A 72,089-nucleotide genomic window follows, 5' to 3' on the forward strand; every position below is an offset into this window, starting at 1 on the left:
AGCAATACATTAAAAAGATCACATACTTTGATCAAGTGAGATTTATTCCAGGGATGCAAGGCTGGTACAATTTTTGCAAATCAGTAAAAGTGATACATCACATAAAACAACTGAAAGACAAAAATCACATGATCATATCAATAGATGCAGATAAAGTATTTGATAAAATCCAGCACCTATTTTTAATAAAAACTTTTAGCAAAGTGGGAAGAGAGGGGTCATATTTCAACATAATAAAGGCCATATATGACACACCTACAGCCAACATCATACTCAGTGGGTAAAAATTAAAACCATTTCCCCTAAAAATAAGAACAAGACAGGCGTGTCCATTTTCACCACTCTTATTCAACATAGTATTGGAAGTCCTTGCCACAGGGATCAGACAAGAAGAAAACACAAAAGGCATCCAAATTGGAAAGGAGGAAAGAAAACTCTCATTATTTGCAGAAGACATGGTATTGTACGTAGAAAATCCTAAAGGCTCCACCAAAAAACTACTAGATTTAATAAATGAATTCAGCAAAGTAGCAGGATACAAAATTATCACCCAGCAATTGATTGCATTTTTATACACCAATAATGAACTCCCAGAAAGAGAAACAAAAAAAGTTCCCATTTACCATTGCAACTAAGAAAATAAGATACCTAGGAATAAACTTAACCAAAGCTGTAAAAGACCTATACTCAGAAAACTGCAGGACACTGAAAAAGAAATAGAGGAAGATGTAAACAAATGGAAATATATATCATGTTCATGGGTTGGAAGAATAAACGTTATTAAAATGTCCATACTACCCAAAGCAATCTATAAATTCAATGCAATCCCTATTAAAATTCCAACAGCATATTTCACAGATCTAAAACAAACACTTCAAAATTTATATGAAACCAAAAAAGATTCTGAATAGCAGCAGCAATCTTGAAAAAGAAGAACAAAGTTGGGGGGATCACAATACTAGATATCAAGTTATACTACAAAGCTACAGTGGTCAAAACAGCCTGGTTCTGGCATAAGAACAGGCATATTGATCAATGGAACAGAACAGAGAACCCAGAAATTGACCCACACCATTATGGTCAATTAATATTTGACAAAGGAGGCAAGAACATACAATGGGGTAAAGACAGTCTCTTCAATAAATGGTGCTGGGAAAACTGGACAGGTACATGCAAAAAAATGAAACTAGACCACCAACTTAAAACATACCCAAAAGTAAATTCAAAATGGATAAAAGACTTAAATATAAGATATGAAACCATAAAAATCCCAGAGGAAAACATAGGTAGCAAAATCTCAGACATCTCTCACAGCAATATGTTTCCTGATACATCTCCTAGGACGAGGGAAACTAAGGAGAAAATAAACAAATGGGAGCATCAAAATAAAAAGCTTCCGCACAGCAAAAGAAACCATCAACAAAACATAAAGGGAGCCCACTGTATGGGAGAACATATTTGCCAAGGACACATTTGATAAACAGTTAACATCCAAAATATATCAGGAACTCCTATAACTTAACAAAAGTTAGACAAACAATCCAATTAAAAAAAGGGGAAAAGACCTGAAGAGACACTTCTCCAAAGAGGACATACAGACGGACAAGAGACACATGAGAAAATGCTCAAGGTCGCTAATCATCAGAGATGCAAGTTAAAACCACAATGAGGTGTCACCTCTCACCTGTCAGAATGGCTCCATCAACAAATCAACAAACGACATGTGCTGGCGAGGGTGTGGGGAAAGGGGAACCTGGTGCACTGCTGGTGGGAATGCAGACTGGGGCAGCACTGTGGAAAACAATATAAAGTTTCCTCAAAAGATTAAAAATGGAGCTGCCATTTGACCCAGTGATCCCACTCCTAGGAATATATCCTAAGAATCCCAAAACACCAATCAGAAAGAATATATGCACCCTTATGTTCATAGCAGCACAGTTTACAATAGCTAAGACCTGGAAACAGCCCAAGTGCCCATCAGTAGATGAGTGGATAAAAAAGCTGTGGGACATTCACACCATGGAATACTACACAGCTGTAAAGAAGAAGGATCTTTTATCCTTTGGGACAGCATGGAGGAAACTAGAAAGTATTATGCTAAGTGAAATAAGCCGTCAGAGAAAGATAAACACCATGTGATCTCACTTATATGTGGAATATAATGAATAAAATAAACTGATGAACAAAATGGATCCATAGACATAGACGCATGGAACAGACTGAGGGATCTCAGAGGGAAGGTGGGGATGGGGTAGTGGGCGGGGAGAGGTTAATCAAAGAACTTACATGTTTATAAGCATAACCCGTAGACATAGACACTGGTCTGGGGAAGGCCTGGGCGTGAGATGGATGTGGGGTGGAGCGATCAATGGGGGTAAAAAGGGGACATGTGTAATATTTTCAACAATAAAGAAACTTTAGAAAAAAATTAAAAAAAAACACACACACAGTCTCTTTGGCATTGGTATCATTGCCTGCATTTCAAAGATGAGATAATTAGGCTTAAATGGGTTAAATAACTTGCACCAGGTGTCTGAGCCTGAGATTCCAGCTGTGACCGTGGCCTCTGAAGACTTAGGTCATTCACCACAGCTTGTGATCCCAGCTGAGAATATCTAGTCTAATGCTTCATCCTGCAAATCAGGGAGCTGAGACCCAGAGTGAAAACTAATCCACAAGGCTAATTGGAGTACTTCTGTACAAACCAAGCTGCAAGCAGCCAATTCCCAACTGCAGACATGGCTAGGCCAAGCCCTGCACTGGCCCCAGCACAGCCCAAGTGCTTTTACTGAACCATGAAGCTCTCCTGGCTGCTCTTCTTGGTCTTTTTAATCCTCAGGTGATTCTTGCTCGTGTCTCTCTGCACAGTTCCTGAGCACCGTGGTCATGTAGTAACTAGGTTCTTTTAGAAGACCGCACAAGTGCAGCCCAATAATCGAAGGTAAGTGAGAGCTAGCACTCCCTTATAACCTAGCTGCCAGGAAATTTTAAAATCAAGCCCCAGACCAGATTCTGCCACATATACAAACCTTAACCAGAGAGTGTGAAAATGAAACCTCACTGTTCCATTTTGAGGCTTTAAAAAGTGTGACAGTTCTTTGAAAACAAATGTTACAATATTCTAATTGTGCATTTCAGGGAATCACATCTTGGAATACTGTGACAAAGCCTCTTCTAAACAACAGCAAGATTCAAGCTCCCTTTTTAAATATTTTATTTTACTTTTTCCATCACCTTTTATCCCCTCTAAGCCTTCTTCGACCTCCACCCAGCCCCCTCCACTCCCACAATCACCACACTGTGGTCCATGTCCATGAGTTCTCTCTCTTTTCCTTTTTTGCTCAATCCATCCACCCCCCAACCCCATCCCCCCAGCTGTCTGCCTGCTCTGTAAGCTGATTTATGAATCAAACCTTCCGTGTTCTCTCGAAGGGTATACAGTGGCATAGATGCTACGTTTTAATGTCCTGTTCCTGAGCAAGCAGGATATGTTTTGAAGAGTTTTACCTAATCCATGTGTATTGAATACCAAAAATGCTCCCATGGAAGCATATTTCTAACACCCACTATTGCTCATCAACAATTTTTCTGGTACACACCAACCTTTCCAGTTCGTTTTCTTGATGGATAGAACAGCCTCTGATATTATTTGGTGAAAAAGGAAGCAGAGACTCATAGTAGCCACCCCTTAGTGTGGGCTCTCTGATCTAAATTTATCAGGTCTCTGTGGCATGACTGGGGAGACTGACTGACCTTGCCATGGGATGGAAACAAGCTAATGCCCACATTTATACCACATGGCCTAAGATGAATTATTTAAAGAAAATGAGTGCTTACATATTTACTGACTCACCACTCCCCTTGGCGTGTGATTGATCACTTGTTCACTCAACTCTCTCTTGACTGTCTTGCTTCTCTGATACTCTGTTACCATGACCTTCAACACAGGTGTGTCTCCAGGACCCTGAGCTAATGCTCCGACCTTGTCCCAGCCTAGTCACTCTGGGCCTAGGGCTACCGCTCTGGAGAATTTCTGTACCTGCTTGGCCTTGCTTTCTCCCCACCTCTGTGGCTCACTCCCAGCCATGTTCACATCATGCTTCCTAAGAGTCTGTGCTTTTCCGTATAGTGTGGACCTGAAGCACCAGACTTCTGCTAGGACTCCAACTTTGTGGCCATGAAAACACCTTCTGGAGGGCTATCTAAAGGCAAATAGGTTCATCTCCTCATACCCTGGGCTTAAGTGGGAGTTCACCTCTCTGACATTGTCATCACTCCAATACCTGACTTCACCACCACCTGCCCTCCCATCCAGTTGCTACTCTTCACTAAAAAAAATTCTCAAGATGCAGGAAGAAGAGATACAAAATGACTCTCAGACTGGGTGAAAATCTGCATCAAATATGAAATCTTATTATTTTAAAATATTTTGAGAAAGTTTTAACTTAAAGAAATGTGCAATCAAAATATCACTTTCTGCCTTCCTTGGTTTCACTGGAACATGGGGATTAGATGCTCTCAGTCCAGCCACCAGTGCTGAGGAGTCCTAGGTACAGAAAGAACTATGAGCCACTCTAACTCAGCAATCAAATGTTTCTCATAAAATGTGAAATAAAATTGTTTTATATAAATCCTTTACAAACAGCATCTTCTAAAAAGCTCCTCTATGAAAGACACAACAAAAGGCACTTTATCCAGCTTAATCCTCATGGCAACCCAGGAGGCAGGTCTTTTTGTTTCTATTTTACTGATAAAGAAACTGAAAAACTCTAAGGGGTAAGTAACTTTTCCAATATCACTCAAACAAGTTATATTAATGTTTGAACAAAAGTTTTATATGGACTTATGCCCTAACCCACAATATGACTCTAAAGTTACTCAAATGACACTTGATACTGATATATTCTGAATTGATAATGAGTATCAGGTACCAGCTGCCCTTTTTATTCTTTTTCCAGAAAGGTCATTAGTTGTTCCTGTCACACCTGCCTTGGAAGGGAGGAACATGGGAAGGAAACCGGCCTCCCTGTTGTTGAACTAGACCTGCATATCAGAAGATGGCACGGGTTATTTCCATCTTGTCTTGTTTACTGGAATTTTCTTTTTTTACACCAGAACTTAGAGTAAACGGTGTCTGGTTTATTGATTTACTTTAATTTGAGCCTATGAAAATATCAAAGTATTCCCCCAAAGATAAAAAGGACTTTCAAGTGGTGTAGCCACTTGAAAAAATCAAGAATATTTGCTTTAAAGTGTTGGTGAAGTGGTTGACGCTCGTGTTATCACGTGGCTGGAAACAACTTTGAAGATGCAGACAGAAAAGGCATTGCTGACATCTCAGCATCAAAGTATTAACGGTGAGGTTTCAGTTAACTGGGAACGTGGGAACGTTTTAGGGACGCAGCGCCTATCTTGGACATCGCAAGCCCTTCCACTGCGGGGATCAGGGCTCTCCTGCATTTAGTCTTAATGTTATTCCACCTGGCGGGTAAGGGGGACTGGAGGGAGTCTGAGAGGACATGCTGAGCAATGTTTTCAGAGAGAAGCAAGGACTTCATGTGATTTTGCAGAAAGAGAATTTGATTTTGGGTCAAAGGACTGATTCCAGTTCTCTCACTAGCTACTGCGACCTTCCACAAGGACTCAGTTCTTTGAGTTCATTAAGAGGAATGGACAAAAAATAAAAATAAAACAGCTACATTGTTTGAAATAACTACAATTTGCCTGTCACTTTGTGTGCATTACCTGGTTAATCTTAATAAATCCCATGAAGATGATATGCCACCCTCCCTGTATAATGAAGGGTTAAGTGACTGGCCCTGAATGACACTACAAATGCTAACTACAAACTCCACAGTCTTTCCACTCTTCATGGGACCCTATTTCCTCCACCATTTTTCCAAAGTTCATTTCATTTCCACTATGTTTTTCTGAGACCCATTATAATGTTAGGAAAAGATGAATAATAGCAATTTCAAAGTACATAGCTCAGAGCTACAATGCCAGGGATTATTATAAAGGGGTGGACAAAAGTAAGTTTACAGGTGTTCTTATGGAAAAAAATACATAATAAAAGAATAAATAGTAATACAAGAGCAAACTGTGTTTTGAGTACTCACAACTGTAAACCTACTTTTTGCCATCTATCTATCTATATCTATCTATATCTATCTATCTATCATCTATCTATCTATCTATCTATCTATCTATCTATCTATCTATCTATCTATCATCTATCTATCTATCATCTATCTATCATCTATCTATCTATCATATACTTTCTATCATCTATCATCTATCTATCTATCATCTATCTATCTATCTATCTATCTATCTATCATCTATCTATCTATCTATCTATCTATCTATCTATCTATCTATCATCTATCTATCATCTATCTATCTATCTATCTATCTATCTATCTATCTATCATCTATCTATCTATCTACCTATCTATCATCTATCTATCTATCTATCTATCTATCTATCTATCTATCATCATCATCTATCTATCTATCTATCTATCTATCATCTATATCATCTATCTATATCTATCTATCTATCTATCTATGTATCTACCTATCTATCTATCTATCTATCATCTATCATCTATATCTATCTATCTATCTATCTATCTATCTATCTATCTATCTATCATCTATCTATCTATCTATCTATCTATCTATCTATCTATCTATCTATCATCTATCATCTATCTATATCTATCTATCATCTATCATCTATCTATCTATCTATCATCTATCTATATCTATCTATCTATATATCTATCTATCTATATCTATCTATCATCTATCTATCTATCTATCATCTATCTATCTATCATCTATCTATCTATCTATCTATCTATCTATCTATCTATCTATCTATCATCTATCTATATCTATCTATCTATCTATCATCTATCTATATCTATCATCTATCTATCTATCTATCTATCTATCTATCTATCTATCTATCATCTATCTATATCTATCTATCTATCTATCATCTATCTATCTATATCTATCTATCTATCTATCTAATCTATCATCTATCTATCATCATCTATCTATCATATATCATCTATCTATCTATCATCTATCTATATCTATCTATCTATCTATCTATCATCATCGATCTATCTATATCATCTATCTAATCTATCATCTATCTATGTATTTTTTTCTTATATCTGAACAGGCTGTGCACCTGCCCTTCCTGGAGCTTTCAGCACAGACTAAAATCCCTGTAGTAAAATGTTCCAAAATGAAAAAAACAGCCCTCCAAATAATCAATAAACAAGGGCTGGTATTAACAACTTCATGTGATGAAAATGCAATTTATGGTACATGGTTTGAGTCTCTTCTGTAGCTCATTTACTTTGTAAAGTTCACAGCAATTCTAAAATACTCTTCCATTTAAAGCAATTAAGCAAAGATGTGCAAGTACACACACACACACACACACACACAGGGATAATGAGACTTAAACAGTGATGCTCTTTTACTTCCTGGTGTTTTGCTAGCCATTATTTATACATATTTATGTAACATCTGGGAGATAGTCTTGGAATGTCTGCTTTGTTCTTCATTTGTTATTCATTAGAAAATGAAAGCACAAAGGTGGAGGCAGGTAGAGAGAGCGTGGGGGCAGGCAGAGACCACACTCCGTGGGTCATGGAGTAGAGGAAAGATGAGTAGCTGCTTCAGCCCTCTCTCCAGGGCCACCCTGCAACACCCCTCCTACCTGTTCTTCACACTGAGCACCCGCATTTCCTGAGCCTGCCTGTGCTTTCACCAGGAGGGCTTCTCCGCCACAGCTCCCCCTGCTGCACAGGAGGAGTTCTTGCCCCTCAAACCCGCCTCGCTCCTTCTGTGGGGTGACTTCTAATCTTTCAGGCCTTTATTTATTGGACCTGGTCTCTTCCCTCCCTCTGCCAGATGAAGTGCATTTTTTCCAGGGATTTATTGGTATCAGCTGACCCTCGACCCTCTGGAGTGGTGATCACACTGCAGTGTTTGCTTGTCTGGGTTGGCTTGTCTGGGTTTACACTGTGAAGACCCGAAGGCAGTGACTGTGACTGTGTCTTATTTTTGCTTTATTTTGTTTCATTTTACCTTGAGGCCTAGTATTTCTCTCTCTAGTACACAGGGAAGCTCACAATAAAACATGCTGATTGAATCAAGGAAGGAGTTGGTAAGCAGTCATTGTCTAATGGTAAAGACAGAGACAAATGAGTGAGAGAATATAAGGAGCTCTCTAGGGGCCCTTGGAGGAGGCATTCCAACCACAGTATTAGAAGAAGTTTTCTCCTCTTGTCTTCACTCCCGTTTCCTCGGTAAGCTGCTCACCTCCAGCCCTCAAGAAAACCTTGGTTTCTGCCCCAACAAGAAATGCAATGCAATGTAAAACAAAAAGCAGGAAGTGAGAGTCATTTTACAGAGCAGAGTCGGTGGAGATCACGGGGCTATTTCTGCTGTCCACCCTGGGAGAGCACACACTGCATCCAGACGTAGGGGCAGGGTGGGCAGAAAGGCTGGGTGCACTGGGAGGGGAGCAGAGCAGGGCTGGTGTGGCAGGGAGGTATTCTGGACAGAACGTAAATTTTGTACCTGTGTCCTTTTACCTCCATGGACATTTCCCTCTGGTTATTTCAAGTTAAGAAGGTTTTCATGAGGCTACTTAATGTTTCTTCCTACACAAATCAGCTAAGTTGCCCCGTGCCTCCCTGCTCAGGTCAGCAAGGAGCCAACAAACTGAGGTTACCCTTAGGATTACAGTGAGAATCAGGGTTTCGAGTGCACAAATTCTACCACTCATTCCTTCTTCCCAGTTTTATAGGGAATAAACTATATTTGCACAGACATATGCATAGCCCAATGAAAATTAAAAAACAAACAAAAAACCCCCACAACCCTTTTTGTCAGTAGCAGGGTCACTGTGACCACACTGGGCAGATCTTTCTCAAGGCTTATGTTCAACAGCCTGTGGAAGGCTTCCCGCTTTTCTTTCCCTCAAATCTAGAACTAGATGTATGAAACCATTTCCCAGACAAATGCCGCATGGACAGGTTAGTCAGGACCTTGTTCCTGTGCATTGAGAGGACAGAGCTGAAAGTGTACCTTCAGCTGGGCTCATAGCAGACAGGCTCCGCGAGTGATTCTGTTGTCCTGGAGCCAAGGAGCACAAGGCGGGGACACAGACAGCAAGAGTGAGTGTGAGGGTCAGCTTCTGCCGTGTACTCCTCATGGGAAGTGCACCTCCTTATAGGGGGAACATTGCCTAGCATCTCAGGCTCCCCCGATCTGCATCAGGGCGAACTGGTTAAGAGAGTACATAATTAAGAGTGTCAGAGTTTCTTCATGATTCTTTCCCTAAGGACTCAGGCAGAAATATAAACAGACATCTCTTTACCAGAACTTGAGAGCATCTTCTGGGCAAGTACATAACATTTCTAAGACTTATTTTCCTGAAATGTAAAATGAGAAAAACAAAAGAAATTTTCTTACAGAGTGATTCAGAAGATAAAATGAGATAATTTACAAACAGTTGTAACCTGAACTCAATAAGTGTTAGTTTTGTGGTGCCATCAAGTGTTCCTAAAGCTGGCCTTGACCCCTCTCTCTAGGTAATGATATTTGGTGAACTCTGTTTTTTATCTGGCCTCTTGGTTTGCTGATTTCTACCAGTGTCCATTCCTGGGGGAAGTTAGTATAATAAAAAATTTAACTTTCAAGATGTGTTACCAATTTTCATTTACAGCAATAGCTTGGGTGAAAAATAAAATAGATGGAAAGAATAAAAACCTTGGAATTGTAACTATATAGTGGCACAAACTTACAGGGCTGGAGAACACACACAACATAAACAGACACCTAGAAACTGGAACAAAGGGGGAGAAAAAAAGAGGGACATTTGTAATACTATCAACAACAAAAATAATTTAACAAAAGAAACTGGAGCAAAGAACCACAGAACTGTGGAAAGTGACAATGGCCCGTACTTGCTGAGAAAATAAAGGTAAGACAATCAGGTGAGCATTACTCTCCAAAATAAAGGTGGTGATTGTTTCACTTTTCTGCAGAAGGCTGGCGAAATCGGAACGTTGTTGTTCGTCCCTGGCAGCCTTCAGGAAGCACCGTCACAACCGCCTGGGACGAGTGCCAGGAGACTGGTACAGGGGGACAAAGCGCCACTGAGCCCAGCAGAGGGGTATCTGAGGGACCTGGGCGCTTCGCTGTCCTATAATCAAGAGGCCACACTCGTTTCTCCAAGGGTCAGAGCTGGGACCAATGGCCAGATTCTTAAAGAAAAGGGGTGCGGTTCATCAATTAGAAAATAACACAGCAGTTTGGCCGTCCAGTCACGGAATGGACTTCACACCACGAAAAGGCAACACGGAGCCACACTGTGGGTTCTCCCCTCTGTATTGTAGCCCCTGGAGATGTGTTCCCCAAGACAGTATAACATCTGAATTGGCTCTAGGAGAGAAATGAGGTGGCTTGAATGAAAAGAGCAGATAAAGCCAAAGAGTGACCCATTCCGGGCCCCATATTGTAAAAAATGCAGGAAACGAAAAAGTTAATTTATTGACTCAAATGTATTAAGAATCTATTATGTACAGACACATCCTTGGTTTCAACACTGGAGATAGGTTAGATAAATTAGTCAGAGCGCAGACCTCCTGAAATTTATAGCCCCGTAGAAGAAATGTATGTTCATAAATATGGTATTATCACATAGCAAGTGACATGAATGTGGTGCACATAAAGTCCTCCCAGAATTAGACTTTAAATAAGAAGGAACAAACCAGCTTATGTTTTCCTCATCATAATAAAAGAAAAAATATGAAGGGATTGGAAATAAACTGCTTCTCATTTGCAAGAAAATAAATATAGGCCAAAGCAGGTTGAGTCAGAGAAATGAGAAAGAAAAAAATTAGAAAAAAATTTGTGTTTGTTTTATCTCTCTCATGTTATAAACCTTATTGAATCTCAGGTGTGGTCTGAACACACAAGAATACTTTTTTTTTTTTTTTAAATATATCTTTATTGATTTCAGAGAGAGGAAAGGAGAGGGAGAGAGAGACAGAAACATCAATGATGAGACAGTCATTGATCAAGCCCACAACCTGGGCATGTGCCCTGACCGGGAATCGAACCTTGATCGCCTGGATCCTAGGTCAACGCTCAACCGCTGAGCCACGCCCGGCCGGGCAAGAATACATTTTTTAAGTTACTCTAAATATCTCCCCATGAAAGGTCATTTTTATTTAATTTAACTAACAGGTTTATTGAAGTAATACTAGAAAAATTAAAATTTAAAAATAAATATGACTCTCATTAAGTTTATTCTAAATACAACTTTGTTAATATATATAAAAGGAAATTAATATACATTTATATAAATATTTACACATAACATGAATAATAAACAATGAATAATTTTAAACATTCTTTTTGCAGTGTGACTCACACATGAACAGAAATACCGTTTCTCATTAATAAAAATGCCCATGACTTCATCCTCAATGGCTCATTGCTTTGTTGGATGCACTATAACATAGTTTTAGAGGCCTCAATGATTAGGCAATTAGATTGTTTCCAATTTATTGTTACAAATAATGTAACAATGAGCACCAGTAAATATTCATATTTCAAATTATCTTATTATAAATTCTATTTTACTTGTGAGCTAATATATAGATGAGTGCCTAGTTCTGCACAAGTTTGCAAACAGTAAGTGTTTCTATTATGCTTTCTTTATGTATCTTACAGGAAAAAAGTGTTATCTCAATGCTGTATAATTTAATTTCTTTATCTTCAAATAATAGTCAATGTTTTTATATATTTGTAAATATTAAATCATATGAACTTATCTCCTTTTTAAAATTGTCTCATTATGATATATTATCCTTCCATTTCCAATGAGATGTTTTATTTATTTTATTTAGTGATAATACCATGTGTTCTTGCTGCTTTGTAGAAGTTCTCTATGCAAGATAGTATTCCTTAATTGAGTTCAGTTGTTGCAAATGCCTCCTTTCAGTCTGTCACATGTTTGATAACGTTAGCTATATTTTCCTTCTTAAAGGAATTATTTCTTTATGTAATGAAGCCTATTAACTCCCTTTTTCTTAAAGTTTTTGGTTTTTAACCTGGGATTCTGTCTCTCTCTCCCACACTTAATCCATGCCCCAGTGATGTTCTCCCACATTTTCACCCTTTAGCTTTACAGTGTTTACAGCTTGTGAGCATTCTGGGCTTCACATTTATATATTAAACGAGAGGAACCCAGCTCTACTTGTCTCCATTTAGTGTGCCTATACCCTTAACACTGTCCTGACTATTTTGGCATGCAGTTGTATCTACTATAAATATGTACTTACATTTGTGAACTTTTTATCCAAGTCTCTCAGTCAATTTTGAATCAATAGTATATTGGCCACACCTTTCCCCATGATGGATTTTTAGAAATCTTGTGTGTACTAGCATTAATATTACTCTAGCTTCATAAAATGAGCTGGGGAAATCTTCAGTATTTTCTTTGTCCTATTTCCTGGAAAACCTTTCACAAGTTAATAATAGCTGTTCCTTGAAAGTCTGTAGAATTTATTGGATAATCCTTTGCTGAGCACATCAATTGCTTTAACACCTACAGAATGACATGCTCCCTGTTTCATTGACAGTTTTTTGACATTTCTTTCTTTTAAATAGGAATTTACCATTTCATCTAAATTTTCAAATGTATTAGCAGGTAGCATTCATAATATTCTTAATACTTTTCAAAATCTCTTTGGCATACGTATCTAAAATAGAATTTTGAAGTGTCTCTTATTATGATTACTAATTATAAACATTCCAGCCAGAGGGCTTGGACTACATGATTGTGTGTCTTGAAGTTTATGAAATTTCTTTTGCGGCCTGTATATGCTAACTTTGTGAGTATTACCTTGGGAACTTAAAATTTTATTTTCTGTGGTATATATCTGTCTACACATGCATTATACTTATGCACAATGTATTAATTGGATTATGTATATTTTCTATAAATCAATTATAGTTTGATTGTTTGACCTGATGGCTTCTGAAAAATGTATGTTAAATTATCCAACTACAATTTTTAGCTTATCTATTTGTTCCCCAACTTTTATTTTAAACATGCTAGAGACTGAAAATAACAATCATAGCATTATAGCCGTTGTTCCTCTTCAGATATCTGATATAGTTTGATCCTAACTCCAGACTTTCTGGAACCCCCTTTGTCACTGGGTCACTGTAATGTCAAGTACATTTTGTTACTTCTTATTATCATTGGATGTCTATGGACCCTTTTGTTGGGAAGTCATCATCTTCCATTAATTATGAGAATTATTTTACAATAATCCATTAAAATACTTGCTTTTCCCTCCATTTCTTTTCTTTATCTCTTGGGCCTATTTTTTTCAAATCAATTCTTCCCTTCTCCTTCTGATTATTAACTTATTTTTATGTTTATTTCTGACAAGTTCTGGGAAAGGAGTCTCCAAATCGTTACTTTTTCTTTGTGTTTTTTATTCTCCTGTATATGAATTATTTCAACTTTTATAATTTTTTATTAAGTATTTTAATATGATTCTTTTCTCCGTAACTATTGTACTTTCTTATTTTCTCATTACCAATATTACCGTCTCTATTTTAAATCCTTATTCTCAGTGGGTCATCAGATAGAGGTTAGCTTATTGTTTTTCTTTTCAAGATTTCCATCCCGAAGTGTCTTGCTATCCTGTTAGGTTATGATTCCCGGGTGCTCTGGGGTACTTGCGCAGTCCATATATTCCTGGGGAGAGGAAGCACAGCCAGGCTTCAGCTTAGGCCACGCTGGGGCCTGGGGCAGGCGCGGACAGGGCGAGTGTGCAGCCCCCGGAGGGGGCAATGCCCAGCGCAGGCGGGCCCGCAGCGCGTTTGCCGCAGCCCCTCTGACCCGGGGCGGGCTGGGCCCTTCCCGGGTGTGCGCTCATGTCGCCGCCTGGCCCTTGGAGCTGACCGCGCCAGCTCTCCTTCCTAAGCGTGCTGAGCCCCACTGCCCACCGCAGTCCCCGGGGCTGCTCTGCTGGTGCCCCAGCGCCCGGCCGGCGGGTGGGCAGCGCTGCGGCCCCTGACCAACCCTGCGGCGCGGCAGAGGGCAACAGTCCGCTGAGAAACGCTGGGAAGGTGGCCGTGGCGGAAAGGGCGCCTCAGCGTGCCCTCTGACCCCGCATCAGGACCTTCCATCTCAGAGCTACCACTTTCCCCTCGACGGGATTAATCACCGTCTGTCTCCATAGTATTTTCTAACAGGTTTTCCATTAGTTTCTCTCACCTCTCTTTTACGTTTTCCCTCTGAATCATGCATCTCAATATTTAAGTTAGTCTGCCATATTATCTGGAAGAGAAACTCAAGAAAAATATTTTTATCTCAATTTTAAATACGAGGAAAATTAAGTTCAAAGCTTAATTTTTTTTTTTTACTTTATCTTTATTGTTGAAAATATTACAGATGTCCCCTTTTTCCCCCTTAACCCCTTCCACCCTGCACCCACTCCCTGCACCAGGCCTTCACCACACTATTGTCTGTGTCCATGGGTTATGCATATATGAATGTAAATTCTTCGGTTAATCTCTGTCCACCCACCCACCCCCACCTTCCCTCTGAGATTCGTCAGTCCATTCCATGCTTCTGTCACTGAATCTGTTTTGTTAATCAGTTTATTATGTTCTTTAGATTCCACATGTAAGTCAGATCATGTGAAATTTGTCTTTCTCTGACTGGTTTCCCTTAGCATAATAATCTCCAGGTCCATCCATGCTGTCCCAAAGGGTAGGAGATCCTTCTTCTTTACAGCTGCGTAGTATTCCATGGTGTAAATGTCCCACAGCTTTTTCATCCACTCATCTACTGATGGGCACTTGGGCTGTTTCACAATCTTAGCTATTGTATATTGCTCTACTCTGAACATAGGGGTGCGTATATTCTTTCTCATTAGTGTTTCAGGATTCTTAAGATATATTCCTAGAAGTGTGATCACTGGGTCAAAAGGAAGTTCCATTTTTAATTTCTTGAGGAACCTCCACACTGCTTTCCATAGTGGCTGCCCCAGGCTGCATTCCCACCTCGCCAGCATGTGACATTTGTTAATTTGTTGATGGAGCCATTCTTACAGGTATGAACTGAAAGACAGGCTCTTTAATAAATGGTGCTGGGAAAATTCAACAGATACATGCAAAAAAATGAAACTAGATCATCAACTTACTCCATACAAGAATACATTCAAAATGGATAAAAGACTTAAATATAAATCATGAAACCATAAAAATCCTGGAAGAAAACAGAGGCAGTAAAGTCACAGACATCTCATGTAGTGGAATTTTCACTGGTACATCTCCTGGGGGAAGAGAAACAAAGGGAAAAATAAACAAACGGGACTACATCAAACTAAAAAGCATCTACACAGCAAAAGAAGTCATCCTAAAATACAAAGGAACCACACGGTATGGGAGAACATATTTGCCAAGGAGGTATCTGATAAGGGGTAATTTCCAAAGTGTATGAAGAACTCATACTACTCAGCAAGAGGAAGACAGACAATACAATTAAGAAATGGGCAAAGGACCTGAATAGACACTTCTCCAAAGAGGACACACAGATGGCCAAGAGACACATGAGAAAATGCTCAATGTTGCTAATCATCAGAGAGATGCAAATTAAATAATTCTTAATACATTACTGAGCCAGTAATGGGCAGAGAGGGAGCAAACAGGGTTAGATCTGACTACAAACCTCATGGTCTTTCCTTGGAATTTATACCAGATATGATTCAATATACTGGCATCGTTTCTAAGAAAATAATTTTCTCAGTCAATAAAAAAAATCATCTTGTTTTTTACAAACCCAGGCACTGGAAAATCATTTTGAATTTTTTCACCAAAATCAAACACAGAGAAGATATTTTCAATCCCAAAGTCCACTCCCACCCGATGGAGATGGGAAAGGCTTCCGAATAAGCATAAAGAAAATTCCGTGTTGCATTTACAAAGACAACTCATGTGGACACTGTGCACACAAACCCCATCAATGGACAATGAACAGCTTACAGCTCAGAACCTCTCAGGGGCGAGCACAGAGCAGATGGAGGCAGCCATTGCTCTACCAATAAGAGAATATTGTGTCTCTTTTCAGGTAAGTGCTTTTCTGTGCAATGTCCTGAGCAACAACTCTTGAAACAATGCTGCATGCTATGGGCTGAGATGTGCTAGAGCCAAGTACAAAAGTATAAGTGAGTCAAATAAAAATACCACCTGTTTTTTCTGCAAATCACTACCACAATGGTCAAAAACTCCTTGGGGTGTTTGTTAATTCTCTGGGGCTTTTGTCTTTTTATTCCAGTGCATTTCAATTTTGGGGGGAAAGAAATATTTATTTGAAGGCAAAGGGAATTGTTTTGAGTACATCTTGTGACTCAAGTGGTGGGGAGTTCTCTCTTTATAAGACACTATAATATGCCCTTGGATGCTCAAACATCTTCACTGGTCTCTGAAATAACCCAATAGTCGCCAAAGCCTAAAACCCACAGTCCTGTCACCTCTTCATTCTGGATAATTCATTCTCTGTAACCAACACTCTGCAGCTTTAGCCAAGTCATCTCCCCAAGACCTCTGTATGTTAGAACCCCAGTCTGGTAAGAGGATAAGAGATTAAAATAAAATAAGAATTCACCATTTATTCAATATTTACATAATAGACCAGGTATAATTTATAGAGAGGTAATTTAATCGTTTAACATCTGAGGAATGAATATTATTATCCATCTTGAACAGATGGGAAACTGTAATTCAAGGAAGTTAGTCTGCACAAGGTCACACAAGACTCAGGTTTGGTCAAGTCCACAGTAAATAGTTTTAAAGACATTGCCTTGCTTTCTCACAAAATATAAAGCTCATAGGGTACTACAAAGGAAGGAAACTTGTAAATATATCCCTTGCAAGTTGTTTATATAGAAAAAAAGAACATCCTTCATGAGGTTATCTCTCTCTTATGACATGTTGGTGTGGATTCCCATTTCCTGGTGAAAGAATATGTTAAAAATACATTGGAGGTGATGTCTCATTGTCTTTGTAACTTGCATCTCTCTGAAGATTAGTGGCAGCATTTTTCCATATGTCTCTTGGCCATCTGTATGTCCACTTTGGAGAAGTGTCTCTTCAGGTCCTTTGCCCATTTTTAATTGAATTGTTTGCCTAATTTTTGTTAAGTTGTATGAGTTCCTTATATATTTTGGATATTAACCCTTTATCAGGTGTGTCTTTGGCAAATATGTTCTCCCATAAGTGGGTTCCCTTTTTGTGTTGTTGATGGTTTCTTTCCCTGTGCAGAAGATTTTATTTTGATGCGTCCCATTTGTTTATTTTCTCCTTTGTTTCCTTCTCCCTAGGAGATGTACAGCAAACATATCGCTATGAGAGATGTCTGAGATGTTGCTGCCTCTGGTTTCCTCTAGGATTTGTATGGCTTCATGACTTACATTTAAGTCTTTTATCCATTTTGAGTTTATTCTTGTGTAAGTTGTGAGCTTCATTTTTTTGCATGTACCTGTCCAGTTTTCTCAACACCATTTATTGAAGAGACTGTCTTTAGTCCATTGTATGTTCTTGCCTCCTTTGTCAAATATTAATTGAGCATAATGGCTTGGATCGATTTCTGGGTTCTCTGCTCCGTTCCATTGATCAATATGCCTGTACTTGTGCCAGTACAGGCCGTTTTGATTACAGTGGCTTTGTGGTATCACTTGATATCTAGTACTATGATCCCTCCAACTTTGTTCTTCTTTCTCAAGATTGCCATGGCAATTCGGGGTCTTTTTTTGTTCCATATACATTTTTGGAGTTTTTTCTAGATCTGTGAAATATGCTGCCAGTATTTTAATAAGGATTGCATTGAATTTATAGATTAATTTAGGGGGTATGAACATTTTAATGATGTTAATTCTTCCAGTTCATGAACATGGTGTATTATTTTACTTGTTTATATATCTTCCTCTATCTCTTTTTTCAAAACCCTGTAGTTTTCTGAATACAGGTTTTTTACCTTCTTGGTTAAGTTTATTCCTAAGTATCTTAATTTTTTTGTTGAAATGGTAAATGGGATTTTTTTTTTAGTTTCCCTGTCTGTGAGTTCACTATTGGTGTATAAAAATGCCATCAATTTCTAGCTGTTAATTTTTTGTTGCTGTTATTGTTCATCCGTTTATTTTGTTCTTTAGATTCCACATATAATGAGATCATGTGATGTTTATCTTTCTCTGCCTGACTTATTTTGCTTAGCATACTACTGTCCAGATCCATCGATACTGTCCCAAAGAGTATGAGATCCTTCTTCTTTACAGCTGCGTAGTATTCCATGGTGTAAATGTCCCACAGCTTTTTATCCCCTCATCTACTGATGGGCACTTGGGCTATTCCTGATCTTAGCTATTGTTAAGTTGCATTGCTATGAACATAGGGACGTACATATTCTCTCTGATTAGTGTTTCAGGCTTCTAAGGATATATTCCTAGAAGTGGGATCACACTGGATCAAAAGGAAGTTTCATAGTGAATTTTTTTGAGGAACCTCCTTACGGCTACATTGCTGAATTGATGAACAAAATAGATCTGGAGACACAGAAGCATGGAGTAGATGATGAATCTCGAATGGTAGGTGGGGGTGGGGGAGTGAGGGGCAGAGATTAATCAAAGTATTTATATGCATAACCCATGGATACAGACAATAGTGTGGAGAAGACCTGGTGGGGATCGAGGTGGATGCTGGGTGGAGGGGATCAATCGAGGGGGGAGAGAACATCTGTAATACTTTCAACAATAAAGATACATTTTAAAAAACGCATTGGAAAGTTCATAACCTTATTAAAAGGCAAGGTATTTATTATTATAATTATTATTATCATTATGCTTACTCGTCTCTGCATTAAGCATATTTTATTTATACAATGATCTCAAATCTGTGTTGTTAGTGGAAGAAAATAATATGAGTTTTCTGATTACTTTGCACATACTATGAGGAGAGCTATGGACTATGCACCCCAAAGCAGATTGATCTGAAGTTGTTTATGCAAAATAGTCATGGACTGTGTACATGAATTATACAGTGTTAAGGTTGCAGAAACCTCTTGTTGTTGATAAAATAGAACAGTAACCTGGCTTTGTTTCAAGAATACTACATATTCATCTACATTATATATAGAGAGTTAATGCTCATGAATGCCTATATAAAACATTAAATTTAGGTGTTATTATCATCACTAATAAAATTATGCTAGAAATTTAAGTGGTAGTATAGCTAAAAAGTACTAGCTACCATTTATTATGATATTTTATGTGTCAGGAGGTATATCAAATGCTCAGTCTCCCTCATCTCATTGTATTTCTTTCTCTCAGTAACTCTGAGAGATTGGATGCCTAGATGCAAAGAAGTTAGGAAATGTACTCAGAGTCACAGATCTACAAGTTTTGCCGTGCAGAGAATTTGAATCAGGCCTGCCCACGTCTGAAATTTCTTCCACTTGTCACACACTCTCAGAGTTCCTCACGTGCTAAGGATTGAACCAGGACCAAATAATGCTGTCTCTTTGACATATGAGGCTTTTCACTCTCTTGGCATTCTGATGTTACCACGAGGGAATCTATGCACAGCAAAGCCTCCTCTCATAGGCTACACGTGTTATTTCCTGTCATCCACATGTTATGAACCTCAGCATTAATCCAGTGAGTGAAAACCTGCTCCTAGGGATGCCCAAGATTATTGAAAAGCACAGAAAATTTTGACACTTTAAACTGAAATCACTTTCTTAGAGGTTATCTGTTCTAATGGACAACGTACCAGAACAGCCAGGTCAGTGCCACTGAAACAGAGTGAAACTGCAAGTCATATGCTGACTATAGGCTGTCAGAGCCAGAAGGCACCTTAATAAGTTGTTTTATAATCTGTTTCTAGAAGTGGGAACGCTGAGTGCTGCTGAGGTGAAGGATGGTTTTGAAAAGCTTAATACAGAGGCAGAGCTGGGACTAGGTCCTTCAGACGTTCTTGCTTACACGCTTTATCCTATTAAATATCCATGTTTTGACATAGTAAAATTTCAGGGAAGTATAAGGAGAATATAAAAACACACATGTATCCACCATCAAAATGCCCACATACCTTATCCCCAGTCATACTTCCCACTCAGACACAGTTATCATTATGAGTGTAGGTGTGTGGTTAGTACATTTTCTGCTTTTACTACCTGTATATGCCAATAAACTAGATGAAGGGGCTGGGCTTCAAGTTTACAAAGATGGCATCGGCAGTGCATTATGTTGCATAGCGAGATTTATTCATTCAAAATTGTATTTTAGCAACTTGTGTTTTAATGTATTGACATATTTTTATATATGTTACCTGCTCTCTGCTACCATATCAAACATTATTAATGGTTGATTTAACCATCTCCTGACTGCTGGATCTGTTATTATTTGCCCCCACCTTTTTTTTCTGTTTCAAACCATGCTGCTTAGGTACCTATGAATCCCAAAGCACATATCATTTTGTTTTGCTTATTTCCAGTTTACTAAAGTGTTATAACTTTTAGTATTTTTTTAAATGTTATAATTTATAAAAAGTCTTCTGTTTCTTGCTGTACCTCTAAGAGTGAGCCACGCTTATTCGCAGCTGTACTTTATTCTTTTTTACTGTCCGGTGCTTTAACATTAAAATGCACACATTATTTATCTATTCTATTGATGGGCATTCCAGCTAGTTCTCATGTCTCGCTGTTATGAACAATGGTGCTACAAACATTTATGTACATACGTCTCACTGCCTATTTTAGTAAGTTTTCCTGACTTGATGCATGAGATGTTTATGTTCAACTTTGGGATACTCTGATAAAAACATTGTGCCAGTTTCTCTACATCACAATATGCTACTAATCCCATGTTATGTAAAATAAATAGCTATACAAATATTAAAATTCCCATTTGTCAGAATTCTTAAATGCTGCATATTTAGTAGTTATAGAATGCGTCTCGTAGTCTTAGTCTACATTACCTAGCTCATCACAGAGGCTGCGCAGCTCCGTCTGTATTTATTACCATCTTTTCTTCTGTGAAATACTCATGAATATGTTTTGTTCAGGTTTCTTTTTATGGTAGTTACCATATATTTAACATACATATCTGTCTATGACTTTTTAAAATAATGTCAAAATGTATTAAATAGCTTGATTTTTCTCCTAAATGAGATAGGAAACACAGAAGATTTTAAATACTATTTTAATCTCTTTGCTTCCTTTCCACAAATCTTTCCAATTATTTTTGCCTACAATTTTAGTTTAAACCTTTTATTTCCCTAAATAACTATCCTTATGTTGATTTTTTTACCACTTTTAAGTAAATTTTACCACATTCAATGTTCATCTTTATTATTGCATTCCACTTCTTGTCTTTGAATTCACTTATATTCCCAATAGAGTACTTGCCTTTGGTAGTATTTTAAGTAATTTTTAAAGTTTACTGGTAAATTCTCTTTATTTATAAATGCTTTATATAGCCCAGCTGGTGTAGCTCAGTGGTTGAGTGTTGACCTGTGAACCAGGAGGTCAGGGTTTGATTCCTTGTTGGAACACATGCCTGGGTTGAGGACTCGATCCCCCGTAGGGGGTGTCGCAAGAGGCAGTCAATCAGTGACTCTCTCATCATTGATGTTTCTATCTCTCTCCCTCTCCCTCTCTCTGAAATCAATAAAAACATATATATAGTTATATATGTGTGTATATATATATTTTATGGGCAATGATTGGTCATCTATCAGTAGTGATAACACTTAGTTTGCACTCACTTTGGGGTGACATTTTTTCATACTTAATTTTTTATTTTTAAATTCTGTGTTCTCTATATACAAGAAACAGAGACATTGATACATGCATCAGACTGATGTATTTCAGAGGCAAGGGGAGGAGGACAGGAAGAGATTAATCAAAGAAATTATATGCATATATGCATCGCCCATGTGATAGTGGGGGAGGGCATGTAATAAGAATAGAGACACAGTTGTTTAATAGTTATTCACCTTACTAACTATAGATACAAAGTTTTCTTACAGACCCTGGGAAACTGAAGAATGAAACAAGGCTATAAAATATAAGATGCTTCGATGGGTTCATTACTCAGAAAAGAAATACATTTTGAGAACAGACCAAGTACAGGACGTGCTTTGATTTGGTTGCTGTGCGCGGACCCTTACCCCAACCCTTCCAGGAGCTTGCCTTAGGAACGCTGGCCATTCTCTGGTCCCAGGATCGGGCTGAGCTGTTTGTAACAGTATAGAAGATTAGCCACCTGGTAACTGGACTTTGACCTCCTGAAGGTCGGACTGCAGGCCCTCCCCTCCCCTCTCCCTGTTACGCTTGTGGCTCACAGCTGCACGTAGCCATGTTCTCCTCACTCGTGTATGAACAGCCAGCGGGCAAGGGGGGTCAGAGCAGCACGTCCAGGGTGACCGACTGCTCTCCCCACATCGCCTGCATTATTGGAATAAATGCTCACATATGATTCAACCCCATCTCTGCTTAATTTGGCTTAAGTAACGACAGGCAGCCTCAGACACCTTGTGTCTGGTTTCACATGGACAAATGATGGATGGTGCAGTGAAGGCCTGGAGGGGGCTCTAGTGCAGTGGAGGGAGCCGGTGGGCGAGGAAGGGACATCTATAATACTTTCAACAGTAAAGGTTAAAGCCGTTAAAATATAATAATAAAATAAAATTAGGCAATGGGGATGTAAAACAAAACAAAACAGAAAACAAACAAGCGAACAAACAAACAAAAAACATTTGCTGAAACACTTTCTGCAAAGGCAGCTGTAAATTTTCAGAACATTTTTCATATTTTTCCCCACAGCAAGAAGATAAATCATGGCATAAAGGAGGCTGTTCTGCTGCCATCTTTGGTTGGGGTTAGACCCAGAAGCTGTTGACTAGCAAAGCATTACAGTCAGATGTTGCCAGGGCCCCTCAGGCCTTCATACGGGCCCAGGAAGAAATGCTGGCTGTTAATCCCTTCAGGGCACCTGCAGGGCCGTGAAGCGCTAAGTTCCATAAACATTCAGACAAATGGGGCGACGTTTCCCCGTTTCCACCAGTGCATTTCAGGCAATGTCAGATCGGAGTGCTTGGCGCTCACACAGTGGAGCCCCCTGCTGCTGAGCCGGGTCCTGTGTCCCAGGGAAGCTCCGTGCCCTGAGCTAGGTGGCAAGTCGGCGGGCGGAGGGAGGGCCGTCTGAGGCCCAGGCTGCACCAGTTCACCAGCGCGTGGGAAGTGCCTCGTAGCTGACCACCGGCCCGCCACCCCAGCCTGCACCGGAGGAATGCTGCCCACACAGCCACTGCTTATCTAGGTTTGTTTGGTTTTTTAAAAGCACGATATTACTTCAACTATTTTTGAAAACTGTATCTTTATTGTTGAAAGTATTACACATGCCCCCCTTTTTCCCCGTTGACCCTCTCCTCTCCGTCCCCCCAACCCAAGCCTTCACCACACTATTGTCTGTGTCCGTGGGTTATTTTTTCCATTGGTGAGAAATATGTTCTATCCTTTATGTCCATTTTACCCTTAACGTTCATCAGTTCTTCTATAATGTGTCTAAGTGAGGGAGTTTGTAAATCTTGTTCCTTGCTCAGAATGTACTTTCCATCATCAGCTACTTGCCTCTCAATTCTAGAAACTTCTCAGTCACTCTCCTTTTAAATGCCCCTCTGCGAGTTATCCTTTCCTTCCGCAGCGTAGGTGCAGTTTGTCTGTCTAAATAGACACCCCATGCCCCTGAACTTCTCTTTCATGGTTGCCGTGACTTTATCATCTCTAACGTATTCTAGGTGAATGTTCACGGCCACCATTCACCACCCTAATTTGCTCTTTCTGCCCAACCAAGAGTGTATCCCGTCTTTATTTCAATAACATTTTTTATTGTCAAAACATCCATTTATATCTCTTTTCTCTCTATTTTGATTCCTTACCTACATTTGTAGATATCATTTCTTTTTTACTATTTGGAGATTTAATTAATATCTATTTTAGAGTTATTTTGAAATTGCTCTATCACTTTCAATGATCTTCTTGATTATTTAGATAGTGTCTCACTTTTTTCATGTTTAAATTCTAATTAACACAGAAAAGCATGTGTCAAAAAATTTAATGTAAATAGCAAATATCCATACATTAAATTTCATCAGAGAACTGCATACAAATAGCCATAATTTGATTTAAGTATGAAGTGCACAGGTTCTGTTGCTCGCAATCCACCTGCCACTCCAGTCAGCAATACACTGACCCCCACCTTCTAGGTGCAGAGTGAGAGCCTCAGGGAGCTATCACCAGGCCCCACCTGTACCACAGTAGTGGCCTCCTAACTCTTGTACCCCTCTGTTCTCTACACAGACATAAGGGCTTTAAGACTAGGAGGCTCAATTCTTGATTTCTCCAATAAGGATGAAAGGAGCAGAGTAGAATTTTTTTACAATGATAGAGCCTCTCTGTGGGCTGCCTGAAGGACTGGTGTCTGTCTCACCTGACTTAGAGGCCAGACAGAGAACATTGTCAGGGTTTGAACCTCAATCTGGCAGAAACCATGAAAGGCAGTGATGGGCATCATGATATGTGAAAACTGTGGGGAGACTGAAGACCTACGGACAAATTGAAGCAAGGTACTATGGCCAAAAAAATATAACGCCTAAAAATCTGAGGTAAAATTCTTTGAGAAATTTAGACATTTAAAAACAACCAAAAATTAAAAAAAAAAAAAAGTAAGCACACACAAGCCCAGACAGGATACATGCACAGAAAACATAGAACACAGAAAATATGTAAGAATACCTTACGCTTTCATCAAGGGGGTTCCAAGACTCAGGATCTTATTTATTAGTAAAAGTCTTCCATGCCAGTCTGCAAAATTCACAGAGAAAGCTGAGTTTCTTAAATGTCCAAATTTCAACATATTTAACAAAGCATAGAAAGAAAATAAAATTATTGTCCTTTCAAAAGAAGAAAATAAATCTCCGGAAACAATCTCTGAAGAAACACATGCGTCAGATCAGTCACAAAGCTTTTAAAACAAACGTCTGCAAAATGCTCAAAGTCAAGATAATCACAGAGAAAGAGCTAAAAGAAATCAGGAAAAAGGACATATGAACAGAATATCATCAACAAAGAGATAGAAATTATAATAAGGAACCACACAAAAATTTGGAGGAAAAAATTACAAAAGCTGAATTGAAAAATTTACTAGAGAAGCTCAATAACACAATTAAATAGGCAGCAGAAAGAATAAACAAATTTGAAGACATAGCATTTAAAACCACCAAGACTGAGAAACAAAAAGATAAAAAATAATAGAAAGTGAACAAAACTTAAGAGACTTATGGGACACATCAAGCAGACCACTAAATGCATTATGTGAGTTTAAGAAGAAGAAAAAACAGAAGAGAGAGCTTATTTAAAGAAGTGATGGCTGAAAAATTCCCAAATTTGAGGAAACACATGGACATGCAAATCCAACAACTTAACTTAGGTAAATCTAAAGATATCCACATCCATTCACATTGTAACCAAACTGTTGATAGTCAAAGACAGAATTTCAAAGCAGCAAGAGAATGTGACTCATCACACAAAAGGGATCCTCAACAAGATTATCTGTGTATTTTTCAGCTGAAACTGAGAAAGACAAGTCAGGGGGCAGTGGGATGATATAATTAAAGTATGAAAAAGAATACATTAAACTCTCACTCAACAACATCACTAGGTTATTTGAAACTGTTAAATGACACACTGCAAAACCAATCTGACGATAGGCTAATCGATATAAATAAGAGTTAAGTTTTTATGGCATATTTCTGGCCACTAAAACAGTGCCAAACTTCTAAATAATGACGTAAACACTTTTAATATTAAACTCTGAAATAAAAGTGAGCTATACATACATTTAAGAAAGGTTAATAAAAAGAAGTAAGATGACTATTTTCCAACCAGCTTACTTCAGTTCAGGGCCACTGGTGGCTGGAGCCTGTCCCAGCAGTTCGGGTCACGAAGCGGGAACCAATCCTGCAGCAGATGTCGTCCTATCGCAGGGCACACTCGCCCACTCCCACACTCACTCACACTCAGGCTGGGACTCATAATTTAGATATGCCAGTCAACCTAATGTGCTCAACTTCGGGATGTGGGAAGAAGCTGGAGTACCCAGGCATGAGGAGATCTTACAAACTCCACACAGACAGTGGCTCCAGCTGGGACTCAGTTTTTTTCCTTCTTCTCAGGGTTGTAACACCAAAACAACATTAAACAAAACAACATTATTAGAGGCCTCCTTTATTGTCAAGAGAGAATACTTTATCTGGTAAACTGTCCTTCAAAAATAGGACATTCCCAAATTCAAAAAAGCTGAGGACATTCACACCACCAGATTTTCCTACAATAAATACTAAAAGGAGTCCTTGAAGTGGAAACAAAAGGACAAAATTATAACTCAAAGCCATACACAATTTTAAACTTCTGTGCTGCAGGTAAATGCATGGACTAATATAAAAATAAGCATTATTTTATTTTGATTTGTAAGTGCACTTTTAATTCTATTACAGATTTTTAAAAACAAAAGCAAAAAATAACTGTAAATCTAAGTTAATAAGCATTCAATATCTAAAAGTGCAATTTGTCTAGTGGGAAGAGGACAGGGATACCACCAACCCCGTCCTCTGCCCACTAGATGTCAGTATCATGCTCTCCTACAGTCTTAACACTCAGAAAGATCTCCAGATATTGCCAAATGTCCTTCAGGAACAAGATACCTCACCCCCACATCAAGCCTCACTGCTACAGACACTCTGTCCCTGATTCTCCCTAAAGGCCAGTAGCAACACCCTCTCCCATCCTGCTGCTCCCACATGGCTGTTTCTGAAACAAATGAATGGCACTTTTTCTTTTCAGCAATTTTTCACTACAGGCAAAAACTGACAAATCTTAACAAATATAATCCTGATAAAATTCCAGTTTCAAGAATGCTAACACCATGGCCATGTCTTCAGATTCCAGGAAAGCATGAAGGCAAGGAGACCTCCAATTCCCAGGCCACTTTGCTGGCCTTCCTTCTTAGCTAAGTGTGAGATATGGCTGCATCCAGTTATGGAGAGACTGGATCCCAGACCCATCTCCTGATGTGTGGTCCTGTTCCACACAGACATAGGTTACACAGCCATTAGATCTGGCCCATTGGCTTCTTTATTTCATTGATAGGTTTTGGCTCCATGGTCACCTCTTTTTGCCAAAAATCAGTGTAGTTTCGCTGCAGTTTGCTCTTATTCTTCAGGGCCCCTCACACTAATCCTTAAAATATTCAGCTTGCCCAGGTTTCAGTCCATCATTTACTGACCTCTCATCATACTTAGAGACTTATGGTTCCAAGCTTGGGGCCTTTACCCTTCTCCAGGCTCCTGGGTCAGGAATAGCGCCTCCCATTCCACCTCAAGGCTCCCTCCTTGACAGTAACCTGAATTCACTCCTTTAGTCCTCGTGCTCTCCAGGGCTCTGGCTGTGTGATCCTGCCCTCTTCCCAGTCTCATTCTTCTCTGTATTTTTTATTTGACTAAAAAATATTTTTATTGGAATATTAAGACTAGATTGACATGTTAGACTTCAATAAATAAATTCTCCTCACAAACCAAGCAACATTGTGGGTCCTTAGCTCATCTGAAGACAACAGATTACCAATATACCTTGAGAACGTAAATTGTTGATAAATTTCTGATGCATTACACTAGTTTCACCTAAAAAAATAAAATAAATAAATAAAAATACAATTTATAACATCAATAACAAATTGTGGGGGTGGAGGATTAGTTTTTGTATGTGGTTAAAGTAACTTATCAGTTTTAAATAGATTGTTATAACTATTGGATATTTCATATAATCACCATGGTAACCTCAAAGACAATATCTATAAAATATACACAAAAGGAAATAATCAAGGAATAAAAAGTGTTGCTATAAAAATATCAACTAAACACAAAAAAAGGTATTAGGGGAAAAAGTGAGAAACAAAAAAGATGTAAGATATACAGAAAAGAATTAACAAAATTACAATCATATGTCCTTTATATCAGTCATTACTTTAAATGTAAATGGATCAAACTCCTCAATGAAAAGTCATAGAATAGCAGAATGAATTAAAACAAACAAACAAGCAAACAACAACCACAAAAACCCTGAACATCCTATCATACCTTGTGTACAAGTGACACATTTGACATCTAAGGTCACATATAAGGTTAAAATGAAATAATAAAAAATATATTGCATGTAAATAACTAATCAAAAGAAAGCAGATATAGCTTTAATAATATGTTACAAAATATGTATAAGTCAAAACTGTTCCTAGGCAAAGAATATTATAGAATGATAAAGGAGCAATTTACCATGAGGTAGAACAATCATAGATATTTTGTATCAAACATCATAGCTCTAAAATCATCATCAGAAGCAAACTTTAACAGAATTGAATACGGAAGCAAACAGCTTTATCATAATAGTATTCCATCTACCAAAGCCACACTTCAATACTCTACTTTCAATAACAGAAAGGAGAGATCAATAAGGAAAGAGAAGACATGAACAATATGATAAGTCAGTTGGACCTAAGAGACACAGCAGAACACTTCTCCAAACAATAGTAAACATTTTTCTCAGTTGCCAGGATAGAGTCTATGTTAGGCCATAAAACAAGTATCAAAGAATTTTAAAAGATTGAAATCATACAAAATATGATTTTACTGATCACAATGGAATGAAGGTAGAAATTAATAGCAGAAAGAAAAATAAAATTTAAAATATGTGGAAATTAAATATCATAGTTTTAAACAAACAATGGATTAAAGGAGAAATCATGAAGGAAATAAGAAAATATATTGAGACAAAAATATAAACAAGGCATGTTTAAACTTATGAGATGCAATGAAAGCAGTGCTGGGATGAAAATGTATAGCTGTAACTCTTACATTAGAAAGCAAGAATGGTTTCAAATCAACCACCCAATATTATACCTCATAGAACTAGGAAAAACTAAACCCAAAACTTCAGAAGGATAGAAAAAGTAAATATTACATCAGAGATAAATGAAATAGAAATAGAAAATGATAGAGAAAATAAACATCCAAGAGTAGGTTCTGTGAAAAGGAAACGCAACATGACAAACCATTAACTAGATTGATAAGAAAAAAGAGAGAAGACCAAATAACAGAAATCAGAAATGAAGCATTTTTTACAGAAATGAAAAGGATTATAAGAGAATATACACTAAACAATTGTGTAACTAAATGAAACAAAGTCCTAGAAATAAAAAACCCACCAACACTAAATCATGAAGAAATGGAAAATCTGCACATACATATAACTAGTAAGAATACTGAATCTGTAACCAAAATCTTCCTAATAAACAAAAGCCCAGGACCAGATGGCTTTACTGGTGAATTCTGTCAAATATTTAAATAAGAATTAACAACAATGTTTATAAAAGTTTTCCAAAAACTTTAAAGTGAGAGAGCACTTCCAAACTCATTCTGTGAAGCCAGCATTATCCAGACATCCGAGTCAAAGATACTACATAAAAAGAAAAATATAGTCCAATATTCCCAATTAATATGGATGTAAAAATCCTCAAAAAAATACTACCAAGCCAAGTTCAACAGCACATTAAAGGGATCAGACTCTGTCACCAAATGAGTTTTATTTTTGGACAAGATGGTTCAACATATGAAAATCGATGTATAGAAGATTTTACATTAACAGAATGAAGGAGCAAAACTATGATGATCTCAACTGATGCAGGAAACCATGTGGAAAAATTCATGTAAACATATTCAAGGGATAGAAGGAAACTGCCTCAACACAGTAAAAGACACCTGTGAAAACCCCAAAACAAACATCATACTCAAGTGAAAGATTGAAAGCTTTCCCGCTAAGATTAAGAATGAGATGGGGATGCTTGATTTTGGTTAATTATATTCAACTTTGTATCAAAAATTCAGCCAGAACAATTAGGCAAGAAAAATAAGTAAAAGTTATCCAAATTGGATAGAAAACTAAAAACATCTGATTGTAGATTACAAGATTATATCTGTAAAAAAAGAAAAGAAAAAGAGAATTAAGCCAGTCACAAAAAGACTAATGTTGTATAATTCCACTTATATTAGGTGCCCTGAGGAGTGGAGACAGAAAGTAGGGTGTCTGTGTCCAGGCCTGGGGGACTGGGGAAACTGGGAGTTAGTGTTTCACGGAGTTTCAGTTTGGGGCCATGAAAAAATTCTACAGAAGGATAGTGGTAATGGTCACACTGTAAAAGTGACACAGAACTGACCAACCAAATGCAGTTAAAATAGTAAACTGTGTTCTGTATATTTTCCCACAAAAGAAAATAGATGAAAAACAAAGCTGACTTGGAGTCGGGGGGAGTGATGATTGGAAAGGGTAAAAGCAAGTATGACGGACTCCGGTACAAGCCTGTGTGATGGACACGGAGACCCGCTGCCTCGGCCCCAGACGGCACGTGCGCAACAAACCTGCACGGGGTAGGGACAGAGGAGGCAGAGGGAGGCATGGTCAGCGGCATGTAAGCGCTCTCTGAAGGTTAGAGGGCAGCTGATGGCAAGAACTAGCATTTGATCTATCAGTTTGGGCTCTGTACAAACCAGACAGGTCCAGAAGAAAAGCATTAAACTATCACTACAAACCACAAACCAAACTCAGTCCAGTAAGAGCCCTGGATGCAGCTCCAAAGCCAAATACTCCTTTTTGCAAAAGCACATCAGCATGACTTTGGGTCCACATGGGTGGCCGTTAATTTGAGGAATACACTCTTTTCTGTTCTTGTCAAAAAGAGGTTCAGAAACAATTTTTATTACAAGAAATGAACAGTAAACGTTTCAACTTTTGTCCCAGGACTATATTAACTGCCTCAACTTCTGTTACAGTGCAATTCAGAGACATTGACCATCTATACATTCCTTTCTGTCACATGGTCCACACCAACAACATCATGCACATTGGAAAGAATGTGAGCAAGAAGTAGGTTTCGCATCAGAAAGCTTCATACACCATGTGCACTTCTAAGTGTAAGAGATAGACTCTGCATAGATTCCAGGGCCTTTCATGTCAGCAATGCCCTGACGTGAAAGGGTTCCACATGCATCTTACCCAGTGTGAAAAAACAAATTACTGTATCTTCTACCTACCACCATGAAGGAACGATCATAATACCTGGATTAGTCTTCTCAGGCTATCTTAACAACAACAGGACTAAGTGGCTTAAACAGCAACATTTTACTTTGTACAGCTTGAGATCAGGATGCAAGCAGGTCAGTTTTGGGTGAGAGTTCGCCCCTTGGGCTGCCTGCTGATGACCCATTTCTTGCTGAGTGCTTACATGACCTTTGCCCTTACAGGACCTTTTCTATGCCTGTAGGAAGGAAAGGAGACGGCAAGCTCTCTTCTTGTGAAGGCATCACGAGGGCCCCAGCCTTACGGCCTCATCTAACTCTACCTCCCAAAGGCCCCATCTCCAAATACTGTCACAATGGGGACTGGGGTTTCAGCATAGGAATTTAGGAAAGACACATGTTCAGCCCTTGACAACAAGCCTGCCCAGCACCTGAAGGGAGCATTGTTCATACCTGAGAACACAGTGGTGGCTGAGGACCCACACGAGAGGCTGTGGGTTTGAGTGTGGCCCAGAACAGGACAGGGCTCTGCAGCATCCAGGCTGTGTTGTGAGCAGCTCTGCCACTGTATCCTTAAAACACAGATGACTGTAGTACCCCAGTTGGCAGTGGTGGAGAATGGTGCCATACAGATACCCTGTCACATCCCAGTGGGAGAATCACAATGCAAGCTTCTGGTCTGGAGAAGGACTGTGCCATTGTCAGTAGAGAATCTTACACTCTTTGAAAAATATTTCTTTTGCACTGTGACCAGTCTAAAGGGATACATTTGCCTGCACACCTCTAAGCCCAATAAGACACAAACAGGAGCTTGCAGCAAAGAAAGTAAGGGTTTATTAGTTAAGGAAGTGGCCCGGCCCAGAGTCACAGGTGAGCTAATGCTCAAGGACCTGGCTCCCTGATGGCTTCCAGGTGACACTGGACAACAGTGTGCCCTGGCTGCCTGTCACCACTTGAGCCAATTAAGCAGAGACAGGTTTGAATCATATATGAGTGTTTATTCCAATATTGCTGGCAAATTGGGAGAGCGGTAAGGGTCATCCACCAAAATATGCTCTGCCACCCCCTATAAGCCAGCTGCTTATATTGGGTAGAAGGACAAAGATTACAAGGGAAGGTAGAAATTACAGGCCTGGGGAAGCAGGCAAGGTGGGCTGGGGGTCGAAAAAGGCAGGTGCTCCAGGATTCCATTGTTTGGAGAACAAGGCTGTTAATCTTTCCATGATGATGGGCAGTTTCATCCACATTGACCCCCTGCAGCCCAAACATGTGGCCCATGAATGAGCCCTTACAACCAAATGACAGAGGAGGGAAATAGCCCCGGATTAGTCTCTGGATGCTTTGATTAGGTGTGAGAGTCCCATAGAAACAAACTGCAGCTATACTCAAGGGTGACCTTAAAATAGAGTGGTAAAGGAAGCCCTCCCAGTGGCCAGAGTTTCAAGCAGTATAACTGGTCACTTACTGTGTGTGGAAAGAGAAACAACCTCAGCTTTGAATATATGTGAATTCATGAGCAGTGGCCAATGGGTTGGTCAAATGGACAAGGGCCTGAGTGAAAAAAGACTAGAAGATTGGGGACAAGAAGGTGTCAGGTGCAGACAAATGGAAGTGACACAAAGCAGGAGGATCTCTGTACCACTTGCTAATGTCCAACAGAAAAAATTCACCATAGGGAAGGCACTAAACCACTAACTGGCAAGATGCCCCGACCAGTTGACACCAGCCAGCCTTTGACATTGGGCAGTCAGTGACAGCAACAGGGACAACACAGCCACTTTGGCAGAGATGGAAGTTATGCCTGGGTCCTGCATGGAAACCTTGTAACCAGGGCTAATCCGGCATCCTCCTAAGTATTTCTTATAATGACCAACACTGAGAATACCCACTTTCTACTGATTGATTCCACACTTACCCAGAGTAAAGTGGCCCAGCCCTGGGAACCATTACAAAATAGACCAATATATAAGTTGACTTTGTGTTTTTAAATAAGGCATTGTACAAGCAGATAAGGAAAATATCTTTGAAATTCAGAAAATGAGAATCCTTTTGCAAGGGAAAGCATAACTGATGGGTTAGCAATATAATTGGGTTTCAAGAACTTTGCAGGCATGTATTTTTTTAAATTGATATTTGGATTTATTGTTCAAAATCTGCCCCCTGGCTCTGAGTAAGAGCATAACCAATGAATGTGATAAAGCACATCTGAAACCATGGTTGTCACTGTTTTCAAAACATCCAGATTTGACAAAGCCTCTTCAGAGCTCTTTCAATTCAGGCAAAAGAAGTAATCATTTTCTTGACATAAACAAATTACTGACAAATACTCAGTGAGACCTTCTGACTTACCAAAATTAACCATTCAGCACCCAGTTCCTATTCTGACTCTCCTAATTTAAGCTATTTAAACTCATGCTTCCAATTGTCAAAGTAGTTAGGTTTTCTTTTTCATTAAAAAAACCTTGGTTGTTCAGATGATTGCCATTGGAATGAGCATGAAATGCTGTCCCATAGTGACTCTAAGGGTAGAGAAGGGAGTCTATTTGAGACTATCTCCCTGTAGTAGGAGTTCATTTGAACCAGACCACTCAGAAAACAATCAGCATTTTCCTATGTGCATATTTCTCTACTTATGCATGGAAAACTTTATTTCATGGCATGCTGTCAAAAGAAAAAGATTCTTCCTGGGAGCTGTATCAGTAACGACTGCACTTGAGACTAACATTCAGTTCAGTAAGTGAACTTTCCCTCGCAACCAAAGCGGAGGTGTGAAGGAAGCAGTGCCTTTGATGCTTAATGGTCCAGATGGGATTCCCAAGTATAAATTCAACTGGCTCATTGTAGGAGTCCTGGAATCCATAGGCGGAGAAGGACCCATGATGGGTTTTGCTATTTTCACCTGCCAACTCGACATCCCTGGATGACTCATGATGCTTACCCGAAGCTATGAAAATTCAGTCATTGTCACTCCTCTCCTCCTGCTTCTCATATATACATAGCCATTCATTCTCGCCATACTGCACCACTTTCATTCTTAAATTCTCCCCTCCTGCTTATCCACACTGCCTCTAACTTATTAGTCTCTGTTTCTCTTTAGCAGCCTAATTTGTCTTTCTGTCTCTGGTCTCCGTTCCTTTGAGAACTTCCTCCATCCAGCTGACTGGATTCTGTTTCCAAAACAGAAATTCATTTCATCATTCCCCAGAAATGCTGAGGTGACTTCCTATCACCCATAAAAATGAGGAACAGTATACAGGGCTCATGGTCACAAGGCCTCAGGGTGACTGCCAGCCTCAGTTCTGCTGGTTCCCACAAGACAGCCTCTGCTCCAACAGGACAAGATGATTGTAATGACCCAAGTGTCCTGGACCTTTTTTGCCTGTTTACATTTAGTGGTCTGCAGGTTCCTTCAACTCTTCCTGCATACCTCATTTTTCCAGAACCCTCTAGAATGTGAGATCTTCCTACAAATGGATGTTTCCTCTGCGCTGCATAGCAATTTGCACTTATTATTAGAAGACTTATCACATTTCATTGAGACAGAATAAAACATTTATATGTGAACAGACAGAAGTTAGGATGGAGTATAATACGTAGCACTTTCTCAAATATTTTTTTGAGAAAAAATATTCTCCTCCTCCAACTCAAATGCTGATTTGAGATAGCTAAACAATAAAAGAATCCTCAGTGGTATCTATCTAGGGGCTTTGCACTTTGGTTCCAAATGGAATGTGAAACTTTCCTACTCAGAATCTGCATTGATCTTTCATGTGATCTCTCCGAATCTCTTTCCCAACACTCACAGCTGCATAAACTTGCCTATTTATCTCACTGATGAAAAAAAATCGTTCCATAAAATTTTCATTTTGCTGAATATTAAATAAATAATCAAATATAAAACTCACCACCAAGAATTCTATACATTTGAAATTACTTAATAATAACCTTGTGTTATTAAAATGAAAAAAATTAAGTTTTACAGATAAAGTTAATTTCAATTTAGCACCATACCCTGTGTCATTCTACTCCCGGACTCCTTTCCTTGTCTCATATCTCAGCCTTGGCCATAAGCAACCTCTATCTGGAATCCAACTCACTTTTACAGTCACACATGTGCACACACATACACACACACACACAAGCATAATTATTTCCAAGAATGATACACAGCATTGCCTTAACAAATTAGCATTTTGAGTGTGTGTGAGTTTAACAATTATATAAATGTGATCACTATGGACATGTGGTGTTACATTCAGAATATGTTTTAATATCAAGCCTTATGCAATCTGACTTCATAAAAACACAGTCCTTTATAACCACAAAACCACAACATAATTTGACCTTGGGTGGTGGGCACATGCCTGAATGGGGATTGAACCCACAACCTAGGTATGTGCTCTGACCAGGAATCAAACCTGCAAGCTTTTGGTGTATGAGGCGACACTCCAACCAACTGAGACACCTGGCCAGGGCACATTTGTGTTTTTTCCCCTGTATTTTTTTCCCTTCACCATTTATCCCCTGTATACCTTCGTCCATCTCCACCCACCCCTCCCCACTGCAGTCCCCACACTGGTGTCCGCGTCCATGAGGTCTTTCTCTTTTCTTTCTTTTTTGTTCCTTCCCTCCACTCCCCCTAACACCCTCCAAGCCCCACCAGAGCCGTAGCCTGCTCTCTGTTTACGAGTCTGTCTCTGTTTTGCTTGTGAGTTCATTTTGTTCATTAGGTTCTATATATGAGTGAGTTCATATGGTACTTGTCTTTCTCTGGCTGGCTTATTTGTGGGTGTTTGTTACAGAAGCAATGGGAAAAATTGATACCACGTATTTGAACATTTCTTGTTACAGTGCCCTTTGAACTTCATTTTTTCTGCCTCAGCTACATCCTTCAGTGGGTAAGTGGGTAATAAGCTTTTGTAGTTTTCATATTCTTAAATGCCTTTACTCTGACACTAACCATGCAATATAATAGTATAACTAGTGTAAACTTATGAGGTTGGATTCTTAATTTAATTTTTTAAAATCCTCATATTTTAAAAAATATTTTTTTAAATTGTTTTTTCAATTTTTTTTCATTGTTTCCACTCAGAGAGAGTGGAAGCGGGGGAGAGAGAGAGAAACATCGATGTGAGAGAGAGACACGACTGGTTGCCTCCCACACGCACCCTGACTGGGGCCAGGGATCCAGTCTGAAACCGAGGTACATGCCCTTGGCCAGAATTGAACCCAGAACCCTTCAGCCCTCGGGCCAACACTCTAACCACTGAGCCAAAAGGGGTAGGGCTGAAGTTGGAACTTTAAAGATCATAGTTTATTGCACTGTTTACTTTTAGTGATGAAAATTCTGCTGTCAATCTAATTGCTACTACTTTATAGAAAATCTGCCTTCTTCCCCCCTGGTAGCTATTTAAAATTATTTATATTTATATTTGATATTAGCATAGATTTCTCCTCTCCTTTTTAAAAACAAGTGTATATATTTAATATAAAAATACATTTTTATTTGCCCTTTCTTTTTGCTAGAAAGAGATAAGAAAATTTCTCTGGGTCTCTCTCAGTTATATGGAACTAGAAGCCCTTTAATGAGAAATGGAATCACTGATTAAGACTTCTTAAAACATGACACTTCTAATTAAAATAGTTCTCATTAATTTTAATACATTTGTTCATTCTTAGGTGACTTTTAATTACATCACTTTGTATTGTTTAAAGTTGTTTTGTATGTCCTATTCTGTCCGGATCTTATTTTCTCTATCACTATTTCTACAGGCTCTGACACCTTAATATCCAAGTAAAATACATATTAATGCCTCACTTCAACAATTCTAATACATTTATTTAAATTACAGAGACTAATTTTATGCCACATTTGATGACTAAGGCGTAAAATGATGTTATCTGTTAAGGAGGAAAGTGGAGAAGATGGAAGAAAGCAAACAAAATGCTAGTTATATATGGCATTTAAATTTTCTGAAATTTTTTGTAAAATGTAGATAATATGTTTAACTTTGCAAGATTATTTTGATAATTAACTAAAATAATTAAGTAAAAATAATTTCCTGCAATTAGAACATCTACGTATGTGTTTACGTGTACTCACACAGCCATGCACACACACATTAGCTCTCCTTTTGTTGTGAAAATGCAAATTTCCTTGTTAGAAATAAAATAAATGTTTTCTAACTCTCAGTACTAAGAAAATACGTTTAAGATTATGAGTTCTGTATGTTTCTATTTTTAAAAGTGAGTAGTTCTGTAACATTAATTTATGTAGACAGTTTATGAGACTAGTTCAAAAATATCTTAGCTCAAAATGACAGGACCTGCTTCCTAGACAGATGCAAGTGTGGTGGAAAAGGAGACGGCACCTTCACAGGGTTCCCCAAGCCAGCCTGCTTCCGTGGCCCCGAGAGGCTCTCGCTGGCTGGCCTCTGAACTCGGAAATGCTGACCCTTCCTTTGCCAGCCCTGGCATCAAAATCTTCATTCCTGCGGGTGCCTGGTGTTAGGAGTTGACACAGAGGAAACAAACAAAAACAATCTGTACTCGTTCAGAAAAGAAACAACACAAAAATCATGGCCTATGGTGCTACAACCCAGTGGTTAAAGTCCTACGTCACCACCGGCTAGTACACCGACAGTCTCTCCAGATCCCAGTTGCTCCTGTAAGAAACTGAAGATAGCGAACATAATTGCCCCTTGCAATAATTATGAGGCATAAGTTAGTTAAAGTGTGTAAAAATGAACTAGAAATGAGATGTGGTCTGCAGATACAGCCTTCAAACGCTAAATTAAGGAGAAAGCATTCAGAGAACTGAACACTAAATCTAAAATTTAGTCCAGATCCAGTGCATGGGGGAAATGCTGTTATTTATAACTTGCAGAACATTATATAATTGCTCACTGTTGTAATGATATTCTCAGTAACCATTCTGTTACTGAGAATGTTTTACATTTTTTGAGATTCAGTTTTGATAAATATGTTGTTTATACATAACGCAGCAGTACTGGTAACTTGCAGAAACTGTGAAAACCAGACAGGAGTTTCAGGGAGTGGGGCGCACTGGAATGACGACAGCCTTAAAGTGTCACTCAAATTATGGAGAAGAGAAATAATCTATTTTTGCTTCTGTTAGCCTAATCCTTGTGCCAGCACTTACGTAAAACCCGCTTAGCAAATTTAGTTTAATTAAAACCTTAAGGACATCCAGTGAAAAATTCTACAGAAATTAAGAGCTCTCCCTACAAACAGCAGCCAGGAGTTCTCGCGACACTAACATGCAGCTGAGCAGTTTGGGCTACTCGGACATCTGGCCCAAGTGAAGCAGCTGGAAACACAGCTATTAAGTTTTGTTTAGAGTCTACCCTAACTGCAGGGGGTGGGGCTAAGCTTCCCTTTCCCCACCTTAGAAAGCATAACCCTGTCTACTTCTTCCTAGCAGGTCTACTGCATTTTGTGCACATCCTGTTCGATTTAAGCTCATCAGGTTCCTGCAGAGAAAGACCTTACAGACAGAACCTTTATACCACGCCTGAAGCCAAAGAAGCACTGTCTTAACCAGTAAGGATGTTCAATGAAAGGGAAATCAAATCAACATACCTTAGAAAGTACAGGAGCATGGAGCTAATATTTGGTGAGGCTTAGTGAGATATATGTTAGCTATTTATTTACTTTCGTTTCAATGTTCATGAATTTTTTGTTTATAGAAGATGACAGTGGAGCATGGAGACCTTGTGCAAGTTGTCCACAATAATGTATTTAAACATGGCAGGAATGAGATCAGAACCCAAGCAAACCCTATGGACCTTCCATATCACTAAGTATATCAGATTTTAATTTTGTCCATCATATTTTTAAACCTGATTGAATTATAAAATGTTCCATATAAATTCCATAGAGTAATATTTTTCTTTTTCAATTTTTTCCCATTGATTTTATTTTTTAGATAGAATAGAAGGAGGGAGGAGGGAGAAGAAGAGAAACATGGAGCCTGAAACCAGCCAAAGTATCTGCCCTTGACTAGAATGAAACCCCAGACCCTTCAGGCATCGGGCCAAAGCTCTGGCCATTGAGCCAAACTGGCTAGGGCACTTTGGTATTTTGTTGTTGTTGAGTTATATGAGTTATTTACCTATTTCGGATATGAGCACATTATCGGAGCTATCATTTGCAAATATCTCCTCCCATTTTTTGGTTCTTTTGGGTGTGTTGATGGCTTCTCTGCTGTGCAGAAGCTTTCCCGTTTGATGTAGCCCCGTTCGTTTATTTTTTCTTTTTATTCCCTTCCCTTTGGGGTCAAGTTTGCAAAAATGACACAGTGCCCGAGGTCCATAAGCCAAGCAGTTATGCTTTTTTCTATATATTATACTGTTTCAGAACTTATATTCAAGACCACATTCCATTGCAAGTCAATTTTGTATAGGTGTCACGGTCTAGTTTCATTCTTTTGCATTTGGCTTTCCTGTTTCCCCAGCACCATTCATTGAAGAGACTTTCCTTCCTCCACTGCATGCTTTTGGCTCCTTGGTTGAAATTTAATTGCCCATATACGTGTGTGGGCTTGTTTCTGGGCTCTCAGCTCTGTTTCACTGACCTGTGTGTCTGTTCTTCTGTCGATACCGTGCTCTCTTGATCCCCACTTTGCAGTATTAGACTGAATTCAGGGAGTGTCCTGTCTCCAGGTTTGCTCTTTTCCTCTGGATCCCTTTGACTCTTTGGGGTCTTTTGTGTTTTCAGACAAATTTGAGAATTTTTGTTTTATTTCTGTGAAAAATATCTTTCGGATTTTGATGGATATTGCATTGATTCTGTATAATGCTTTAAGAAATGTGGCTATTTTAAAAAATGTTAATTCTTCCATCCATGAACATGGAATATTCTTCCGTTTCTCTGTGTCTTCTTCAATTTCTTTCAAAAGTGTCTTAGAGTTTCCTGTGCACCTGTCCTTCATGCTCTTTCTTAAGTGTATTCCCAGGTGCTTATCCTTTTTGTTGCAATTGTAAAAGGAATTGTTTTAGTCATTTCTCTATTTCATTATAGGAGTGCAATGGATTTTTGCATATTGATTTGTAACTGGCAACTTTTCTGTGTTAGTTTATTGTTTCTAACAGTCATTTGGTGGAGTCTTTAGGGTTTTCTATGTGTAGAATTATATCACCTGCAAAAAGTGACAGTTTTACTCCTTCCTTCCCCATCTGGATGCCTTTTCTTTCTTTCTCTAGCCTCTTGCTCTGGCTGGACTTCCAGTGCTGTGCTGAATAAGAGGGTGAGAGTGGGCATCCTGGTCCTGTTCCTGATCTTAGAGGAAAAGCTTTCAGGTTTTCACCATTGAGTGTGATGTTGGCTGAGGGTTCATCAGATATGGCCTTGATTATGTTGAGGTGCTTTCCTTCTATTCCTATTCTATTGAGTGTTTTAATCATCAATGGATGTTGTATCTTATCAAATGCTTTTCCCACAATATTGATATGATCATATGATGTTTATATTTTATTTTGCTAATTTTGTGTATCACATTGATTGATTTGCATGTGGGAACCTCCTTGCATCCCTGGAGTAAGCCCTGCTTGTTTGTGTGGTGTTATCTTCTTAATGGATTGTGTTCATTTCCTAGTAGTTTGTTTAGGATTTTGGTGTCTATGTTCATCATAGATACTGGTCTGCAATTTTCTTTTTTCACACTGTCCTTATATGGTTTTATAGCAGGAAAATTTTGGCCTTGTAAAATGAGTTAATAATTAGCCCCCCTCTTCAATTTTTGGGAGAAACTCAGAATGACAGGTAATCTCCTCCCATCACCATTTATCCCCCTCTTACCCTCTCCTGCCTCCCCCACCCCTTTCCCTCTGTCATCACTGTGCTCTTGTCTGTGTCTGTGAGTTTTGTTTTATTCATTTTTTTGCTTAATCCTTTGACCTTTTTCACGCAGCCCCAACACCCTTCCTCTCTGACAGCTATGTCGCCCCAAAAAATTCCATAAAAAATTTTAAAAAGACAAAAAAGAAAGAATGATAGGTATTAAATCTTGGGATGTTTTGTAGAATTCACCAGTGAAGCCACCTGTTTCTGAGGGAGGTTTTTGATTACTGTTCTTGTTTCCTTACTAACGACCAGTCTGTTTTAGGTTTTCCAGTTCTTCGTGGTTCAGTCTAGGAAGGCTACATATTTTTGAATTTTTGAAAATTTTTTACATTATCCAATTTGGCGTCTTGCAGCCTTTCATGGTATTCTTGTATAATCATGTGTACCTCCGCGGCATCCCTTGTAACTGCTCTTTCATTTTTTATTTTATTCATTTGAGTCTCTTTTGTTTTTTCCTTAGCAAGACTAGCCAGAGGTTTGTCAATTTTATTTATCCTTTCTAAAAATCAGCCCTTTGTTTCATTACTTATTTCTATTGTTTTGTCCTCTATTTCATTTATTTCTGCTCTAATTTTTTTTAAATATAAAAATTTTCATTTTTCCCTGTTGATCTCTTCTTTTGTTTCTTCTTTGACCCAATAGTTATTCAGTGGCATGTAGTTTAATCTCCACAGGTTAATAGTTTTTTCAGCTTTCTTCTTGTAGTTAATTTTCAGTTTCATACTGTTGTTGTCAGAAAATATGCTTAGTATGATTTTAATCATGTTTAATGTATTGAGACTAGTTCTGTGGCCCAACGTTTGGTCTATCCATGAGAATGTTCCATGTGCACCTGAGAAGAATGCATATTTTGTTGATTTTAAATGGAAAGTGCTATAAATATAGGTTATGCCCTTTGGTCTCATGTGCCATTTAAGGCTGATATTTTCTTGTTGACTTTCTTTTTAGATGATCCATCCATTTCTGTCAATGGGGTAGTCAGGTCTCTTGCTATAATTGTATTTTGTCAGTTCTCACCTTAGGTCTGTTATTAATCTCTTTATATATTTTGGAGCTCCCAGGTACAGTGCATACATATTGATGTGTTATGTCTTCTAGATTGTCCTCTTGATAACTATAAAATGTCTATCTCTGTCCCTTATTACTTTTTTTACTTTAAAATCTATTTTCCTCTGATTTCAGTAGGACTACACCCGCTTTTCCGTGGGTGCCGTGTGCTTGGAATGTCATCTTCCACCCCTTCACTTTCAGCCCAGATTTGTCTTCAGAGCTGAGATGCGTCTCCTGAAGGTGACGTATAGTATAGTTGGGCATTGCTTCTTAATCCACCCTGCTACCCCATGCCTCTTGATGGGTGAGTTCAGTTCCTTTCAATTGAGGATATATGAGGACTTACTGCAGGTATGTCACCTTGTTTTTCTTGTTACTCTGTATCTCCATCATTTCTTTTCTCTTGTGTTTCTGTCTCCTATATTAGTTTGGTGTTTTTCTATGAATTTCTTCTTTGTTTCCTCTTTTTTAATGTAATATATCAGTTCTAGATTTTTGTATTGTGGTTATCATCAGTTTTATGTAAAATACCTATATTTCCTACCTACACTAGTCCCTTTTCTCCTGATTGCATCTTATTTCCATTCACCTGTGTGAGCTCAGTCCTTTCCCTCTTTGCCTTTCCTGTTTCTGTGTTACAAATTATTCCTTTTTATGCTGTGCATTTATAGTCTTTTTAAAAATGTCTTTTCCCCTCTAACCTTTATGTTATACTTAAGGGTTTGATGCCTGTTCTGGAATAGAGTTGCAACTTCCTGCATCTGTCTGCACGTTTGTCCTTCTGTTTCAGGTACAGGACTCCTTTCCACATGTACTGTAATGCAGGCTTTGCCATGGTAAATTCCTGAGGCTTTTTTTTTTTTTTTTTGTCTGAGAAAAACTTTATTTCTCTTTGATATAAAGGATAACATTGCTGGATTTGTTATTCTTGCTTCTGTTTTCTCTTTTTCAATATTTTGAATATTTTATTTCATTCTCTCTGGCTTGTAAGGTTTCTGCTGAAAAATCTAACGATAGTCCACTGGTGTTTCCTTTGTAGGTTACAGTCTTTTTTCTTTTTCCCCTCAGTGCCTTGAGAATTTTTTCTTTTTCATTAACTTTTGACCGTTTCAGTAAAATGTTTCTTGGATAAGGTCTTTTTACATTGAGATAACTGGTGGTCTATTAACTTCTTTAAATCGGGTGCTCCAGTGCTTTGCAGAGGCTCGGGAAGCTCTCCTTGATTATTTGTTTGAAGAGATTCTCTGTGCCTGTCTCTTGCTGTTCTTTATACCCATTGTTCTTACGTTGCTCTTTTTGATAGAATCAGACAGTTCTTGTAGAAATCTTCCATTTTTTAAAAAACTCTCCGTTCTCTCTCTCCTTCCACTTGAGTCATTTCTGGATTTCCATTTTGAGCTCACTGATTCTCTCTCCCTTCTGGACTGCTGTGTTTCCAGTGCTCTCAGAGGTTTCCTTCATCTCACTTGTTGAGCTGTTTAGCTCCAGAATTTCTACTTAGTTATACAGTTTCGATTTCTTTGGTAAAGTACTCCTTTGTTTGTTGATTTTATTCCTGAGTTTATCGAGCTCCCTTTCTGAACTTTTTAAAATCTCAATATATATATTTTTTCATAACTACAATTTTGAATTCTCTGTCATTAAGCCAGGCTTTTATGTCTTTGAGTTTGGATTTTGGAGACTTTTAATTTTCTTTCTGAGTTTCTTTGTTATCTTGGTTTCTCATGGTACTTGATGGATGGTTTCTCTTCCTGAGCATGTGAGATAGTAACTTCTTTTTTTAAAGTACTGTTTGTTTCTTTAAAAACTCAACAGGTTGAGGCCCTGGCTAGTAGCTCAGTTGGTTAGATTGCTGTCTGGTTACCCCCAAGGTTGTAGGTTTGATCCCCAGTCAGGGCACATATAAGAATCAGCTGATGATGCATAAGTAAGCCTCTCTCTCTGTCTAAAATAAATATATAAATTAAAACACAAATAAGTAAATTTAACAGGCTTTTCTTTCATTTTCCAGTAGACAGAGCTATCATGCATGTTTTTATTTTCTAATACCTTCATTACTGGCACATCTGTGATCTTGGTTTGGTAGTGTTATCTTAGTCATGCAAAAAGTGTGGTTTTTTTTCTTTTTCTTTTTTTGTTTTTTTAATCCTCACTTGAGGATATTTTTTCCATTGCTTTTCAGAGAAAGTGGAAGGGAGAGAGAGGGAAAGAAACATCAGAAACATAAATGCAAGAGAGACACTTGGATTTGTTGCCTGCTGCATGCACCTCAACAGGGGCCAAGGATTCAGCCTGCAACTGAGGTACTTGCCCTTGGCCCGGGACCCTTCAGTCCGAGAGCCAACTGTCTAACCACTGAGCCAAACCAGCCAGGGCCAAAATCTGTTGTTTTCCTTGAGGTGGTGGGCATCCTGTCTTGGTTACCTCAGCCTCAGGGCACCACCTCCATCGTAGCATGTGGCAAGGCATGGGGCTCAGGGCTTCAAGTTCACGACACTGACTACTGATATGCAGAGGCCGCCAGCGGACTGTGCTATGGGAGGCATCTCCATGGCCTCTACCTGGTCCTGTCTCTACCAGGCTCCACAGCAAGGGGCAGGCAAGGCGTGAGTGAGGGCAAGCAAGGGGAGGTGCGCTCTTCAATCCGCAGCTTTGCTTTCTTGCTTGTCATGGCAGCCACTAGCTCACAGCTGTCACATTGCTGTGCAGTGTCCCCTTGTCACTGGTGTAGATGCCGTGGGTGCTGGCTGCTCAGGCTGGAGGGTTGCTTCTGCCTGTCCTACCCTCAGGCTGCTCTGTGCAGACTGCAGCCCAGCTGCTCCAAGCAGATCTCTCAGGCTCGTGTGAGTGTAAGCAGGGGCTCTTTTGTTGAATCATACTTGTTTGGCTTGTAACTTTAAGGAGAGAACAAAGATGTCTTCTCGCTCTACTCCAACGCTCATGTCACTTTCTGAATAAAAATAATTTTTACTTGAAATGCCAAGGTCCATATATTTTTGGAAACTTGGGGTTCTTAGTGATTATTAGTTTCAGAAAATCTATGTAGATAAATGATGGCATTTACTTCAATATCTTAGCTAGAGAGGCACATATGTGTAACAGTTCTGTTCAGACAAATTTAAAAAGGCCAGTGGCCATAAGAGTGCAAAGTAGGAAGGGAAAGCTTCAGAGCAAGCTGAGTTTGGAGAGGTAGACAAAGGTTAGAGTATCTAGAAACTTAGTGATTTTGATCAATTTTTCTAAGAAAAAAATTTATTACAGTACTTTAAACATTTTGGTGGTTGATGATATGACTCCATCAGCATTTTTTAAGTTGCTCTAACTGTGGTGTAGAGAAAGAATTCCTAGAGGAATAAAAGGCAGTAAATCATGGTTTCTTGAACTATGATGATGGCTTTGAAAACAAACAAATAGGTTGGTTAATGGGTTGGATTTAGAGGGTAGAGAAGTAGGTGTCAACGGGGACTCAGGTTTCTGGCTTGCATAGCAGGATGGGTGAGCCACTAGCCAGGAAACACTGATGAGGACCTTGCATGGAAGAAAGCCCTGGAGCTCATTTTGGGATGTAATAAGCCTGAAGGACATTTGAGACACCCAACAGCGGTCCTCAACCAGTCCACCAGTCAACTAAACGTGAGTGTGCTATACAGCGAGGAATCCTGGGGTAGAGACATAAACTTCTAAATAAATCTTATGTGAAGCCTCATTCATGATTAAGATTGCTTCAGCAAAGAAAACTAAAACATGTGAAAGACTGGGCAGAGATGAGTTACTTCGTTATGTGCCATACCAGGTAACAATACTCAACTTCAAAAGCCACAGGCCGTTCGATGATATGGATGAGCCCCTCGGAGTTGTTCAATGGGGCAGCCCGGGATAGAGATTTAAGGACCTAATGACTAAGGGGAAGGAATGCAACTTGCAAAGTGAGTGTTCGCAAAGAAAAATAAGAGGAAATTATGGACAATGTATGACGATGGAAATCAAGGGAAGAGTATCTTAAGAAGGGCAATGTGAAAATCACAACTGCCACTGAGACACCAAGTAAAACACAATAAAAAAGGACACTGAGCTTGGCAACATAAAAGTCAGAATCATTAGCTAAAACTGCCTCAGTGGACCTCGGGAGGTGGAATTCGGTTTCGAGCAGGCTGAGCAGTGAGCAGTAGTCTTACCTGTTACTCTCAACACTCAGAGCACTCTGAATTCTCTAATAATACTTAGCTCGCTACATTAAACCTATATCCATATTTGCCTTTCAAATTAAGTGTGAGTTTATTGACATTAAGACAATATATTTGCATTCTAGTCTCATCATGGCAGCTAAAGTGGTCCTTCTAAATCATAATTCAGATCAGCTCTCTACTCTCCTTAAAACACTTCAGTGGTTCCCCATCTACACAAAATCTTTCATATTACCCCAAAGACCCTCGGTCAGCCATTCCTTTACCACTCTGTAGTTATGTTCTACCACTCTTCCCTTCATGCTTCTTGCTAAGGAACCATGGCCTTCTTACTTTTCCACAGAATGTTAATTAAGCATGTTTCCTTCTCACTTACTGTTCTTCTACTTGTATGCTCTTCTCCTAGGCACACTCATGATTAATTTCCTGGTGTTTTCCTGGTCTTTATTCAATGTCCCTACTTCTGAGAGCCCTTCCCTGACAGCCTGTCTGAAATGTGACCCCCACCATCCCATCACAATAGTCTGTAAACCCTTTCCCTTTTGAGGCTTTTTTTCTTTAGCACTTAACACTATTTATCTTGGTTATTTTACTTCTTTTCTGTTAGAATACAAGTTACACTAGGGGAGGAATTTTGTCTGTGAGTCTTATTGCTGTTTTCCCAGCTCCAAACAATACTGGGCTCAGAAATGGTTCAGTAATTAAATGGCTCATAAATAAAAATTTCCAGTGCTCTCTACATAATGGACAGATAATAAGTTAATGATTTATTAGGCTCTTAAACCATGACCAAATTACATTGTTAATTACTAGGATCTTATTGAGTAAAAGGGTGCAAGTGATTTTTTTTTTTTTTTTAAATCTCTTTATTTTGTTAAATCTGCTAGCTTTTCTTTTTAGCCCTCACCTGAGGACAACTTTTCCTCTGCTTTTCAGAGAGAGGAAGGGAGAGAGAGAGAGAGAGAGAGAGAGAGAGAGAGAAATCCCTGTGAGAGACACATTGCCATGATTGGTTGCCTCCTGCACACGGGCAGGGCCAAGTTAGAGCTTGCAACCCAGGTATGTTCTCCTGTTCGGAGCTGAACCCGAGAACCTTCAGTCCATGGGCGATGCTCTAACCACTGGGCCAAAACTGCCAGGGCAAATCTGTTAGCGTTTGAAATTTATCAATAAGTCATTAAAATTACAGTATGGTCATTATGTAAAATTATCTGAAGCAGTTAGAAATCATAGGGTTTCATTGGCCATTCAAATTAATCTTAAAATTATATTGATGTAATACTGTACATTCATTTGAATTTAATGTTTCTCCTGGAGCCTCAGAATATAGAAAACACTGTTCACTAATCCCCAAATAACAACACTAAAACACACAGATTGTACAAACCTAAAATCTGTTAGATTTTCACCTTATTTTAAGCATGAGCTTGGTTTCACTAAGCACTAAGGAAAGACAATGTTGGACTCTTGACTTGACTAAGAGGGTAAATAAAACAATTGGGTGGAAATGTTTTATAACAACCTTATGTCCTCTATTGATGTTTATTTCAAATTGAGTAACTTATTGCTCCAAATTTTCAACTGAACATGGCTTTATATCATCTGTCTCCTCAAGGAAAATAAAGACCATGTTCCTGAGCCCTATCTCAGTTGGCTTCTTAAATTTGTGACCTGACATTAGATATAAGTTTGTGAAAACTGTCTCAGTGATGGAGATTAGTCTGTCGGGAGCAGAGGGAGATCTTGATGCATAACTTCTAAACAGAATAAACCATTTTCTCTGAGGAGTTTGGCGAATGCTTTTAAGAAATATGGTTCACTGACGATACTATCTCAAGAGCAGCTAACTGTGTTTGGAAAAAGCATTTAATGATGACAGGTAAGAAGCACAGTAGGCACTGCTCTCCTGAGGCCCAAATCAAAATGTGTGTTGAGAGTGTTTGTTATGGCCAAAGATCATAGTGTAGTTTTCATGTCAAAGGCAAGAAAGAACAAAATAGTAATTTAACTCCTCTGGGACATATTTATACCCTCTCTCTCTTGTATTATAGTTGCCTAACTTTTAATTCACTAATATGCATGATAAAGTTTTTTTCTTTTTAATTCATTAGCACTCAAAATAAAGCCCTTTCCAGAGCCTTAAGATAAAGGAAATAAAAATTGTACTTTGGTCCCCAAAATTGTAGAAATAGATCCACTGGGTATTCTCATCCTCTATCATAGCAGAGACATTATTATAAAAATTACCTCCTATAGATTATTTTGAAAGGAAGCAACTATATGGCCCACTTGGATAGCTCTATGGCACAGCCACTGCATTCACCTTTGCCAGCACATACCTTTCATGTATCAGCTCAGTTAGGCTGGATCCAGCTCTCAAAGCCCCAGTGTATTTAAAAATACCCTTTTCAGTGAAATATTTTAGGGGCAGACAGGTGTTATGATGTTGCTATTAAGGATTTGTTTGCTTTCAGGGCTATTTAGCAATGTACCAACATGACTTAGATGTGTTTTCCCATAAGAAGTCTCCTTCCTGATGAAGGATCATTACCACATGCCTTTTGCCTCCTGTCTAACTAGATCAGCTCAGTAAGGGGAGTGCAGGATGCACAGTCTGAGGAAGTTCCCAAAGCTGATCTGACCAATTACTATCAGTGTAACTTTGGGTAAATTTCTGAAATTCATAAAGCTTCAACAGACTTCATATAAAATGGGAGTAAGTAAGCATTTCTGCTTTATAAGATACTATGGCAAGTATTTGAGTGATAAAAAAGTTTGAGGTTCAACAAATATTTAACAAGGAAGCCAAGAATACCAATGGGGAAATGATAGTTTCTTTAGTAAATGGTGTTAGGAAAACTGGATGACCACAAGCAGAGGAATGAAATTAGATCTCTGTCTTATACCATCCACAAAAATGAACTTGAAATGACTTAAACATCAGACCTGAACCCATAAAACACCTGGAAGTAAACAAATGGAAAGAGTTTCCTAATATTTGTCTTGGCAGCAGATTTTTTGGATATCACACTAAAATGACAAAAGTTAAGTGGAACTTCGTCAAAACAAAAGCTCCTGTGCAATAAAAGAAACAATAAAAAAAGAAAAGAAAACCTATAGAATGAAAGAAAATATTTGCAAATCATATATCAGATAGAGGGTTAATATTCAAAAATATAAAGAACTCATATAACTCAATAGCAAGGGAAAAAGAATCACAAAACAACCTATATTTTTTAATTGGTTAGAGGAACTGAATAGACATTTTCCAAATAACATATAAATAAAAAGGTGCTCAACATCATTAGTCATCAAGGAAATGGAAATAAAAACAATGAGATATCTCACATCTGTTAGAATAGCTACTATGAAAAAGGTAAGAGATAGCAAGTGTTGGTGAGGATGTGGGAAAAGACAACCCTTGTGCACCGCTGGTGGGAATGTAAATTGGTGCAGCCACTATGGAAAGCAGCATGGAGGTTTCTCAAAAATTTAAAAATATAATTATCATATGATCCAGCAATCCAATTTTGAGTATATATCTAAAAAAGTGAAAATGGTACCTCAAAGACATATTTTCATTCCTATGTTCATTACAATATTACCCACAAAAGCGGAGATATGGAAACAACCTAAGTCTCCATCAACAGATGAATGAAAAAAGAAAATGTAGTTTGTATAGACAATAAAATAGTATTTGGCCATGAGAAAGAAGGAAATCGTACCATTTGTGATAACACAGTTGTATCTTGAGGGCCTTATGCTAAGTAAAATAAGTCAGACAGAGAAAGAAAGTGATCACATGATATTGCTTATACATGGAATCTTCAAAAAAGTCAAACGGAGAAACCGAGTAGTGGGAATCTAGGAAACAGGGATATATTGGTCAAGGGGTACAAATTTCCAGTTTTAAAATGAATAAATTCTGGAAGGCTAATGTACAACATGACTATAGCTAATGATACTATATTACATACTTGAAAGTTGCTGAGAGAGTAGATCTTAAGTGTTCTCACCACAAAAAAGAATTGTAACTCCTGTGAAGGAGAGGGTTAGCCAGTGCTGTGGTGGTAATCATTTGCAACCTACAGGGTGAGCAAAAGTAAGTTTATAGTTGTTTGTATGGAAAATAATACAATATTTAATAAATAATAATACAGGAATAAGCTTTTGCATACTCACAACTGTAAACTTACTTTAAAATTTTATTTTATTTTATTTTTTATCACCATTTATCCCCCCGTACCCTCTTCCATCTCTACCCACCCCCTCCCCACTCTAATTGCCACACTCTTGTGGATGTCCAGGAGTTCTTTCTCATTTTCTTTCTTTTTTGCTCAACCCCACCATGCCCCTGCTTCCCCACCCCGCCCACCCTGAGAGCTATCAGCCTGCTCTCTGTGGGTCTGTCTCTATTTTGCTTGTTAGTTCAGTTTACTCATTAGAGTCCACATATGAGTGGAAATCTACCAAATTAACATGTTGCACATCTTAAACTTGTATGTTAAATGTCAATTAGTTTTCAATAAAGCTATAATAAATAAATAAATAGTGCCTGGCACGGAGCTGGAGCTCAGTTGACATGAGCATTCTCAATGTCAGCCTCCAAACAACACTAAAGAAGCATCCCATGTGGATTATCATACATGTGACATGATAACCCATTCATTAAGTGGACTTCACAGCTGACTTATAAAAATTAGCAATAGCATGACTTAGAGGAGAGGAAAAGATGAAACAGTGGAGCTGAGGTTTCTAGGTCAGTGAAACTATTCTGTATAATACAGTCATGTTGGGTAAATGTCTTTTTACCTTTGTTCAAACCCATAGATTGTACAACACCAAAAGTTAACCCTAATGTACACTATGGCCTTTAGGTTCCATGTCAGTATAGATTCATCACTCTGAGAAGGATGCTGATAACTAGCAAGGACGGAACTGTGCATGTGAGGGGGAATGGAGTATATAGGAACTCTTTGTGCTTCCTCTCAATCTTGCTGTGTACTTAAAAACTGCTCTAAAACATAGTTTATTAATCAAAATGTGTTATTGAAATATTTTACGTTTTCTATAAAGTGTTTGAAATTCCAACTTTTTACCCTTATAGCACATCTCACTTTGGACTAGCCACATCTCAAATGATCCATACACACACTAACTACTAACTACCAGGTTGGACTGTGCAGCTCTAGGAAATGTGAATGCCAGGACGGGAAACAGCAATCCAGGGAATGACTTTGGATTGAAATTATGGTTCTCAAACTTGAGTGTGCTTCAGAATCACTTCCAACGGAGGTTAAAACACACATTGTTGAACTCCAGGCCAAGAGGTTCTGGTTCAAATAGGTGTAAATGGGGCCTTTCACTTCCATTTCTAAGAGTTTCCTAGATGACACCAGTCTGCTGGCCTGGGAAACACTCTGGGAGCCACTGGTAAAGATGAGGCTTTGGGAAACCAGCTTTGTAACTTTTAAGTAGTAAAAGAGACAAGTGGTTTCTAAATATGACCTACCATTGCAGTAATGATCATCCCCATAGCAGAAAAGACAGGTGATCATCATGTGCTTCAGGTAGCAATTCTATTCCTTAAGGATGTAACACACAAAAATCTGTTCGGTCTTGTTAACCATTTGTAAGTGAAAATGCAGTTATATGGATCTTATTTGCAAAAATGTTTAACTCAGTATAACTTGTGCATCACAGTAAGAATCAAGTCTTGTTTACATTTCCATTTACTAAAGGAACCTGGGCATAATTTGAATAAACAACCATTCTGAGATTAGAAAATTATAACAGGAGCATAATTCAATTCCTTAAGTTGACTATCAGTCCCCATTAGTCATTAGTCCCCTTAAGGTAGTCTGTACTCACATTAACTATTGTACTACCAGTTTTTAACATCTTCACATACAATAGGAACCTAATAAGTAGATCAATGAGTAAATATTTTTACTTGCTTCACTTTTTCTTTTTAAATTTGGCCTTTGTCTATTCCGAATATTTACATACAGCACTAAAGTGACAATGTAGAGGTCAGGAGAGTACACCTGCCTGCAAAAATAGACATCTCTCTTAGCTTTATGTTCATTTCCATAAGCAACAGAAATATGATGTCTTTCAGAGTAAAATCAAATGCCAACAATCTGCTTTTTACCTTGTGATTCTCCGGTTGGCCTGATTAAGATAGTTCATTTCCAAACTCCTCTCACTCAATAGGAGCCAAAAGCTAATTACAAATCACCTGATGCTTTAGATCCTCATTTCACAGTGTGATATCATAACTTTTGTAGGAAGAGATGCTACACATGACTTTTTAAATGATTAAAAAGATATCTCTAGTGATACAAGAAAGGAACTGTATGAATCAAACATTATTTTTCAAAATTGGGCTCACAAATACAGATTTTTTTATTAGGCCCACTTATCTTTTTACTGTCGCCATATTTGTGCCTTTTCCACAGTATCTTACAGTTCAAACCACATAGTATGTAGCTTTTACAGATTGTCTTCTTTAGCTTGCATTATACAGTTAAGGTTTTTCCATATATTTTCCTGGCTTGACTGCTCATTTCTTCTTAGTGCTGAATTACATTACATTGTCTAAACTATCACAGTTTATCTATCTACCTATCTACTGAAGGATATCTTGGTTGATTCCAAGTTTTGGCAATTAACTTTAAAGATGCTATAAATATCCATGTACTGGTTTATGTGTGGACAAAGTTTAAAATCCATTTGGATAAATACTAAAGGGTAGGATTGTGGGGTCAACATATTAAGAGCATGCTTACTTTTGTAAGAAACTGCCTAACTGTCTTCCAAAGTATCTGTACCATTTTGCACTCCCATCAGCAATGAGTGACAGTTCCTATTGCTCCACACCCTGCCAGCATTTGCTACTATCAGTGTTGTGGATTTTGACCACTCTAATGGGTGTAGTGGTATCTCACTGTTGTTTAACATGCAAGTCCCTGATGGCATATGATGTGGAGCATCTGATTCGTGCTTACTTGCCTTCTGTGTATCTTTTTTGGTTTAGGTGTCTGTGCAGGTCTTCAGCTTTTTTTTTATTAAGTTGTTAATTTTCTTATTGTTGAGTTTTAAGAGTTATTTCTTAAAATATTTTGGATAAGAGTTGTTTGACAGAGGATTCTTTTGCAAATATTTTATGTCAGTCTGTGGCTTGTCTTCTCATTCTCTTAATATTTTTTTCATATTGATTGCATATTTTAATAATTGTTTTGATATATTGGATTAAATAAAATATATTGCTAAAATTACATTTTTTAAAATATATCTCTATTGATTTCAGAGAGAGGAAGGGAGAGAGAGAGAGACAGAAGCATCAGTGATGAGAGAGTCGTCACTGATCGTCTGCCTCCTTCACGTCCCCCACTGGGGATGGAGGCCGCAAGCCGGACATGTGCCCTGACCAGAACCGAACCGCAACCTCCTGGATTCTAGGTCGATGCTCAACTGCTGAGCCATGCCCGCCCAGCAGTTTTACTTTTTAATATTTACTTTTCTTAAAGTTACCACTAGAAAATTTAGAAGTTCATATGTGGCTTATGTTTTGTTAATTATCTGTTTATATTAGACAGTGCTGTCCTTAAGCCTTGCATTTCTCTTTGCACAATCTGCCATTTCATGGTGAGGCATGGTACAGAAAGCAATGGTGTCGGGAGTTCTGAGGTCAGTACTATAATAATGAAGAAAAGTGAGTTGTGAAAGACGTAGGAAAGAGCTTCCTGAAAGAATTAGTTTATGTTATTTAGCCAAGAAGATTACGCTGCAAAAGAAAACACTTGCCCCAAGTCCATTGTAAAAGTAAATATTATTATGCATTTTAGGTTGAGTGTCTATCAAGATTACAATCTCCTGTTAGGAACTAGATGTCAAACGTTACCTTCATTTCAAAACGCTCACATTTTTCTCTATCTTCAAACGACCCTTGGGCCTCCCTCCTCAGACCCTCCCTGACTCTGTTTCTCTTCTTGGCTCTCCCCCTTGCTTTCCCTAGCGGCAGTCAGCACCCGTGGACCTGTTCTCGGGCTGGCTGGTGCCTGTGCCAGGAGCCTGCCCATGGCCATGCAGAAGCTCCGGCTGCTGCCCCCCGCGGGCCTGAACGAAGAGCCACAGCATGGCGTGTGGGGGCTCGTTTCCCAGGCAGCTGCCAGGGTAGCCAGGGGATGCCACCCAGGGCTACAGGGAGGGAGAGAGGGCATTGCCCTTGGGTGGATTTGGGTGGATTTTGATCAGTAGGGAACAGAAAGTGGCAGGTTCCTTTTCTCCTCCAGCACAGCCATCTGGAGAAGTTTTTCACATGACCTTCTGCGGTTCATCACAAACAGAGGCCGCTTGCCATCGCTACCCCCTGGTGCCACACCCCCGTCCCCTCAGACATTTGACTCCAAACGTAGGAGGTGAATGCTGGGTGGGGAAAAGAGAGAGTGGAAACCGCAAGAGGTTCATGGACAGTGGAAAAGTAGCTGGGGCCCTGGACCAGAGGCCTCATTACTTGGAGATGATACGTGGAGTGAGGACAGCAAGAGCCCATTTGTTCAGTTTTAAAAAATGTGTTTATTTCAAATTAAAGGTCTTGTTTCATTTCCATGTGAAATAAGGAAGATTAACATTCCAAGGGTCATTTACAAAGTACAGTTAATTTTTCTCTAGTTGAACTAAAATAGCTTCTGTAAGTACCAGTTGGCCCAGTTTTTATAATCTATTTAGAGGTGAAATAAAGTTCCTCCAGCAGAAGGCTCTCTGCCTCACTCTAGGGCAGCGCCTGCTGGCTGGGACATGTCAGGAGCGCCAGCCCATTAGTGCTCTTTAAAGCGTGCGTGGGAAGACTTCGCATCCTATTCTACGTTGTTGTTTCACATTTTCTCTCTGATGTGTCATGTAAGAGAGAAGCCCATTCTGCTCCGTGGGAGTGAAGACATCGCTAATGATCTTATGGTGAACTCAGGAGCACTGTGCCATTTGGTTTGCGTGCTTTGCAGATGGCATTAATGAACCAGCACCCACTCCTCACTGCGGGGGTGTAAGGAGGAACGTCTGCTGAGACCTGCCGTATAGTTGTACTGGGTGTAAAAACGGGATAGAGAGAAAACATGCCTTCAAGCGTGCATCGGTTGCTGGGAAGCACACTGTCACATTTCCTTGGGAGCAAAGCTAAATGGAGCTTCTGAGCAGCCGGAAAGCTGGGGGAAGATGTGACACACCACATGAAGGACTCCGCGCAAGAGAAGAGTCACAACTCTTGGCTGAATTCACCTAACAGGTTTTCTTCAGCTTATTCCGTGTTTTTACAAAGTGAATTAATTACCAACATTTAAAAACTGGCAGGCTGCACACACAGATGCAATCCACATTGTGACTTCCTTTGAACAACGGGTCCTGCTTTCCATGTGGCGTTTCCGTGGGAGCCAGCAGAAGAGCTTGGTCTCCCCAGTCCGCCAGTGTCCCCACCTGACCCGCTTCCTCACTTCCCTTTCCTGCTTGCCGCCTGAAGCACTTTATGTTCCTATTTTCAGTTAAGAACGTCTTTACATTTAATTACCTCTGACCTGACCCTCTGGGGAGTTCTAGAGCAGTGGTACTCAAACCTGACCACACACCAGAGTTACAGACAAAGCTTTAAACATTCCTATGCTCAGGCCATACCTCGCAGTAAACTAAATTTTTGGTGGAGGAAGGTGTGGCATTCAGGCATGAGTGTTATTCGTTGCTCTCCAAGATATTCCAATGTGTAGTTTAAAAACCATGGCACCTGAAAACTTCCCAAACTCCTGAAGTGTTTTTCCACAGAACTAAAATAACCAAGTGAGAACACCTTCCCAGCAGGAATTATACGGCAGCAGGACTGGCACACAGCGGGAACGGGGAAAGAGGAGATTAGGTCAGGAGTTCACAGTGTTGGTTGCTCATTTGAACAACGTAAGAAACTTTAAAAAGAACTGCCCTCCGGGCCCTACCACCAGGTCCTCTGATGAGCCATCTGCCCTGGTACACATTCACAAGTAATTTTTTTAAATCTACCTAGTCGTTCTAGGGAAAAGCTAGGGTTGAAGACTAGTGGTTTGGAGCATTTATTACAGTTTAGAGTACTTAACTAGAAAAAATCAATCACCTAGTAATTATGAGGCAACAGGTACCCTGGATTTTGTTGGACAAGCCAGGATTTTAATGAATCTCATTTTCTATGTGTAGATCTGACCTTCAAATTTCTTTAGCCTTTTACTTTTCATGAAAAGTTGTCACATCTCTAAAATTAGAGAGTGGGTTTCTAACTGGCAGAATCTACAGTATCATTTAATTTTCAACGTATATTTTAAATGCCTACTAATTGTTTCTATCTTATTTCTCATTCTGTTTCAAGAACTGGGTTTGAAACCTAGCACCTGGTAGACTATCAATAAATGATTATTGAATTTAGAGTATAGCTAAAAGTTGTCATACATTTTAATATCTACTTCTATGTTTTCTTTCTTAATTCTCAATTATAAAACAAATATTGAAACACGTTCTTTTCTGAAAAAAATTTCCTAAAAGTTCTAAAATGTGGACTTAACTCAAAAAATTATTAATTAATTTAAACTTTCCTCAGAATTATCCTTTTAATTATTCATTCTAATATCCATTTTACCTGCTCAGAGATTCTCCTTTTTATCTTTGTTTCTGAACTTCTGGTTCTCATTGGATCAACTACGGGGGAAGAGGGGCATTTTCTTCCCCATGCTGTTGCCAGAAGTGTTGAGATAGCCTGGCCAGATGCCACCCACTGTCCCCAGAGACTAAGTGTGATCAAGAAAACAAGAGACTAACACACCATATATGTGGAGAAAAAGTGTTTATTGTTAATCATCACCCTGAGCTCGACTCCCTTGCTTCATAACATTCTCTCAAATTAAACTCCTTCATCTCCTGTCTATGCTGTATCATTTGGAAATAATATCCTAAGTCACATATAAATTGTGTCTCAAATTGATAAAAGCAACAATTCTCGAGCATCCTCCAGAGTGTCTACCACAGTGGGAGCTACATATTCTTGATTTTCTCAAACTCATTTACTCATTGGGCTCTATGGCAGATAATATTTTCTAAATATGGCCCCAAATTATCTCCTGTACCTCGTGTTTTTTTTAAATCCTGCCTTATATTAGAATTGGTTTGAGTGTGGCAAGCTTATGACTTGTTTGTAACCAACAGGATGTTATAGAAGTAATTCTGCTACTAAGGGAAGGAAGTAAAAAGGGATGTAGCTTCCACGTTCGTCCCTCGGACACTTGCCTGAACACCACTGAGAAGTACAATGACCGGAGGCCAGCTCGTGAGGCAGCCGCAGCCAGCGAGCACAGACAGAAAAGACTGCGCGAAGAGAGGACGGTCGGCTCCGGCCACTGTCTGCCTGCCACTCACAGGAGGACCACTAGCCAGAGCTCCCCGGCTGGCCTTTCTGGAAATATTTACCAAGAGAGCTGTGCTGTGAGTTATAATAAATAATAAAGTAATAGTGGTGTTTTAAACTATTAAAATGTGGAGTGATTTTTAAAAATTTAGTAATAACAGGTGGAACACACTTTTACCCCACTGTTTATTCCGGAGGTAAGGAAGCCCATGCTTAGTTATTGTTGTGCGGGTAACTGTTTACCAACCAGCCCTCCAGAGGGGCCAGCCCTCGCTTACTCTACAGGGAGCCCTCTCTGAACTCCACTGGTAGGTTCTGGGAGACTGCAACTCTGAATGAAACAAGGCACAACCAAACCAACTGACCAGAGGCCGCTTGATATAAACCACAGTTAAGTTTCTATGGCATACTTTTGGTCACAAAAACATCACCAAACTTATAAACACCCAAAACAGATCTAGTGTTAAACATTGAAACAAATGTGAGCTACACATACATTCAAGAAAACTGAATAAAAACAAGTAAGATCATTCTTTCTAACCAGCTTGCTGCATTTCAGAGACACAGGGGGCAGGGGCCTATTCTGGCAGCTCAGGGCGCAGGCAGGAGCCCTTCTTGGTTGGGACCACACGCACATCCACACTCACTCAGCCAGGGACAAGGTGCATGCACCAATTTACCTAACACGCACACTCATGGGATGTGGGAGAAAACCGGAGTCCCCAGAGGAAACCCACACGGGCCTGGGGAGAGCGTGCCAACTCCACTCAGACAGTGGTCCTTGCTGGGAACTGATTTTCTTTTCCTTATCAACATTTTAACAAAACAACACTTAACGACACAACATATTTGAGAACCTGCTGTACTCACTGATTGCCCTGGTGTCATTTCAAGCTAAGGATGGATCGTATTGACAGTGGTGTTGGAGGGAACCACACCATTGCAGTTTTCCTACCACAGACACAATGGAAGCAAATCGCCTCAGTGCAGAGATATAGCACATTGTAGAAAATAATTTTAAGAACATATACTTTGATTGTTTATTTTTGTTTTTAATATAATGTACTTAGATTTAAAGGTATGCAATTTAATATTTTATAATGGCGGTGTCTAACAGCCTGGCTCACAGGAGTCCTGAGACGTTAGCAGTCAGCTCCCGCGCACCACTGTGCTTACCTTCTCTGTGGGTCTGTGCTTCTCGGGCCTGTGCAGACTCTAGAGCTCGGAGGGCCAATTTCAAATGACAGATGAGGTATCTTTTGCACATACAGTGCCTCAAACCAGGGACCAGTCCATTCACTCTCCCAGCTTGTTTCACTGACTTCCACTGTTTAACTGACCTTGGGCAATCTGTTTATCCATAATCAGCAATATCCATGTCACAGATCGCTTTACTAGGACTTATTATTAATATGCCCGATAAGTAACTCACATTTAATTTATAAAAACTGAAGTCAACATCTTTCCCATTGCTCCCTCCTTTCTTGTATCTTCTTTGTTTTATTTAATAACATCAAGGAAAACCTGGTCCCTAAGCACACTTGAGTTTCACTCTCTCTCCATGTTCAGTCGGTTTACTTCTCTCTACTTCAGGTGTGCCTCTCATAGACCCAACATGGATTCTTCATTGATAGATCACTTCTCAAGCGGCCTCCCTGCCTCTGGTCTCTGCTTAATCTTCTTTACCCTGACCTCAGGGTTACCTTCCGAGCCAGGCTGTGTTTCTCTAGCTGTTCCTCTTCTGCCAAGGCGGGAAGATCAGGAGCCCATATCACCGGCACTCCTGCTGTGTGGCTGCATTATCCAGTGGGGACAGAGGACTTCCCTCAGGGCTATATACACCTGCAAACGCACAGTGTCTTCACTCAGATTATGTACTAGTCTGAGAAATAGCCTAGATTTTCCTTTTGACCATGGTCTTTTTGACTTGTGAAATTTTACCACAGTTCACGTAATTTAAATTGCTCATAGCTCATTTCAGGGATGTTACTTCTCTGTATTTCTATGCTCTAGCTAACTTAATCAAAGGAAATTGAAATCTATCTGAGAGATAGCTGCTATTGTCTGGAGATTAGTCCTAATTTTTCTCCCTAATTACTGTGGGCTAGAGCTATAGAAATAGTTATGGGAACCTAATTTATGTCCCAAGAAAAGATTTCTTAGGGAGTTGTGTCACTTTGATCAACCTCAATTTATAACAATAGAACCGTGTAGGTCTGATTGCTATGGACATCAAATTAAAAAGAAAACCAGATAGCTTACCTGCATTCCACCTCCGAGCTGTAGCACTTTATTTAAGTCATGGTGGCTGCACAATAAAAAATATATTGTTGTTTTTATTAACCTTAATTCAGATACTCAGTATTTTAATCTTAATCCTAATGTACTTAGATTCAGCACAAGCTCCTAAAATGAATAAAATTCATTGGATCATAAAAGAAGATAGAAAAGTTAAATGATCTGAAATACATTTTATATGAGACTGTCATTCTTCAATGAAACTTCAGTAACATGCCCATATCTTACAGGAACGAATACATTACCATCACATTAAAGATTTCAATAACTTCTGATATTCACAACAGAGTTTTTGGATGCTTATAACTGAAAGGAAATGTTTTCCACCAAAATCTGCTGAGTTAACGTTTTCTAGGGAGATTCTTCCAATACAACTTCATATAGAGGACATACAAAAAAAGGTTTAGAAAAACAATATATTTTAAAAAGGATAACATTTTATTGAAAGATACTCATGTTTTTATTCCCAAATAGAGAGCTTTTCAGTTCCTTAAACTCCTGCTCCATACAAACAGCAACACGTGAGCTGTTTCCTTTGTCGCGGGCCTGCCTGCTGAAAGCTGTTTTGTGTGCACCGTCAGCCGCGCCCCAGCGCAGTCAGCCTCCCATTTGTCGAGGTGCAAGTGCCACTTGCAAGACTTGACTGCTTCACCTGAAAAAGAAAAGATGACATTTCCACACACCTGCCATGGGGCTTGTTATGCCGGTTGGCTTGGATTGTCTCCCATGCAGAATAGGATGAAATCCTTCAGAATATTGCTTCGCTCTCATGCTGTGCTACTTGACCAACAACGCTTATTTGTTCATTCACTATCCATCCACGTCTCCATGAAACATTTATTTTAATAGTGATTGAAACTTACTGAGCACTTATTATATTCCAGGCCTAGTTCTAAGCAGTTCATATATTACATAAATGCATATGTGTATATATGTGTGTGTGTGTGTGTGTGTATAACCCCCTACAACCATATGAGGCATAGTTATCATTGTTATGTCTATTTTGCAGAAGAAGAAGTTGGGGCTAAAATAATGTTCATGTGGCCAAGACTTTTTTCCTCTCTACTTCCCACCATCAGCTTTTAGAAATAAATATTCAGTCCAAAAATTAACATAAAAGGTCATTTCCAATATCTTGTATAAATACTGTTACAGATATAGCAAATAAAAATATGCTATATAAAGATGTATCATAGAAATGCACTTGAAACCTATATAATTTTATTAACTAATGTCACCCCAATAAATTTAATAAAAATAAACAAACAAATAAATAAAATAGCACTTTAAAATACACTATATCCATTTAGATTTGAATTTCAGATAAATGTGTGTGTGTGTGTGTGTTTGTGTGTGTGTGTGTAATATGTTTCATGCAATAATTGGGACATATTTCTATTAAAAGTTATTCATTGTCAATAACATTAAATAGGCCTTTTGTATTTTATTTGGAAACACGGTTTATGAAGCTAGTTCAGGCTTCTAAAATTGGAGCCCAGCAATGTCTTTCCTAGGCAAGGTTTGTTTATTCAGACTCCTGCAGGTCTAAAGCCGCTTGTTGTACCATAATCTTAGCTTTGATCCCAGCCAGCCTGTGTGACCGGTGGGATCATTCATGTGTGCCCATTAAACCTCACCTGTAGTGTTTGGAAGGCCCCCAGCTGAGGGAACCTCTCCTGTCTGCAGTGAAAGGCTTTTGCTTCTGTGTCTCTTTCCACCACGCTGTGTGTCTGCTGCGTTACCTGCAGTCTTAGCTCCTGACCCGCTGGACCTCCCGTTGCCCGGTACGGCATGCGTGCCCCTGGCCAGCATGCTGGTGGGCCCAGCGTGCGTCTCTCCCACGGGCTCTGTGAGACATTTTCATCACTTCCTCATCAGCTTAGAAAGTGTTTTCCGTGCTGCACGTGAAGTCTGGGCGCTGAAGGGGCTAAAGTGAAGAACTCAGAGGCACTACGGCAGAGTTAATATCATCAAAATAGAAACACAGAACACAGTGGGGACAAAGGGAAAAGGAGTGGGAAGGATGGACTTAGCACAAACGGATAAACAGAGGTTTCCCGTGAGCGTTTACGACAGTGATAAATGAAAATGCACATCACTCTCTGCCCTCCAGCTGGTTGTTCTCTGCATAAAAGTGTCTTGAAAACCCTGGGATTCATTCTTGTTGGAAGGATAAAGGGGATGGTGAGGTAAGAAATGTACCAAGAACAGGACATTTTAGAAGACTTTAGATCTTAGGGGTCATCCATCCTGCACCTAAATGATCCTGAAATGAACCATCTCCTTAAAGATTATGCCATAGGCACCTTGCTTGCCTAGCCCAAGCCTCAGCCCTGTGGTTGGATTGTCTTCTGCCCCATAGATATGTTGAATTTTCTGATTACCCCTGAATCCTAACCATGTAAAATGAACATTTATTGAAATTTATTTAATATAATTTCTGGAAAGAGCTTTAGTTTAATTCAAAGAGCACCATCTCATTTATCAATCAGAATAATGCGACTGCACAAACTTATGGTCCCTAAATATCAACACTGATTCCTTACTTGGTGTTCACTTATTCTTTCTAGTTAAAAGTAAGATAGACTATGCCAGGCCAGTGTTGCTCAGTGGTCGAGCACCAGGAGGTCGCAGGTTTGATTTCAGGTCAGGGCACATGCCCGGGTAGCAGCTTGATCCCCACCCAGTAGGGGGCATGCAGAAGGCAGCCGATCAATGTTAATACATTGTCCTATATGATGGATTGTCCTTTAAATTCTGGGTCATCTCCTACTGATTCTCAGAAAACGTCCTTAATTCTTCTGGCCCAAAGTCATTTCTCCTTCTGCATGCCTATGACATACAGCATGTCCTCCATCAACTGACAATTAGTGCCTCAGGGTACATGGATATATTTTATATCCCTAACTGGTGGCGATTGCCTTGCTTAGGAGAATCTAGTTCTCCTTAAACTGGCATTTCCTACACCATTACTTTATGTAGCTCAAGGAATAAGTAAATATTTATTCCTTTTTGTTCAAAGCCCACACAAATTTTATTTAGGAAAAAAATGGCATTATATGTCCTATAATACTAGCTCTCAGCAGTTCGATTTAATTGAATTGGGGTAAGGCCTTGACATTGGTATTTATTAAAAATGTTCCAGGAGGTTATGATGTATATCTGGGATTAAGAATCACTGTTTCAGTTTGGCTCTGAGTAATTAAGTCTTTCGGAGATTTTTTTAAAGGTGCTTATTCTGCCATGTTCACTTACTGACCTCACTGACCGCACTTGACTAATCTGCTCAGGTTTTGGTTTACTGATATCCTCCTGCCCCAGGCTTTTCCCATCTCATTCTTGTTTCCAAGCAGAGCTGTACAAACCCCTTGGTTTTCTTTATACTTTAAATACAAACAGATCCTTTAAAACCAAATTGACTTAGCAGATGGAAAGCAAATAGCACCATTTCAAATGATTAATTCCATTACACTGCAATTTACATCTAGCACAGCTAATGAAATAAATTAGTTTCCACATCCATTCAACCAAAGCTCTCCTTTCTCACAGGCTCGCGCTACCTCCGCGCCTTCTCCGCCACGGGCTGCGCCGTGACTGGGGTGCTCTTACTGATCACCCCGAAGACAGAGTCGGGGAGAAAGGGCAGGAAGCTGGTCGCCACGGTCAGCTTAGGTCTGAAAGTAATGCGATGTTCATAAAGTACAAGTAATTTTACTCAAAAATGCTGCTGAATCTGTGTGTGTGTATGTTCTCAAATATATATACACTTAAATATCGATTACCTGTATCCAATCAGCTTGTGAAACCAGATACTGTACTAAATCTGTTTTATTTTAGAGATGATTTAAAAAGGCATGTTTAGCTTCCTGTTTATTTTTTTAACTAAACTAATTTTGATGAGTCTGGTAAACCTGCAGGCGGCAGGTATTATTGCTACAGCATGATACTCCGTCAAGCCCTTGGTCACAACGGTTTCTTTTTTAAAAACGTACCTTCGCTGTTGAAAGCACTGCGGCTGCGGCTCCTGGCGCGCCCGCCCGCGGCCTCCCCGCGCCTCTGCCCGCGTCCTGGGGCCTCCCCGCACCCCGCCCCCGGCCTCCCCGCGCCTCTGCCCGCGTCCTGGGGCCTCCCCGTGCCTCTGCCCGCGTCCTGGGGCCTCCCCGCACCCCGCCCGCGGCCTCCCCGCGCCTCTGCCCGCGTCCTGGGGCCCTCCCCGCACCCCCCCCCCCCCGCGGCCTCCCCGCGCCTCTGCCCGCGTCCTGGGGCCCTCCCCGCACCCCCCCCGCGGCCTCCCCGCGCCTCTGCCCGCGTCCTGGGGCCCTCCCCGCACCCCCCCCCGCGGCCTCCCCGCGCCTCTGCCCGCGTCCTGGGGCCCTCCCCGCACCCCCCCCCCCCCCCCGCGGCCTCCCCGCGCCTCTGCCCGCGTCCTGGGGCCTCCCCGCACCCCCCCCCCCCCGCGGCCTCCCCGCGCCTCTGCCCGCGTCCTGGGGCCTCCCCGCACCCCGCCCGCGGCCTCCCCGCGCCGTGCGCGTCCTGGGGCGGCCACCGCGGAGGCCTCAGCTGCGTCCTGGCCGCAGCTCCGGGTCTTTATCACAGGTCAGCGGGCTCAGCGTTTGTTTTCAGCGACTGTTCACAGAGCCCTGAAATCACAACGCCCCGGTCCTCGGCCGCTGCCCGGCGCCCGGCGGGCCCTCGGCGCTCCGACCCGCGCCTCGCTGCGGCCCGCGGGCCCAGGGGCCGGAGCTGCCTCTGAAGCGCGGCTGCCCCGCGGCCAAAGGGGCCGCCCTCACCCGGGGCCTTAGAAACGCCCGAGGGTAACAGGGAAGAGCCAGGAAGAGGGGGGGCAGGAGGAAAGCGGAGAGGAGGAGGGGGAGGCAGGGCGGGCAGGGAGCCCAAAGGGGGCGCTGCAGGTGACGGGGAGCGAGGGGCCACCTGGGGCACCCCGCTCCCCCGCTGCCCCGCTGCCCCGCACCCCCGCTGCCCCCGCTGCCCCGCTGCCCCGCTGCCCCGCTGCCCCGCTGCCCCGCTGCCCCGCTCCCCTGCACCCCTGCTCCTGGCGGCCTGTGAGGAGCGGCCCGCGCCGGGCACGTGCGCAGGGAGCACTGTGCAGCTGCGAAGAAGGGGGGGGGGGGGGGGCGGCGGGGGGGCGGGGGGGCCGGGGGGGAGGCCGGGTAGGTGGTGACGGAGGCAGGCTTGCCGGGGCCGTGAGCACGCAGTACAGGCTACCGGTGATGCCTTGTGGAACTGTGCACCTGAAACCTGTATAATTTTATGAACAAACGTCACCTCAATAAATTCAATAAAAGGAGAAAAAAATTAAAAATAAAAAGACCCATCAGAGTACTGAAAATCTTCACTTGTTGGTTGTCGATGAAGAAAACCCAGCTTGCCAGGGACCCTTCCATGCACGTCCTGCAAGCAGGCTTCTTGGGCTGCTGGAAGTTGAGGTCCCTCCTGTGGGGTCCGTCTGTCCACCCGCCAGGTCCACGGGTTGGCTCCTCGGCCTCTAGCTGTGGCCCCTCCGGCCCCACCAGGTTCCCGCCAGCAGTGCCAGCAGAATCAGGAACACAGGCCCTTTCACACCATCCTGATGGAGTCCCAGTGTCTAACTTTTCATTTATATTCTACATTTTTCTTAGAATGATATTTTTTAGCCTACTTTCCTTATGTGCAAATCTAAATATCTAAACTATCCAAATTTTACTTTCTGTGGCAACTGTAAAAATCCCCCAGTTTGATTAAATCTGTTAAAATTCGTATGTCTTAAATGTAAAAGTTTCACATATGGAATAAATAATTTTGACAAGCACTAAAAATAAAGAAATACCTGAGAGAGAAGACAATAATGTATGTGTGTTTGGGGTTTAGGTGGGATTATTTTTTTTTAATAATTTTTTTCAGTTACGGTTGATATGTGATATTATATTAGTTTCCCATGTGCAAGATCATGACCAGGCACTTATATAACTTATGAAGTAATCACCTTAATAAGTCTAGTACCAGCCTGGCACCACTGATAGTTATTACAATATTATTTACTATATTCTCTATGCTTAACTTTACATCCCTGTGACTATTTTGTAACTGCCAATCTGTACTTCTTAATACCTTTTAAAGGAAGCAGGGTCAGGGGGGCAGGAACAGATTAACCAAAGAATTTATATGCATATATGCATAACCCATGGACACAGACAATAGTGTGGGGAAGGCCTGGGGAAAGGGGGGAGTGGGAGGAGGGGGTCAATGGGGTAAAAAAGGGGGACATCTTCAATACTTTCAACAATAAAGATAAATTTAAAATAATAATAATAATATTGTAATAAGTATGTATAATGCCAGATGGGTACTAGAAACATCGAGGAGAACACTTGTAAAGTATATGGTTGTCTAACCACTAAGCTGTACATCTGAAACTAACACAAAATAATATTGAATATAAACTGTAATTGAAAAATAAAATTTTAAAAAAGAAATTAAAAAAATAAAGGAGGGATTCTTGATTCTTAACCTCTTTTCTCAGTATGCAGCCCAAAATAAATATTTTAATTTGTCACTAAATTATACTGCATAAGTTAATTAGTTTCCTTTCCATTCAGTGGGAATTATAGGTACTATAGGTGTTCACAGTGGTGTTTCATTAAAACCCATAGTTCAGAACTATTTTTTTTTTTAATGTTTGAAACACATCGTGATGCTCAAATACTGAAGGTTTTAGAGGAAAAATAATAAACGGGGAACCTTTGTGCTAGAATGTAATCTACTGCCCACGCCAGTTGCTCAGTGGTTAGAGCATCTGCCCGAATGCGGGACAGAACCAATCCATGTGTCTCTCACATCACTGTCTCTCCCTCTCCTTTACACTCTCTCTGGAAAAAAAAAAGTAATTGACTGACCCACACCTAAGGCTTAAACATTTAGAATTTATGGTCACATAATTTTACTTAATACTTTTAATTATTACCTCAATTACTTCTCATTTTTCTTTTCAGTGGAGGGAAAAATAAATGATTTCTGAGAGAGTTACCTCACAAAATGCCATTTTCTCCTTTCTATTTATTTCAAGATTCACAGACTCAAAGTGTATCACTGATTTCTCATAATACAGTTGAAGGTTCATAGATGCAAACTGAGACAGATAAGGTAATTGAGACCCAGGAAGACTACGAGGACTTTTGGGAATCAAGGAATTATTAAGTGACTGGCTTTGGGACAGAAAGAACTAGGGTCTTGATTTGGCAAAGGCCATTCCAGTTCACACATGTTGACCCAGCATAATTATTAAACAATCTCCCTCATCCCCAAAGGGAAGTGGGAGGCCCCTGACTCCATGATCAGCCTAACAGGGAAATGTACCCCTGCACCCCAGTGCCATTTCTGTTCACTGCACCCCCTGGGTGTAGGCCATCTACCCCCTCAGGAGATGGAGGTCCCAGCTGGGCCAGGACTGCCTTTTCTGCTGCCCAGCACAGAGGGATATCTCCGTGTGGTGATTGCTGCTTCCACACTTAGAAATCTGCTGTCTCAAATTACTATCAAGAACAGTAATTTCTCAGACATCATGCTAAGAGATGGCCTGGAGTTTATTTTTTCTATCAGTATTTCTCTCCAACGCTGCAGTCTATGAAAGTCTAAATCATTTATTTAATTGTATAAAAAAATCAAAGAACTGACCATTTCTACTCACTGGACAGTTTAATACTTCAACTGAATTCCATTAAATTAGATTGCATTATTAACAAATATAAAATGTTTTTATTAAGCATTCAAGGTGTTTCATTTTACCTTTGTGTTTCCTGTAACATTGAAATGGAAATCACGAGTTCCTGTGAGCACTGCGCGTCACACTACGGGTCCAGACTGCAGGTCGAGAGCCACACACAAGGTCAGTCTGACTGTGCCAGCCTCGGGCCGGTGGGTGTACAGAGCTAATGGCTGACTGTGAACGGACCCCAGCAACGGACCCCAGCAAGGCAGTCTGCGGGCCAGTGAGCAAAGTGAAACAAAGCTGAAGACAAAATCTCCCTGTGGATAATGCTTCATGTGTCTTACATTTGTTTGAGTCTCTTAACGTCTTTGAAATATAAATAGGCCAGGTGTTACTAAAAGTCTTAGATATAGAAATGAGCTCATTCTGTGGTCAGCTTGATCTGCAAGGTCAGCCTAAGATCCCACAAAGAGAGCCCAGGGTGCTCATTGTGCCTGCGTGTGGATGGACACCTGCCCTGTCAAAGCCCAGGTTCCTCACTCATCCTCTTATTTTTCCTTCTCTCCTGTCCATCACTGTTCTTCCTGAAGCACCTGTTTATTTGTTTAGGCTTCCTAGCATTTCTTCTAGTTGAACACTCTTCCCTGGTCAGCTCATCCTTCTGTAGGGGCCATACAGGTGACCTCCAGCTGCGGCGAGGACCCTCCAGAGGACCTGGCCACTTACAGGTGACTGACTCACCTATGAGCACAGCTTCTAGGGGTGCTGAGTGCATGCGCAGAGCCTGCCTTGAAGCAGACCTCTCCTGGCACTGGGAACGTCTGGGTATCATGAGACACAGAGCCTCTGGCCTCACAAATTTTTCAGCCTACTTGGGTAAGTGAGCATTACGAAAATAAATTTAAGTGGGAGATAATTCCACTGTTCTATTTTTTTAACTTATTTTTATTGTTGACACTATTACAGATGTCCCCATTTCCTCCCCACTTTGCCCACCTCTGCCCAGCCCCTGCCCCCCAACCCTGCCTTCCCTGTGGCCATGGCCACATTGCTGTCTGAGTCTATGGATTATGCATATGTGTTCTTTGGCTAATCTCTTTACCTTCTTTCATCCAGTACCCTCCTCTACCCTCCCGGCAGATAGCTCTGTCTGTTCCTTGTATCCACGCCTCTGTTCTTATGAAACGAGAGCAGGGCAAGTCTGCCTCTTTGAAGAAATGGCAGTTAAGACAGGAATTGGAATGGGAGTTGGTCAAGAAAACCTAGCCAGGGTTAAGTGCTTTTAAATACAGCATTTCTTATTTCAGCAGATTGACTTGTTGTCACTCAGCCTCTTTTCAGGGTTTCTGATTCTAAACATGGCCTGAGCTCAAAGATTCCCTAAGGGATGAGCCACAGTTGGTGCTTTTATGGATCCCACTTTTGTCCAGAGAAATAAGGTATAAGTCACTTAAAAGGCAAATGCCACCCAAGTGAGAGCTGTGAAAACACCCCATATGCCCAGAGATCAGAAAAGGATCAGGCCCCACCGACGACAGAGCACATTACAGAGGCCCGGGCCCAGGCTCGGCTTGCAGCAACACCCAGCGGCCTGACAAAGCTTGCTGTGGACTCCAAACTAACATGTAGAGTTGGTGTCCATGGCTGAAGGGGCTGTCAGCCAGGACACCGTGTGAGTGATCACAGCAAAACAGTTCAGGGAGGCAAGACTCAGAGAAGGTCAGGAATTGGAAATCTGCGTCTGAGCATAAAGGCCTGTGTGAGAGGGAGAGAGTGATAGGCAAAGGACCCAAGATTTGGGGGGTCGGTAACCTGGGGTTTAATCTCAGGTGTCGCTCCCTCACTAAGACCCTTATGTTAGCGTAGGTAGCCAGATATTAATAAAGGCAGGAAGGAAAGAGAATAATCAGTTAGGGAGCATAAGCTGGCTTCTCCTGGGAAGTTGTAGCATTCGTGGGCTCCCCAGGGATCAAAGCATTGTCCCACCAAGTGGATTAACACCCTCCCTTCCCCCAGCTAGGGAGAAGCCTACCTTCTGGTACAGATTGGGGGGGGCAGGGGGAGGTAAGCACCAGTGCAGTAGGAGCCAAGACGGCCCCCTAGAGGCCTGTCTGTCTCGCCTGGGAAAGGATGGATTGCTTAGAAGGTGGACCCAGTGCAAGCCCATGAAAGCTTGGGAGGTTGACTGGTTAATTTGAAAGAGCTCCTGGTCCTTCCCAAGCCAGAGGTAATATAACCTGAGCCTAACAAATACAAAGGCCCTGTTCTCTCACCTGCCCAGAGACCCACGCTGACCCCACTCATTCACATGTTCTCTCCATATCAACCCCAAGGGCCTGGCAGCCTCCGGGGGCCATGCAGACCACCAGGGCACCAAAGGACTAAGCTTTAATAGGAAACAGGAACCCTGGACACTGGCCTTTGTTTCGCTGTTGATGAAGACAAGATTATTGTTTTCCATGGCGGGACAGACGGAGATGAGACATTGGAAACCTGGGGCAGCCTTCTATTTCCACTGGAATAAATGGAATAAATCTTACCACGCCACAAGGATGGGTGGAGTGTTTTCCTCACGGCCCCCGTGAAAGAACATGATTCCCACCAACAGCACTTAGAGGCCCTGTAGGTAAAGCAGTCAGCACCTAGCTTGGCACGTGGTAATGTGCAGTGAGTAGTAATAGAGTTTTTTGTTTGTTTTTTATTATCAAGAGTTGTGAAAAGTCCAGACCAAGTTTAAGAACCATTCAGACAGGGATGGGTAAACAGTAAGAAGCACAAAGAACACAACAGATGGAGTGGAGCTGGCAGAGCAGAGGAAAAAACATGATTCACCAGGGAAAAGTTAGGAGAGGCACCACGGAGGGGAATGTGTGCTCGCAGACCCATGCGGAGCAGCAGGGGCAGGCCGGCCCAGCAGCAGCAAGGCCCTCCCGACACCGACAGCGGTCCTGCAAGCCCAGTGCCTGGGACCCTGCCCCAACCACGTCCACGCTCACGGCCTCTGACTTCCCCTCAGCTTCCAGGCACCAGCTGGCCTGAGGAGACAGGGCCGTAATTAGAATAATCAGGACAAATCATCACAGTGAAGTAATGAAGCACCATCCTCCCTTGAACACTAAGGAGGGTTTAACAAGGCTGTAACTCCCAGAAATTATGCTGACAATGGACGTTCCTGAAATTCTGTGGCTCTGCCCGGTCCAGGGGACAGCTGGTTAAGAGAAAAGCAACTTTCCCTTTTCCAAATTTGGCTGATCTGGTCAATTAGGACACTTGTTTAACTGAGTTTTTGAAAATAAGATCCTGTCATTTAGACAGTGAGACAGCATGAAAGCATTACAAATGCAGTCACTGCGGTCAAACCACACAAATGCCCTTGCCCCCGAATCGGGAAAAGAGAAGAGGAGAACACTGCGGCAGCCATTGTCCTCCGCTCCGCGTCCTGGGCCACGTGAGGGAGGCTGGTGCTCGCAGACATGCCCTCTGCAGGTGCAGGCGCCGAGAGCACAGAGCTCACGCCTAGGCACACACGCCCTGCCAGCTGTGCTCTTTAAATTATCTCTCTATTTAATATGCACAATAAACATATAGAGTAGGTATTATCTCCAGGTCACCTAAGAGAAAACTGAGAGTGGGATTAATTATGTAGCTTGCCTGGGATTACACAGAGAAGGAGGCACTGGCGGGACTCCCGTCACGGGATCGACCTTCACAGCCTAGACTCTCCACATGAGTCCAGTGGCCCAACTACAGCTCTGTCTTGTTAGGAATTGACAGTCATTGCACCTCTGCTGCGGGTCATTTGCTTGAAAATTAAATCCTGACTAACTGTGAACTGAGGCACTAGGTCTAGAACCTGGACCCCAGTCAGAGTGTCCTCATGTTCTCGGCCCTGCCCTGAATTCCACAAAGTCAAGATGCTCTGAGTTGCCAACATTCAATTAAGAAATTAATTCTGAAAAAAAAAACAAAAAAGAAACTCCTGTTTTTTCTAGTTGTGCACACTGCTGAGGGGGACCAAAGTTTTGCCCTGCCAAATGTAACTTTTGAGATACCGATTTTTTTTAATTTAATTTAATTTAATTTTATTTTTTTAATTTTTATTTAAAATATTACAGATGTCCCTTTATCTCCCCAATGACCCATTCCACCCCGTCCCACCCCCCTCCCCAGTCCCCCTCCCCACCATTGTCCGTGTCCTTGGGTTGTGCATATGTGCATGTAAGTTCTTTGGTTACTCTCTTCCCCTCCCCCACCTGCCCTCCTCCATCCC

This window comes from Miniopterus natalensis, chromosome 8, assembly GCF_054644295.1.
Source record: "Miniopterus natalensis isolate mMinNat1 chromosome 8, mMinNat1.hap1, whole genome shotgun sequence".
NCBI classification, from domain to species: domain Eukaryota; kingdom Metazoa; phylum Chordata; class Mammalia; order Chiroptera; family Miniopteridae; genus Miniopterus; species Miniopterus natalensis.